At 41.0% G+C, this 70850-nt stretch overlaps 8 protein-coding genes and 1 non-coding gene across 12 annotated transcripts in view; 4 read left to right on the plus strand and 5 right to left on the minus strand.

Annotated features, from left to right (window-relative positions):
* Window positions 1-20547: 20547 nt before the first annotated feature.
* LOC102700442 (AAA-ATPase At3g50940-like) lies at window positions 20548-22172 on the plus strand. Its single transcript, XM_040525568.1, has one exon. The coding sequence runs from the start codon at window positions 20548-20550 to the stop codon at window positions 22048-22050; it is 1503 nt and encodes a 500-aa protein (XP_040381502.1). The 3' UTR covers window positions 22051-22172.
* A 2758-nt stretch (window positions 22173-24930) lies between these two features.
* On the minus strand, window positions 24931-26284 carry LOC102700721 (homeobox-leucine zipper protein HOX18-like). Its single transcript, XM_006657227.3, has 3 exons — window positions 25910-26284; window positions 25649-25728; window positions 24931-25492 (listed from the first exon to the last, which is right to left on the minus strand). The coding sequence occupies exons 1-3, from the start codon at window positions 26270-26272 to the stop codon at window positions 25252-25254; spliced, it is 684 nt and encodes a 227-aa protein (XP_006657290.3). The 5' UTR covers window positions 26273-26284; the 3' UTR covers window positions 24931-25251.
* A 7736-nt stretch (window positions 26285-34020) lies between these two features.
* Window positions 34021-34120, plus strand: LOC121054844. The gene has a single exon (XR_005812128.1). It is a non-coding gene; the product is annotated as a small nucleolar RNA snoR128 (small nucleolar RNA).
* Window positions 34121-34362: 242 nt separating this feature from the next.
* Window positions 34363-36529, minus strand: LOC102703128 (probable protein phosphatase 2C 59). The gene is made up of 8 exons (XM_006656369.3): window positions 36331-36529; window positions 36009-36136; window positions 35803-35901; window positions 35518-35676; window positions 35243-35329; window positions 35048-35139; window positions 34808-34882; window positions 34363-34720 (listed from the first exon to the last, which is right to left on the minus strand). The coding sequence occupies exons 1-8, from the start codon at window positions 36510-36512 to the stop codon at window positions 34544-34546; spliced, it is 999 nt and encodes a 332-aa protein (XP_006656432.1). The 5' UTR covers window positions 36513-36529; the 3' UTR covers window positions 34363-34543.
* Window positions 36530-38703: 2174 nt separating this feature from the next.
* On the plus strand, window positions 38704-39432 carry LOC102701004 (cleavage stimulating factor 64-like). Its single transcript, XM_040525208.1, has one exon. The coding sequence runs from the start codon at window positions 38716-38718 to the stop codon at window positions 39430-39432; it is 717 nt and encodes a 238-aa protein (XP_040381142.1). The 5' UTR covers window positions 38704-38715.
* Window positions 39433-43384: 3952 nt separating this feature from the next.
* Window positions 43385-47939, minus strand: LOC102701277 (protein ENHANCED DISEASE RESISTANCE 2-like). 3 transcript variants are annotated; one of them, XM_040525556.1, is made up of 3 exons: window positions 47327-47927; window positions 46626-47220; window positions 43385-43595 (listed from the first exon to the last, which is right to left on the minus strand). In XM_040525556.1, the coding sequence occupies exons 1-3, from the start codon at window positions 47693-47695 to the stop codon at window positions 43588-43590; spliced, it is 972 nt and encodes a 323-aa protein (XP_040381490.1). In that variant the 5' UTR covers window positions 47696-47927; the 3' UTR covers window positions 43385-43587. The 3 variants fall into 3 exon arrangements, with proteins under 3 accessions (XP_040381490.1, XP_040381489.1, XP_040381491.1); XM_040525555.1 differs by lacking the exon at window positions 43385-43595 and adding an exon at window positions 43603-45095 and having other exon boundaries at window positions 47327-47939; XM_040525557.1 differs by lacking the exon at window positions 43385-43595 and having other exon boundaries at window positions 46444-47220; window positions 47327-47925.
* An 11104-nt stretch (window positions 47940-59043) lies between these two features.
* On the plus strand, window positions 59044-61566 carry LOC102703404 (exocyst complex component EXO70A1-like). Its single transcript, XM_015838889.2, has one exon. It carries the CDS (start codon window positions 59081-59083, stop codon window positions 61100-61102), a length of 2022 nt encoding a protein of 673 aa, XP_015694375.2. The 5' UTR covers window positions 59044-59080; the 3' UTR covers window positions 61103-61566.
* A 1285-nt stretch (window positions 61567-62851) lies between these two features.
* LOC102703691 (eukaryotic translation initiation factor 5-like) lies at window positions 62852-64837 on the minus strand. Its single transcript, XM_006656371.3, has one exon. The coding sequence runs from the start codon at window positions 64519-64521 to the stop codon at window positions 63178-63180; it is 1344 nt and encodes a 447-aa protein (XP_006656434.1). The 5' UTR covers window positions 64522-64837; the 3' UTR covers window positions 62852-63177.
* Window positions 64838-68897: 4060 nt separating this feature from the next.
* LOC102703975 (eukaryotic translation initiation factor 5-like) overlaps window positions 68898-70850 on the minus strand; it is a 3838-nt gene continuing 1885 nt past the window's right edge. Inside the window, exon 2 of one of the 2 annotated variants that reach the window (XM_006656372.2) lies at window positions 68898-70827. In XM_006656372.2, the coding sequence (XP_006656435.1) occupies window positions 69163-70515 (1353 nt within the window). In that variant the 5' untranslated portion in view covers window positions 70516-70827 and the 3' untranslated portion in view covers window positions 68898-69162. Of the gene's footprint in view, window positions 70835-70850 lie in introns of both variants that reach the window. The other variant, XM_015838698.1, reaches the window with a different exon arrangement.

Genomic DNA, 70850 nt, shown 5'->3' on the forward strand with positions numbered 1-70850 from the left:
TAATATGTTTTATATAAAGTAATTTATATAGGATGGTCTTTACCCATTATTGTTGAAGTCATGTGTTTCACGCTTGCTCCAAATAACAAAGTTTATTAATTAATGTGGGGATATACCTGAGATAAACAGAAATCCCACTAGCCACAACTGTCCAGGGTTCAGTTGCGCACAGAAAAAATATAAAAGCACAAGCTCAGCGAAGAATACTTACTTAGCAGCGAAAATATGGCACGTCGGCCTAACTTTTAAAAAGATCAACCAGGCAGCAAGCAGAAGACCCAACAACACCACAGGCGAGCCTGAGCGAAGGGAGCGACCCTAACAAGAGCAACCTTGACGAAGACATGCTTTTCTGAACCATATTTTATACAAGGGGTGAGTACAAACGTACCCAGCAAACCATGATCTAAGAATACAAGTAGATTGCATGTAAGTAGTACAAGGATATAGGGTTTATCAAGATGGTTTGATAACAAGCTTATTATAAGTAGTTTTTCCCTACTTTGGTAAACAGCTTATTTATAAACATTTATAAATCGACAGTTCAAAATGTAGCAATATTAATCACCATCATTCTCATCTTATTCCAATCCAAATTTTAATTATAAAATTTACTCATACCATAAGAAATAGAAATCACCCAATGACACATCTCCATTACCAGGAGCACGACGTATTCGAATACAGTATGACTCTGTAGCGTCTGCCCAGCTTTACCCACATGATACCACGCCTGGATCAGAGTCGGGATAATAAAACCGTTCATTAGTCCCACTTACTACTAGTTACTGCTCAGTGGATCCTTTGGACCATCTTAGTGGTCGACTCTTGCCAGAGCTAGGCACTTTCATGGTTGCCCACTGTTGTGAAATCATGTCAATGGCCTACGGCCCCTTGCACATATTCATTCCTATATGCTCCTAGAGCCTCTAACAGTTGTTCATATAGTGGGACCACGTACTAGGTTAAGTGTTACGCCCAGAAATTCCTCACACGAATTTCTGAACTTAATTGTGTATTAAAATCCCTGTCCAGAATCATAGGGTACACAAAAAGACAATGTTGATTACATAACCATCGTTCTTAGAAACAACTAAAAATAATATTTATTCTAACGAAAATGCAACGGAAAGATAGGTAGACTAGCTCCAGCGGGTACGGCTCCAGTCCACAGGCGAGGCTACGACAGCGGAACAGCTCACTCCTGAGAGTCACCTCATCGGATTCAACTTCCAACTCTGGAGGGGGAAATTGAGCAAGTCTGAGTACAAACCACCGTACTCAACAAGCAGCACGGAAAAGAGAGCAATAAATGATGCATAAGGATCATCAAGGACAGGCTAGGGTTAGTTGCAATAAAACATCATTTATTAAATAACGGAGATTAAACTTGGATAAAAGTAATTGAATACATTAAAGAATAAATACCTAAATAATAATTGTAAAGTACCACAACACTGTCCAACGTTACACCACGTTGCGACAGGCCAACAACTACTCAACGTTACACCACGTTGCAGTAGTCCCAAGTGAAAGCCAGTTTACCCAAATTATTAATGGTTCAACTAATCACAGTGAAGCTGATAGCTCGCCCTTAACCGTGGGCACGACGATTTACTCTGATCGGAGGTGTACTACTGTACCCAAAAGACATAGTCCCACTACACTTGAACGTGTGCCGACATACCACCATGGTATAACGGAAAGGGAACTGTGATAGGACCCGTCGCATACCTCCCTACTTAATCACACCACACTTCAGGTTTCGCCCCCTCCTTTAAACCAAGTCGGACAGCCCCCTCTTGTGCCTAGGTGAATCCGAAAGCAGCATAGGCCATCGTTACACCATGACTCCCATCCATACTCCATCATGCTCATCCTTGCTTGGGTACGTCGAATAGTTCACAATTACGCTCCAAATCCCACCGTTGCCCACTCTAGCTTATGGTTACCACGGAATTAACTTCCAGGGTTTTCTGCGAACCGGTCCTTAATTGTCATGGGCGCAACTCTCAAAACCAAGCACCCACGACCCACCATTAATAATATTTTAGTTAGCATTAACCCGAACCGGGTAATGAATCATTATTACAGCTATTCAGAACTAATCATGATTAATGAGTGATCTCATGAGCTACTTGTTCTAAGCACGGCTAAGCATTAGGCTAGGCCTAACTCTAATCAAGTTATTCCTGGTAATTATGCAATAGAGTTGGATAAACAATGGCATAATAATAGGTCACCAGTAAAAATAAATACAATAACTACTTTGATTAAAAAAATGCATATTTGAACATATAAAGCGAGGAATTTGCAATAATAGGTTCAATATGATGAAAGATGAGTGTCACTTGCCTTGCTCTGGTCCTTGGGGAACTTCGGTGACAATCTCGAAATAAACCGGCGCTTCGACGGGGTCCGAATCTAAGCGAAAAGCACAAAAATAAATAATACATGCACAAACTCTATTGAAACAATAAAAGAAAGTATTTTTAATGGATTCTTGACAATTTTATGAATTTAATGAAATTTGAATGAGCCTAAACGGAGACTAGATGAATTAGATATGAATTTTAGAAGTTTTCTGGGTTTTTTTAACTAAACAAAAAAGTCCTAAATCAATTATTGTGCAATTAATAGGGTTGCTGACGTCAGCGGAGGGGCGAGGAGGTGGCGCCTGACAGGTGGGGGCCACCTGTGGGCAGGAGAGGGAGGAAGGAGAGAGGGTGACACGTGGGCCCGAGGGAAGGGAGAGAGGAAGTGGGAGGTGGCCGGCTGGCTGACAGCCCGGGCCCACCCGGCAGTGACAGGGGGGAGATAGAGGGAGGGAGCTGACAGGTGGGGTCCACCGGTCGGTGACCCGGGGCAGAGAGGGGAGGGGGACGGCGTCGGTCAAGCAGGAGAGAGCGGCGGCGTCCAGCCGAGCGGCGTCGGCGAACCGACGACGGCGACGAGCGGCGGAGCAGCAACAGGGCGGCAGCTCGATGGTGTGACTTGGCGGTCGACGACAACGGCGGCGATGGAGATGGCGGCCGCGCCGAGAGGAGGGCGGCGTCGGCTCGAGGAGGGCGACAGCGACGGCGCGCTACGGGCACGGCGACGCTCTGATGGCGGCGGGTCACCTCGGTGACGGCGAGGCAATGAGGACGACGGGCGGACGGATGTCAGCGATGACCGGAACGCGCAAGAAGGCGGCGGCGAGCAGCGGCTCGGGTGACTACCGGCGCAGAGGAAAAGGGAGGGAGAGGGAGAGATGGAGGCACTCACCGGCGGCGGCGTAGGCGGGGTTGCGTTGGCGAGGTGGTGGAACGGGTGGTGGTGGCCGACGGCGAGGACGACGAGGCACGAACGGCAAGATCGAATCGGCGACGGCGAGCTCGGGTGCGACGGCGGAGGGAAAACGAGCGTGGCGACGCGCGGCGGTGGGGGCTTTATAGTGCGGGGGTGGCGCGGTTAGGGCGGGGAGGCAGTTGGGGACCGAGTCGCGCATGCGCGCGGCAACAGCGACTGTTGTGGGCGCTGCCGTTTGCGGCGGCAGTGTCCGGCTCGGACACGGCGGGGAAGGCGACACAGACTTGGGCACGAGCGCGACGCTGGGCCGAGGCGAGGCGGACGGGTTGGGCCGGCGGCTGGTGGCCCAGGCAGGAGGGAGAGGAGAGCGCGCGGGGAGGAGAGAGGGGCAATGGGCCGGTCGGCTCCGGGCCGGCCCGAGAGGGAGAAAGGGAGAGGAAGGAAAAAGAAAAAGGAGGGGAAAAAAGGAAAAAGAAGAGGGAGGAAAATTGGACTTCGGCCCAATTTGAGAAGGAGGGGAAAAAGAAAAAAAAGAAAGCCCCACTTTGTCGATTTTTAAATTAAATTGTTGGGCAACATTTTATACTCTGCAATTTGAGTTTAAATCATGTTAATAATTTGCGAACTTCGATTTAATTGAATTAATTCCTTTAGAGGGATTTTTTCCTGTGTTAATTAAGCTAAATATTATTTACAAATTCCTTTTACGAATTTAGGCTTAGGATAAACTCCGGGTGTGACATTAACTCCGATTACTCGGTCCTGTGGATAGGCGCAAACTATATCACTTTCCATGGCATAAGAGGGTTTATCCTTATATCCGGGGAAGCAACTAAATTAACACAGCACATGCATATAATAAACACAGGAATACATATCATAACATCCAGAACATCGACCTTCACCCGGAGTCACCTTCCATATCACTCAAGGCGAGTGATTTATATCAAAACAATATTTTATGTAGCCCGATAGCGTCATCATGTGACGGCGGGTAAAACAGATGTATGTGTAGTTTGGTGGTATTATCCACTATAATATTAATCTGATGACGTGTACAACCTATACCTAGATTATCAAGGAATAGGATATGGTAGTTTATGGTACTGGTAATAATAGTAAATTGAGTACAGGGCAATAACTAATGTAACATGATTATTTGGAAGTAATAATACGCCAAAATAACTTTGCAAGTAAATAATGCATAAAATAACTAAGTGGTTCTATATTTAGGTTCTCAAGATGATCAAAGGATGGTTTCGTGGCTTGCCTTGCGACATGTGGTTTTCTGGGGCTTCAACGTAGATGTCCACGTCAGCTACTGCAACGGCTTTATAAACTTCCATACGATCTAGCGCACGCACATAAGAACAAATAATAAACAAAACCATAAAACTAAAAGCTATAAATAAATAATAAAATAACAATAAAAGTTAGAGCTAGAGAGAGATAATAGCTGAATGGGTGATCAAAGAGATTTGGAAAGTTTTTAGACTGATCTAGGATTAAGATCATAATTGTATAGCTAGACGGTTATGATCTAAAATTAAAGTGGTGTATGATGGTTATTGGAAGTAAGAGAGACCACATGTCTGTGACATGATTTTATGTGGCTTCGCATAATGCGAAATTGATTTATATACCACATAAATGGAGATCAAGTATGACTCGAGCCAAAGGTTGTTTCGAATAAAATGAAATACAAATATACAATTGTTGGTTGAAGGTTAGGGCTTGTTAGGCCTGGATAGGAATAAGAGTTTATATGGGAAAGCTATGGGGTAGTGTGTTGAAAGAGAAGATGATAAGCTAGATGAGATTATTTTGCGATAAACAACATAAGCTTAGATTTAGGAGGATGTCAATAGCTGGGTTAAGGTGTGAGTCGTGATGCCATGGTCGTATGATAGCTTAGAAGCGGTACGTTCTAAAAGATATCATAACAAATTAAAAGATGGATGGATTTGAATAGGTTCCTGTTGTTTCGAAAAATAAAATTAGAGTTAAAGGTCCGGATAAGGGCTAGAATTAAGGTGGCACACTTAAATGGAGGTGTACTAGAGTTCAAGTAATGAATGGTGAATGTAAAGACAGGTAATAGAAAGGGTCAAGAGATTATAATATGATTTTATGTGTCAAACGAAGAATAGTCTTGGAATTTGGCTCAAAATACTATTATTAAATTGGTTTGGACAAAAAGATTTAAGTGTATCTGTGGTTGGTAAACGGTCATAGATGACCAGGTTATTGAGTAGTAGTGGTGGTTAGAACTGTACACACATATAAGACATGGTTATGTGTGTCCAGAGAGTATATAGATCATGCATATAGTTGGTTTTAATAAAAGAAATGGCTAGACAATGTTGGTAGGTTACTGAGTTATTGAATTAAATCATTAACTTTAATTATGTATGGTATAGTATATAAGCACAAAAGAATTTAAGAATGATATGAACTCAACGCTTCGAATGAAATCAATATTTTAGGATGAGCTCTAGGTCTAGGTAATATAATTTAGATAGATAAGGACAGCTAACCAAAAGAGTTTATCGGATCAAGGGTTGGATTGAAATTTGAATAGATTTAGAATACTAAATAAATAGTAAACCCTAGGATCAAAATTAGGGTTTTGACTTCAGAGTTTCGAATGGTGACGAAACAAACACCATGAGATCCGGAATAATTTTTAGAGTTTGGAATAGGTCTCGGATTTAAAATCAAAGGTCAAATGGACGGTCAAAAATGATTCAGAGTGAAAAGGAGGGTTTTTGATTTATTTTTAATAGGAAAATCCTATTTTTCTCTCTCTTCTCTTTCTTCTTCCTTTCTTTCTCGTTCTCTTTCTCTTTCATGGGGCCGACAGTGAGGGGCGCCGACGATGGGAGGGCCAGCTCCGGCCGGGGATGGCGGCGTAGGTTGCGGGAGACCGAGGGAGATCGGTTCCCCCTGGTGACGGCGGCCGGGAGGCTGCCGTCGGGGCTGGCGGCGGCGGCCTACGGTGGGCGGCAGTGGGGTATACGGCGGCGGTGCTCCGGCGACCTCTGGCATGGGCGCAGCGGTTGGAGAGCTTCAAGAAGGGGCGGCTATGCTACCGGCGCAGGCGGCTAGGCACATGGAGGCGCTGACCAGCAGGGTGCCGTGTAGTTCGCCGGCAAGAACAGAGCAGCGGCGTCAGCAGCGGTGCTAGGCGATTCCGGCGACGATTTCGCCGGAGAAAGAGAGGGAAAATACGTTATAGGAGGTATAGTTCCATTTTTACCTTCAATTTTTAGGAAGGTGCAGCGGGCGCGATGAATTTTGTGGAGGCGGCATCGACGGCAGTACTTTGGCCGGTGGCTTTTCAGCGTCGGCGACAGCGATTCCGGCGATGGTTGCAACTGTGGCCTTGGGTAAAAAGTAGAGGACGTCGAGGGCTTTGGTTTGTGTGGGTGGTGGCCGGAGAGGATGAGTGGGAATGGAGATGGAGGGAGAGCAGTGGAGAGGGCGGCGATAGGATGACGACGAGCTGGGGCTTCATGTCGGTTCGAGGCCGTGCGTCCGATGACGACGCGTGGGCGGTGAGATGGCTGGAAACAGCTGCGTGGCCGGCTGGCTCGTTGGCAGGGTGGCGACGAAGCAGCTGCATGGCGTGGCCGCTGCCTCGGCAAGGTGGTGACGGCAGAGCGCACAGAGAGAGAGAGAGAGAGCAGCCTAGAGAGAGTGCAAGAGAGAAAAATTGAAGAGATGATAAATGGTTGGCTGGATGGATGGATTAGATGGATGAACGAAACGGCGATTCGCGTGAGATCGGTGGTAAATCGGAATAAACGAATTCAGGAATTTTTGTTTGAGATGAGTTTGGAATAAAATACGAATATAGAAATTGGGATTTAGGCGATTTTGAGTAGAGGGTGTACGGTTCGAGGTTTTGGTGGCGATGATTTGATATCGAATATTTATAGAGGAATTTGAATTTGATATTTGATATTTGAGAAAACGGCGACGGACAAAAAGATAAAAGAAAAAGGTTATGAGAGTTTAGAAGCTCCAACTCGACAAAACAAGAACGAAACTTTAAAAACATTTTCGTAAAAACTTTCACCCTAAAATTTCTATATTATGTTACAATTAAGAGGTTAGATGATGTATGAAAATTACTTGCAGATAACATATACTCCCTCCGTTTCTAAATATATAACGTCGTTGACTTTTTATAAACATTTGACTATTCGTCTTATTCAAATTTTTTTGTCAAATATGTAAAGCTATATATATATATATGCATAAAAGTATATTTAACAATAAATAAATTGATATGAAAATAATTAATAATTATGTAAATTTTTTAAATAAGACGAATAGTCAAACATGTATAAAAAAATCAACGGCGTTAAACATATAATGAGGGAGTATTACTCCTTTTCAAAATATAGGGTATATTTTATTTTGTTTTGTTAGGACAAGTCATTGATAAAAGATAAATCTATTAATATATAACTTAGGTAACACAAGAGTATAAGAAAGTTTTCCATATGAATGTAACAACATCAATTTTTAAGTAATACAGGTTATATTTCAATAGACTTATCATTAGTCAAATTCGTAACCTTACATTCTATACTTAGAACCGGAAGGAGTGGTTTCATGGTACTTCCTTTGTCCCACAAAGAATTTATTTTTGGTCATCCTTTTTGCCCCCCACAAAAATTTTATTTTTATGACAACTATTGCATTGCATTAAAGTTTAGTAAAGTAGGAGACAAATAGATTGGAATTTGAAAAAAAATGTGGAAATTTAAAAAGCAAATGATATTCCAATCTTTATAGGTTTGTATTAAATACGTGAATTATATTAAAAATGAAGTTTTTTGGGACAAAGTAATTATTGGGGGTGATTATTTGACTTTATCTATACTATTAGAAAAAGCAGTAATGATTCTGACAAAAGTTTGATACGTCGTACTAGGCCGTGATGGGCCGTATGGCTGCTTCGCCAGGCCTCCACGGGCCGCGCACTCGGCGTACGCCATGTCGCTACGGGACACGGGCACCTCGCTCTCCGAGTTTGCCCACGGGGTCCGAAGCTTCTGGGCTCGAATTCGTTAGTGGTGGACGAGAGCGCGGGGGGGGGGGGGGGGGGGGGTGGTGGTTCTAATTCACGATCGCGTGTGGCCGCACTCCGCGCGCGAACGGTTTTCTCGCTTGGAATTCCTTCTCGCTTCTGCGGGAGAAACCGGCCCATGTGAAAACCAAAGACCTCTCTATATATATTTATATCATAGTAGTTAAATACCTATGCTTTGCTACGGATTTTATGATGTGTTATCAAATTTTCTTATATAAATAGTCATCTTAATTTGAATTTATATGTAGATATCAATTTATATTTTACTGGTTTTTAATATCAAGAAATTTGAAGGCTAAATTGTAAAAATATAGTGAGGGTAGGTGGTGGTGGGATATATATATATATATATATATATATATATATATATATATATATATATATATATATATATATATATCAGCATATAAACTTTATATGTATAAATTTTATACATGTAAACTTTATACCTATAAAGACCCCTATCTATAAAGTTTATACATATATGGAAAAATCTTTGTACATATAAACTTATACCTGTAAACTTTATACAATATATACACACACAAACTCTCTACATAAAATCTACATATATATAAAATATTATATATACACAAAAATTATAGATATATACTTATTATAGAAAAATCTTTATACATATAAATTTATACATGTAAACCTTATATCTATAAAGTTAAACCCCCTATTTGTAAAGAAAAAAAATACTGCGTGCGGCTAAATTGGGCCGCAACAGTAGATAGTAGATGGGCAGTGGGCCGGCCCAGTTCTGCGCGGCGCGCGGGCGCGCGCGTATTAGAGCATGGCTAATAATATAGCCAACAAGCTAGCTATAAGACTCCTTATAGTCTTATTATAGCCCACTCATATAATGGTTAGCGTTTTATCTTTAATACATGATCCACATGTATGTCTCACATACTGTCTTGGTACTGAGTTGACTATAAGTTTATAACCAGCTTCTCCTTTCTTTTCTTTTTCATATTAGCATTTAGCTGGTTTATACGGGTATTACCCTTAGTCTTGTCGGACGAGCGCTTAAGGCGACCGACCGACGGACGTGTCGCGTGGCGCTGGGAACAGGCCTGCGGCCATACGTGCGGTGGCGTTGGTGTTTCGGGGACTGCACCGATCGCGTACGCGTGTTGCTGCTGGGCAGTGGGCGCTGTCCACCATATGTACAAGGTGCGCTGTTGTGGTCGTGCATTAGTTTGTGGCGAGCCAGTTTGAGTATTTTTCATTCGCTCGTTTTAGACTAGATACGGCCTGTAACATCTCTCTTCGGCTATAATGTTTTACTTTTGTATAGCATACAGATAATAAATAATGCTTACTTCTATTCTATACCTATTATAAAAGTGAATAATATTTTCGTCATCTGTAATTTAAATCGCCTAACGTTCATGTAATGTACGCTCAAATCCAACACATATGCATTTTATTGGCACAGTGGATAAGTTTCTCCCTTGTGAATCGGAGGTGCTTCTCCCGGGAGAAGCACATCCGCAAATTCTTTTTTGGCAGCAAGATCTAACACCCGAGGCAAATTCCACCCCGTTTGTTTGTTATGATTTTTTCTTATTATAACAGACAATAGATTATAAACTTAACACCAAAATTTTATCACCTAAATAAAATTTCAAATTAAATCATTATTATTGTGATTTTATATTATATTATTTTGATCGTCGTATAAAGTTAATGAGCAAAAATATTCCAGATATAAATATTTTATTTATGTATAAAGTTTATGAGAAGAATAATGTTATCTATGTGTAACGTTTATATATATTTATGTAAAAGGTTAATGAATGGAAATATTTTATTTATGTACGGAGTATCATATTTATATATGTTGACCCTAATTTACTATTCCGATCCGTTGTATAATTTATTTTAATATAGATAATTAAAATAACTTGACCTGGTGGAATGGGTTTTTTTTCTTAGTCACAAAAAGTCAAAAGATATATTTACAAACAAGATGATTTGTGAATAAACATTGTATAACAATTTAAATGTTAAGACTAAAAAAATAAACTACGATAAAAATCTCAAAAATCAACTCTAAATTTAAAATTAAAATTTTAAGTATTAATTATAAGCTTGAACAGAAACGAAAAATATGGTGAGTCTTTGCAGGAGTGCCCTGCACAATAGTGTATTCTCTCCCCAAAAACTTCAAATCAGACTAGTGTAAGCTTAGGTGTCGGCCCTCTCGCTTACTTGGTTGTCAAGGCTACGTTATTGTCGTACTACTCCACTTAATAAAAAAAAATACAAAGGAAATCATCGTTGTGATCTGTAATGATCAACTCTCAGTCAACCAATCATCCCGATTCGTACCTCCTATGTCGGTTTGGGTACAGTGGTCTTCATCGTTGTTATACTTTAATTGGGCAGGCAAATATGACCCCACGATGCTTGACCCTGACCCCAGCAACCGTGTTGAAATGCTTTGTCTTTAGTGTAGCCAAAAGAAACACGTTATGTACAAATAATATTCCTTCTATTAGGTATTATAAAGGTTTTCTGGTTGATATTATATCATACTAATAAATCTATACATATGATTAATGATGGTCAGATCAGAAAATTTTATAATATAAATAGTGGAGAGTATCTAATTAAGTATTCTATGCTTAAAAATATTTTCTACCATCACGATAAAGTCACGAAATTTTGAAAATAAAATGCATAACGGCGTCGATATCCGTTACAATGAGCGAGGAAAAAGAAAAGGGAACAATGATAACGTAAGGACAAGAATTCCATCCATAATATGATCTCGCCGGCAAGCTTGATAGTAGATGAGAATCATCGTGCACACTGTCAGGAGACCACATGGACTGTCTCACAATTATGAAAGTAAAGCTTCAATGTTCTCCTTTATCTTGCAGATGTTAAACAATTTTAAGTGATAATTATGTAAGATTCTTGAGGGATTCCTCAATTACAAAAGAAAATCAGTGGGTAGTTTTGACTATGTCAAGTTCGTGTCTTGCATTTAAAATAAACAAGTTCAAGTAAATTTTGTGACTTTAAGTCAAATTACTCATGCGATCTTGACGATGCGTCATCAGGCATCAATGCCTCTATCTTTTACCCCTATTGACATCGCGGGCATTTGGCTATCAACTTAAGCAATCCTATAGTAACTACTACAAATATAAAAAAATTAGTACAAATATAAAAAATGATAAGTCGTGTTTAAAATTCTTTTAATAATAAAATAAGTCACAAGTAAAATAAATAAAACATAGGGAGTATTAGATTGTTTAAATCATTGTTCGCTAGATTTTTCTAGCAACATTCATTCGGTAACATTGTAGTAACCATTGTTTGAACCCATCGTAGCATCAATTTTATGGAGGATCGAAACAGAGTTAAATGTATCTATCAGAGAGGGGTGAATGGTAGGGAAAACCAAAATCCTAAAAATCTTTCACGCAATAAAAGATTACCTCTGTCGAATAAATTGATAAAAGCTTGCTACCCTGATCGCCCCGTTTCTGTGCTACCGCTACTTTAATCGCGTCCTTCTGTGCCGCCAATCAAATCGTCTAAATCTAGAAAGTCACCACCGCCGATCAGATTGTCAGAATCCAGAAAATCACTAGTAGATGAAAGCCGAAACCGTAGATTTAATGATCTTGACTTTATTACATAAACTAGAATTCATAAAGCGCACCAACAGCGCTCTCTCAAAATTATCGATCTAGAATCAACAACTATTCTAAACTCTAATTTTTTAATTCTAAATCTTACAAAAACACACCGAAATACCCCTCGATACCTATTTATAACAAAAATAAACCTATATCGTAATAAGAATAGGATCCAAAATAAACGCTAATTAATCTAATTTCTATTGGACTTCTCGGACGAACGCACTCGCATGGACCAGTCGTAACCAAATCCGGCCTGGAACGCTAGACTCCAACCTGGACACGTACGGCTACAACGAACAGGACCCATGCATCCTACCAGACGCCATGCTACAGTAACAACTCGGATTACTATAGCATAACGTACTATCTCCTCTGCGTCTCCTTTTCTAATTCCGATTTTCACCACGATTTTTTTTAGCTTGAAGCCAGTTACGATTCCTTACGATTTTATCCCATACAGTGTTCCTCTACCATGTGTCACCTCATATTCAACATCGTCGCCCGATATCCTTTATCGTCTAGATCTCAGCTCCTCACTGAGCCTAGTCACGATCCCACCGTCGTTGACCCATATTGACCTCCAAGGATCACAACTCTAGTCCAACCATGTCACATGGCATCTCGATCAACCAGACCTCCGTTTCTCCTTGAACTTAGTCATGGTCCTCACCATTAACCACAGTTGACCTCAAGTCACCTGTACACATAGAGACAAAACAAATCGTTTCCAGACACAGATATATATCGCAACCTGACCAACATTAATTACACACACCGACACCAACACTATCACGTTTCCAAACCAAATTCTATCAATTTACAAGCCAATTGTTCATCACAAAATACTGATCATGACTATGATCTTACAATCTCCCCCTTGATGAACACATTGACAACAACTTCAAAATATAACTCCAAAATGCAAATTTATTTTTGAAAAATAAAAACAAATAAATATGTCAAAAACCAAAAAATCGACTATTTTAAAAATCGAAACAAAAATTTTTCCTCCCCTTTTGAGATGCATTTTGTATATTTCTCCCCCTTTGACAATGATTCATGAAGATTTTCAAAAGGAAAAATATGAAACATGAAAGTGTATATGCAATGCAATATTCACAAACTTGTTAAAATTTTAATTGAACTTTTTTCCGAGAGCATTTGCAATATAACAAAAGTAATTTAAGAGCATGTATTGCAATAACGAGATAGATAAAATGACTAGCTAGCTAACAAGCATGCATTCAACTTTAAATATGAATCATATCTATTACAATTAAGATCAAATCAACATTAAAGATTCATGATTTCAATGATTTATAATGCAATATATCTACTAGCCTAACAAAGAAGAATGACAATCACATATAGACCAGAAGATTCAAACATTTTTTCTCAATAAGACGTGCTTATTGTCAAGACAAATATATTCCGGGTACGTCTTGGTCGTAAAAACTGTTTACAAGGATTTGACACCCATTATTTTCCTCATCTCAGATACGTCTTGTCGTGATTACTGTTTCCAAGGATTCGGTATCCATTTTTTTCTTTTTCTTTTCTCTCTTTTATTTTGCATAAATACAAGCAAATTTTTAGTTGACACTGAAAGAGCATATGAGGAATGTAAAAACCATTAAGTATATATATGAACGTCAATCATCTAAATTAGTGCTAATATCAACATTGCATATTTACTTAATTCAAGTAAAAGAATTATATGTCATGTATCATATCACTTAAATGTAAAAGCAATAACTCATATCAAAACTAAAATACATACAAGTTAAACTAGTTGCCACAAAACCAAATAAGTATTGCTAGCAAGCACAAGAATATACTTAAAGCATAGAACAAAGCTCTATTTTTTATTTTTTTATTTTTTTATATCACACCATGCAAGAATTTCACCATGTATGTACAAATAAAATCAAAAGAAGAAAATAAAACACAACAAAGAACTAAAAAAAACTCCCCCTCAATTCATGCCAAAAGGATGAATAACTCCACATTCTCTATGAAAATAGACAAATCAAAAGGCCTATTGCAGAAGCAGATGTTGAAGCCTAAGTACTGGGGTTAGATAATAAAAATTTAGGAATCCAGTACTAAGACATATGACCAGAACCAACACAAGCAAAACCACTAGAAAATTTAACACGTTTTCTGTTGGAAGAAATTTCTTGAAGCCGGTCTTGCCGTGAGTGTACCTTCGGTCTCACCAGTAGTTGATCTGACCGCTGGTACAACGTCGGTCTGACCATCATCCGAGAAGAAAAACTTGATTTTTGCCACTTTGATTTTGTAAAAGCAATTTCTCTTTCCTTTTTCTGTTTTCAAGCAAGTCTAAAACAAAAACCAACCAAGTGTCCATCTTTTCCACAAAAAGAACATGTATATTTCTCACGATGAGCACAAGGTGAAATAGCAGGTTTAGCACTAACAACAGATTTAGCACTAAAGACAGGTTTAGCACTCACAACTTTTGATGAATATGTACTCAATGAAGACATGATGCCAGCAGATTTAAACATAGTGGTATTAGGTTCATATTTAGTTAAAATTTCATCACTCTGGGTAACACTTAAAACAGCAGGAGGATGTCTAGAAAAGTGAACATGAGGATCAAAACCTAAACCACGATTGTTTGTGCTATCTTTAGATTGATCAAGAATCATGTTGAGTTGTTTCTTACCATCAGAAAATCGTTGCAAAGAACTTTTCAAATAAGAAACCTTTTTTTCAAGATTAGCACAATTTTTACAATCTACCTTGACACTTTTGCTATTATCACATTTGGGGCAAGAAAACACTTCATTAATTTTCACAATTTCTTCCATGTACTCAACACGACCTAAAGCATCTTTTTTATTTAGTGTGCATGTTGAGCAATCGAAAACATCATGTTGTTGTTTTAACTTTTTAGCACAAAGCATGTTAAACATCAAACTAGCATAAAAAGCAATTTAATATTTTTTTTAACATCTTTGTAGTTAAAAAAACTCATCCAAAGTGCGTGTATGCAAGGCAAATCCAAGAGTAAAAGAAGATCTATTTTTCAAATCATGTGAAACATTGATATCTCTAATTTTTGAAATTTCATACACCAAAACCTCACAATTTTTGCAATCATCATCATTAGGAATAAGAGGTTTTAATCTAGCAATTTTTGCATTAAGAGATTCAATTACAAACTCTTGTTTCTTATACATCTTCTCATATTTTTTATATTTTGTACTTAAAATAAGAATAGCTTCTTCAAGAGAACTTATCTCATTGTCTTCACACTCTGAATCCGATTCACCATGTGACATGAGGCAAACATCGGAGATGTTCCTTCTTTTATTTTCATCTTCATCACTCTCTCCATCTACATTGCTTAGTGGCTCAAAGGCGGCGTAGACTTAATCGAAAATCTTCTTGAGGTCATCCTTGGTTTTCCTTCCCTTGAATGTGCTCTTGAACTTAGGCTTGCTGTCCTTGGTCTTGTCTCCACCATTGTCTTCCTTCTTGCCTCTCCCAAGTTTAGGGCAATCCGAGCGAATGTGATTAAGTGCTCCACACTCGAAGCAACGAGTTGGACCACCTCTTTTCTTGTATCCAACATTATTCAAAGCTCGAGAAATTTTGTTAGTAGCCAAAGCCAAAGTCAAATCCTCCTGCTCGAATTGTTCGAGTTACTCATCGGACATGGCATTAATCAAAGCAAGAACGGTAGGATTCGACGATAAAGCACCAACTTCCAATAAAGTCGAGGGAGAAACCAAAGCACTAGATTTAGAATCAACTTTATGAGAAAGAATATTCATGTGTTTTGAGTTTTGTATAGAGAGAATCCAAAGTCAAAGAAGACATATCAACAGATTCTTAAATGTAACTTTTATCTCCCAAACAGACATGTTAAGACCATTCAAAAAGTGGCGAGAAATCTCAGATTGTGAGTAATTAACATCATAAGCAGAATCGACAGATCTAGGATTGCTCAAAATTTTGTTAAACCTACCAAGATAATCATCCAAAGCTTCTCCAGATTTCATCTCAAATTTAATATACTCCTTTTTTAAAAGATCTCGATGAAGTTCTTTTATGTTTGTAGTTCCTTGATAAAAGTTTTTCAAAGCATTCCAAATCTCATGAGCAATTTTAAGATGCGAGACTCGATAAAAATCCAACGAGAAATTTCACTCAATAAAATATTACGAGCTTTTCAATTGTTATTAAACTCAAATTTCAAAGCAGTAGTGTTAATTTGTTCAGGAATCACATACGTTTCTGCAACTTTTTGCCAAACATCATAATCCTCAGCCATAATGTAAGATTGCATCTTATCACACTAATAAGAAAAATTCACTCCATCGTAAACATAAGGCTTAGTAGAAAACTTGTTTGCCATGGCTAGTAAACTCTAGATCGGTTAAAATCCAAAGAAGAAAACAAGGCTCTGATACCACTTGTAGGATCGAAACAGAGTTAAACAGACCTACCAGAAGGGGGTGAATGGTAGGGAAAAACATAACTCCAAAAATCTTTCGCGGAATAAAAGATTACCTCTGTCAAAGAAATTGACAAAAGCTTGCTACCCTGATCGCCCCACTCCTGTGCCACCACTACCTTGATCGCGTCGCTTATGTGCCGTCAATCAAATCATCGAAATCCAGAAAGTCACCAGCGAATCCAGAAAATCACTTGTAGATGAAAGCCAAAACCGTAGATTTAATGATCTTGACTTTATTGCATCAACTATAATTTACAAAGCGTACCAACAACGCTCTATCAAAATTATCGATCTAGAATCAACGATTATTCTAAACTCTAATTTTTTAATTCTAAATCTCACAAAAGCACACCAAAAACATACCCTCGGTATCTATTTATAACAAAAATAAACCTATCTCTGAATAAGAATAGGATCCAAATAAACGCTAATTAATCCAATTTCTATTGGAATTCTCGGACGAACGCACCCGCATGACCAGCCGTAACCAAATCCGGCCTCGAACGCTACAACGAACAGACTCCGACCTGGACACGTACGGCTACAACGGACAGGACCCATGCATGCTACGGTACGCCACGCTACAGTTACAACTCGGATTAATGTAGCATAACGTACTCGTCTCCTTTTCCAACTCCGATTTAATTCCGAACGATTTTTTTTGGCACTTACACCCACAATATGTGAATCCAGTTACGATTTCATCCCACACAGTGTTCCTTCACCATGTGTCACCTCGTATTCAACATCGTCACCCGGTATTCTCTGATCGTCCGGACTTTAGCTCCTCCCTGAGCCTAGTCACGATCCCACCGTCGTTGACCGATATTGATCTCCAAAGATCACGACTCTAGTCCAACCATGTCACATGACATCCCGACCATCCAGACCTTGGTTTCTTCTTGAACCTAGTTATGGTCCTCGCCATTGACCACAGTTGACCTCAAGTCACCTGCACACATAGAGACAAATCAACTGTTTCTAGGCACAGATATCACAACCTGACCCACATTAGTTACACACACCGACACCAACACTATCACTGTTTCCAAACCAAATTCTATCAATTTACAAGCCAATTGTTCATCACAAAATATTGATTATGATTATGATCTTACATTTTATCGTTGATTGTCTTAATCAAACGGTGGATAAAGGATGCAACTACTAAAGCTCCTGTCCTTATTAGGATTATATAGGATCCTTGTACCTTTTGCTCATATGATGCTCTCCCAAATCTTTCAAGGTTGGAGTTTGCAAAGGTTTACTAATTGCTCGTTCACATATGAGGATCTACCAGGAGAGAATTAAATTTTAGAGTGTTTACTTGGCATACATAGTCAATTAAATGGTACACAATCAATCACAATTCCTATGTCAATGGGTCAAGGAACGTGGTGTGCTAATGTGCTAATTATGAAAGTTTTTTACAAGGTGAGGATGAAAATGCCACTGCATTTCCAAGTTAAGGAACATCACTTTCAACCCTATTTCATGTGACTATAACAAGGATTTGGATTATAAGGGTCCCACCATTTTAATACCTAGGGGCATAAAATTAAGGAAGGATCAATCACAAAAAAATAACGTCCTAGTAAATGATAGGCACAAGATAACTATCTCTCCTCTCCATAAAATGACAACCACATGATACCATCAACATTTGATGATGTGACAGGCAACCATCCTCCCTTTGCTAGGCCCTAATGAATGCGAGCATGGCCTTTCAGAGTGGCTTTGTATAGCAGTAGGCTAATCATTAGATATTTTTAAACACAATACGACGACGGTCATATTGATTCGTATTAGTAATGGAAAAAATCTCGGCGTATAGGGTTGTAAAAAATTGATAAACACGGACAAGCACGTGTACTCTATAGCAACGTAGAGAAGTACCAGCAGCTCGGTAATAAAAGTCACACAATACTATGAAGAAAAATAGCTATTCTAACTCTGGCCCCGTTCGTTCTCCTCCTCTTACTAAATACAAAAAATTTCTATGTACAAAAAATCATATCAATCTATTTTTCAATTTTTAACTAATAATTAATTAATCATATACTAATTTATTTTATGTTTTCCATGCCGATTAACCAACCTATAACTGAACACGGCCTGTGTATGATTTGCTGCACCAAATTTTAACAGTAGCAGCGTCCTTGTAAGGGTTGATCTGAGCTGTCGATTTCTTATCGGAGGGTAGACATTGCCTTGTAAAAATGCACTTAAGATGGATACTACTTCGATTTAGACCCTCAAAATGGAGAATCCATTATCCAATCGAAATGATCACTCATCAGTCATCCATCACCAATTCACCGTAAAGTAGACTGGCATGGAATCCCTTAGGCCTTGTTTAGTTACTAGAAAAATTTCCAAAAACATCACATCGAATCTTTAAACATATAAATAAAACATTAAATATACATGAAGATTTAATCTAATTACACAGTTACGGAGAAAATCGTGAGACGAATCTTTTGAGCCTAATTAGGACATGATTAGCTATAAGTGCTACAGTAACCAACATGTGCTAATGACAGATTAATTAGACTCAAAAGATTCGTCTCACGGTTTCCAGGCGGAATCTGAAATTTGTTTTTCCATTTGTGTCCGAAAACCTCATCCAATATCCGGTCAAACGTTCGATGTGATCCCTTTAGTAAAAATTTTTGTCAACTAAACAACCCCTTAGCATCTTCAGTCAGTTGAAAGTTGTGACTAGGAATCTTGAACATATCTCAGCTTTTCACTTGATCCTATCCTCCCTCGAACATCCCTACAGGTCTCAGCAACACGCTAACATCCCTACAGGTCTCGGCATCCGCACTCGTGTCTATGTTCTTTTTTTCTGGAAGACAGGAGATTTTATGATATTTGTGATAGTTATTTAATATTATAAACAATAGAAATAATTACAGTTTAAAATTTTGCTTTAGAAATATGACCTCATGAACTTCTATATAATTTTTTTAATAAAAGACACGTCGTTTAACTGTTCAAAAACGTGCGTGTAAAAACAATTAAAAATCTGAGAAAAATACATGGAAAGAACACACACTAAATCCAAAACATCCATTTACCATCGGAGGAGGGTTAGACACTATGTGGTGATTGTTTGATTTTTTTTGACATATTTATAAAAGAAACTTTTATATACATATTCCTAGCAATATAAAAGACAACACTAAACAAAAAAATTATGAAAAAACTCCAAAATTAACTTTAAATATAAGATTAAAAATTTAAATTCTGGCTTATAAGTATAAATAGAAGTGAAAATATGAGGTGTATCCACCACCTTGCAACCCATGTTTCCAATAGGAACAATGCGTCACTGTGGAGTAGGCTGGCATGTCATATAAAACCATGTCTAGATTTATCGGGGTGATTTTTTAGCCTTTTCATAGCCAAACATCATGTTTACAAATGAAAAGTAATTTATGAATAAAAATTTTATGTATGTATTATTAAAGATCTAAAAGTTAAGGCTGAAAAATAAACTTTGATAAAAAAACTTTAAAATCATCTCTAAATTTAAATATAAAAATTTAAATTTTACTTATAAATATAGATAAAAACGAAAAGTAGTATAGATAAAAGCGAAAATACGAGAATACAAGTTGAAAATTCTGCCTAGGAATCTTGAAACGATATCCTGTGTTTTTTTATTCTCTTTCTCGCTCTGTCCCATCTATCCACTGACGAACAGAAGTGGCAACATGGCAAGCATGTCACAAACAGGAGGCCAAAGGACGCATTAGTTCGGTCAAGTCTGGACAAAACGTCGAAATCTCCGATGCGTTTGATAATTGTTGCCAACCCGAACTCGCGCCAAATTATTGCCGCCATTTAGGTCGGTTGCCATACCGACTCCATTGCCGTGCCTCGAGCTCGCTCGCTCGCTATATAGCCCTTGGCCATGGCGATTCGATTGATCAGTGCAATTCGCGTTCGAGCAGACGAAGCTAGCAGCGCCGCGCAGAGGTTCAATGGGGGCGCCTCTGAAGCTGACGTGGGGCTCGCTCGGCTCGCTCTTCGCCACCGCCGTGCTGGTGCGCACGGCGGTGCGCGACTTCCTCCCGCCGGAGGCGCACGGCCTGCTGCGCGCGCTGCTGGCACGCGCCACCGCCGCCTTCGTGCCGCCGTGCGACGCCATCATCATCCATGAGACCGACGCCAACGGCGTGCCAAACGAGCTGTACGACGCGGCGCAGCTCTACCTCGGCGCGCGCTGCCTCGCCGTGGCGCCCGCGATGCACCTGCACAAGACGCACGGCGCGCCGGCCGCCGTGGCCTCGCTGCCGGACTCCCACGCCACCGGGGACACCTTCCGTGGCGTCCGGGTGCTGTGGACGTCGCAGCTCAACGGGACCGGGAGCTCGTCGTACGGTGGAAGCTTCTCCGGCGCCGCCCCCCGCGGGTTCGTGCATCACCCGATCCCGATCGGCGGAGCTCGCCAGCGGTGCCTTCGGCTCGAGTTCCGGCGCCGCGACCGCGACGTCGTGCGCGACGCGTACATCCCGTTCGTTCTCGAGGAGGCGGCGGCGCTGCGCGCGAAGATGCGGGAGAGGAAGCTCTACACCAACAACTCGGGCTTCTGCGGCGGCGTCGGCGGCGGCATGGACGACCACCAGATACTGTGGAAGGCGCACGCGTTCTCGCACCCGTCCACGTTCGACACGCTCGCCATCGACCCGGAGCTGCGCGACGCCATCCGTGCGGACCTGCTCCGGTTCGTGCGCCGGCGAGAGCACTACACGCGCGCCGGCCGCGCGTGGAAGCGCGGCTACCTTCTCCACGGCCCGCCCGGCACCGGCAAGACTAGCCTCGTCGCCGCCATCGCCAACCTCCTCGAGTTCGACATCTACGACCTGGAGCTCACCACGGTGATGTCCAACTTCGATCTCCGGAGGCTGCTGGCCTCGACGCGTCCCAAGTCGGTCATCGTCGTAGAGGACGTGGACTGCTCCCTCGGCCTGTTCGACCGGACACGCGCGCCGGTCTCCACAGACGACGAGCCGATGCCACACCCGTCACTCGCTTTTCTCCCACCGGCGGTCGAGGCGGCCATGCAACGGGAGACGATCAGCCTCTCCGGCGTGCTCAACTTCGTCGACGGCCTCTGGTCATCGTGCGTCGGGGAGCGGCTCGTGGTGTTCACTACCAACCACATGGACAGGCTCGACCCGGCGCTCCTCCGCCCCGGCCGGATGGACCGCAAGATCGAGCTCGGCTACTGCAAGGCCCCGGCGCTGCGGGTGCTGGCCGCGAACTACCTCGTCGACGACGGTGAGCACCGCGACGTGGCGTTGGCGCGCGCTTGCGAGGAGCTGATGGGCGAGGCGGCGAGGCTACTGGAGGAGGTGCAGGTGACGCCGGCGGACGTCGCGGAGGTGTTCATGGGCTGCGACGGCGACGAGGGAGCCCACGCCGCGCTTCAAAAGCTCGTGGACCACCTCGGCACTAGGAGAAATACTCAGGGCCCAGTGTAAAATGTTCTCGGCACAATGGGACTTAATGGGCTTTATGGGCCGTGCAAGCTGTAAGCCCAACTAATTTGTTGCTCTCTCCTATTTGCTTTCTGAACAAATGGCAATAAATCCAAGAAGTTGCCTGCGCCGTTGTTTCGTTTGATTTTGTTTTACGCACTGTTTACTTCCCAAAATCATTTTCTAAAAACATGGAGCATTAAATATTGATAAAAATTAAAACTAATTACACAGTTATGGGAGAAATTATGACACGAATCTTTTAAGTCTAATTAGTGCATGACCAACAGTGATCTAAAATTTATTTTGTAATTAGACCATTTTTAATACTTTAAATATATGACTATACGCGTCGATACGATCTTTCTCCTAAAAATTTTTGGGAAATAAACAAGGCCTTACTCGGAGTGAAGCAAATGCATCCGTGTGGAAGTTCGGTACACGGAAACCGTGAAAGGTAGGTGCTATCTTCGGGTTCATATTTAAGCAAAAAAGAAATTTAAACTAAAAGAGAGCGTTTATTTTAAGACCGTTGGCTTTCGGAAAAGCCAAAAATTATATTTGGAAGTGAAAATAAGTTATGAATAAAACTTTTATATACGTATCGTTAGTGATCTAAAAGCTAATACTGAAAAATAAACTTTGATAAAAAAATCCTAAAATCAACTCTAAATTTAAGGTTAAAAATTCAAATATAGCATATAAAACATAAGCATAAAACAAAGGGTTAATTATATCCATGTCATTATAAATTTGTCAGTTTTAAAATATATCATTACTATTCAACTAATTATAAGGATGTTATTATAATTTTAGAACTATTCGAAGTACACCCCTCTATACCCTTTCGGTGCATTTTTAAAAAAATTGGACCATATTGCCCTCTTTTGTTCATCGTACCATTTGTAAGCGCAAAGGGCAATTTGGTTTTAATTTTTTCTAATATTATATCTTAAATAATTCTAAAATTATAATGACATACTTACAATTAGTCAAATAGTAATAACATATTTTAAAACTCGCAATTTATAATGGTATGAATCTAATTAACGTAAACAAAAAAGATAGGATGGAAAGAGAACAGGGTAACTAGTGGTCTGTGGGATTCTTTTCCAAATTTTTTACTGGTTGATGATGACATCAAATATTACTACTTGAATGCCTGTTCGTTACGATGGAATTTAAGAAACGTAGCATTTCAAATTTTAATCCAATATTCATATATTGCTGTTGGAATGCAGTATCTTTCCCTTAAATGCTTTGTATACAACTCTATTTATTATTGTTTTAATATAACATATTATCGAACCGGTAGCTTACCGTTTGATGGTGGCCACGACTCACGTGTAAGCCATATTAATTCACCATGGACCACCATCTCTACCCACGCCTATATATTTTCGCTTATGCTTCTACTTATAAACTAAAATTTACTAAAATTTAGATTTTTAACCTTAAATTTGATGTTGATTTTAAGTCTTTTACTAAATTTTATTTTACAACATTAACTTCTATATCGTTAAGAAAACGTACATAACAGTTTTACTCATAACTCTGTTCTCGTTTGAACAAGTGATTTCCAGGGTGATTGTAAAAAAAAAAATCATTTTGTATATTCTGTTTTAGAGTTCTTGACATGCTGGTTTTTGCTTGCGGTTCAGTCTTCTTCCACTGCCAGCAGATCTGAATTCCCACATGGCCAAAATTACACAATAATGACTTGAGAAACCGACTGATCACCACTTCACCACTACACTTTTGTGGGCTGGGCTGGGCTGGGCTGGACATGCAGCTGTCTACCGCTAGTACTTGGGCCGCACACGTTCACAGATGACGATCATTTTTGTGAGTCCATTTAATAAGTTTGCAAAGTACTCTCCTCTCAAAAGGCAAATTTTTTTTAGTGCTCACACTCGTCAGCGATGGATACCCGAGGATAAATTTTCCGAGCAAATCTGGTACTATTTTGTATTTTAATAGATGATGTCGTTGATTTTTAACATATGCTTAATATTTTTTATTAAAAAATGTAATTAGCACTTATTTTGTTTTGATTAGATTTTTTATCAAATATATTTTAATTATAACTTATTTTACATATTTACATAATTTTTAATAAAATAAATAGTCAAACATATGTAAAAAAAATAATGGTATTATCTATTAAAATATTGATGAGTATCAAATTCTTTTCTCTTGAAAAGGATCGTAAAATGAAGCATACAACACGCTATCTCAAACAATTGGCCTACTCTTCATTGTCTGTTGACATTATGACCTAAGTCCAAAGACTACAGTGATGTTTCACTCTTAGAATTGGTTAAGTTTTTTCCTGTTATGTTCTTCTTTAGATGACGAAGTACCTAAAAAATTGCTTTATGTAGAATAGATGTGGTTTGTCCCTTTTCCTTTTTAGCACTAATACATATTGTTTGCGTGCCTGCCGGTAGGAAACAGAGATGTAAACTATTTCTATTAAATAAATTTTACAGTACTTACGAAAATATCTAGATAACTTTTCAAGAATGCTAAAAGATACCATTTTTATTATCTTAAAACACTACAATGAATTCAGAACTGGTCATTTCAAATAATTAAGCTGCTGTGCATGTTAGCAAATCAGCTGATTCCTTAAACAATCGGGATGGAGAAAAAGGAAACATGAAACAAATAGTCCTACATGAGAAAAGGTCCCATGCATACGACTATACGAGGTCTCAGGTCTGGAATACTCAGTGATCGCAGATTAATTAGCAAACTTTGCTATGACTGAGATTAAAATAGCCTCATTTATCTATCATTTCCCTTCAATAAGAACAAAAAAAATACTGGTGTTGTGATCACTGGATCAAGCAATATAATGCATGGTTTATCTCTAACCAGTAACATTCTCTCATCTGACAGAGCTTGTTACCTTCTCCAAAGCTCCTCATCTGTTTATAACTGATCAATTGCAGCAACAAGTCCGATATATACTCATAAAAACCTTAATTACATAAGGGCGTCAAATCAAGTTATTTGGCACACACCTAGTTGATTGATCTACACGAAGTCGATCGATAACCTGAAGCTTCCAATCTAAAGGATCGATGCTGATCATCGCATCAACCATGCATTCTTCAGGCGTTGTGTTCAAACTTCGAGTAATTAATCTAAGTAGCATCGAAAATTATATATGTTCTAGCTAATTAATTGATTAATTAATTAAGAGCTATAGCTGGAGGAGCTCTTGGCCATCTCGGTGACCTTCTCGCAGGACGGGCAGACGTTCACCATCGCCGCCCTCGGGAACTGGACGTAGAGCTGTGAGCCGGCGGCCGCCGCCGCCGAAGCTAGCCTCTGTAGCTCCATGAGCTCGTGCTTGAGCCGCTGGTTCTCGTCGGTCAGGCTCTCGCAGCATCGCTTCAGGAGCTCGCAGTCCACCTCCGTCTGCTTCAGCTTCGTTCTGCGTTTGATTGATTTGCACAGAGAGGTCGATCAGCTTCCAGGAAACAATATCACAACAAAAAAGAAGTTTAATTTGTGATCACCAAAGCAAGCTGATTACGATCAGTTAATTGATGCGTATAATATAAATTTATCAGTTATCAGTTGTACAAACCTGGCTCTTCTGTTTTGGAACCACACCTCGACCTGTCTCGGCTTCAGTTTCAGCTGCCGTGCGAGCTCGTGCTTCTGAGCCTGTCGTGCATGCAACAACCATACGACGATATGCTCATCATTCAAGCTCTAGAAGAAGCATAAACGACTCATCGTATTTGATCAAGCAATCAGTTTCTTAACCACATGGATCGATCATTCATGAATCCATTGGAAAAGTAGATTAAGTAACAAAGAATAGAGATAGATCATAGATACATACATGAGAAAGAATGTTGTGGACACGGAAGCTGTCCTCAAGCAAGGTTGTCTGCTCCTTGGTGAGCTGCAGCTTCTTCCTCGTGCCGCCGCCATCGCTACCGCTGCCGCTGCCGCTGCCGCCGCCGTCGCTGAGACTCAGGCCACCACGCGAGCGGCTACCATCGCCGCCGTTCCTCATCACCATCCTCAGCCTCGCACCTTTCTCTCCCTTGAGCCTGCTCCCAGAAGCTCGTTCACATCCCCTCGCCGTCGTCTCCTCCTTAACATGCTGCGAGAACAGCTGCACCGGCGACCGGTCGCCGCCGTATGCGCAGCCGCCGCCAATCCCAAGACCAAGCCATGCACCTAGATCCTCCCCTTCCATGCTACTAGAGCTATACAACATAGCTCTTCTTGTAGTATTCTATGTAGAAGAAGAAGAAGGTAGCAGAAGATGTTTGCAATGGAGAAGACGAAGTGGCCGGGTTAGGAAGAAGGATGCGTATGTATGCTAGCTTTATAGGTGACAAAAAGGTCGGTTTCTTGTGTAAATTGAAGAAGAAAAAACACTGCGTGCGGTTAAGATAATTATGGGGAGAACAGTGCAGGCGTTTGCTTGTGTACGGAGGTGAATTAATTAATTACCAACATGTATGGGTATAGCTACTGATTAAAAAAACTGAGTAAATGTGTCATTTTGACTGAAAAAGATGGACGGAAGCTAGCCAATTTTAAGGCCGTGCTCGACACGAGAGGAAGCAGGGTTAGTTATCTGGTAGGAAAGATAAATTAGTATATGATTAATTATAAAAAATTATAAAATAAATTAATATATATATATTTTAAAAAAATTAATAAAAAAATTTATAAAAAATATTTCGTTTAATAGTGTGAAAAACGTGCAGGTATAAAAACGAACAAATATAAGGTTAGTATGGAGAGAGCCGAACGCGGCCTAAGAAGCTTACCTAGGTAGCTCCTAGCTGCTAGCAAGGGCGGTTTCTTGTTCTCCAGCATCAGATGCTATATTTAGTAGTGTTTTGTGAAACTGACGACAATTTAATTACCAATTTGTGTTAATAACGCCCGTGCTAAATGTAGTAGTATATCATAGTAAACTCCTCTACTTTTTATAGACCACGCCCGTGCTAAATGTATCAATGTTATACTCCTTCCATATTTTTTATATGACGCCGTTGACTTTTAGGTCACGTTTGATCATTCGTCTTATTCAAAAAATTTATATAATTATTAATTATTTGTTATAATATGATTTATCATTATAGAAACTTTAATTATGCATTATAATTTTGCATATTTGAATATAAATTTTGAATAAGACGAATGATCAAACATAAATTCTAAAAGTCAACGGTGTCATACATAAAAATATGGAGGGAGTATATGATAGTAAAATCCTTTGCTTTTTTAGTGGTCACGTACGAATTACTTAATTAGCTAAGGGTGAATCAAAAAGGACCATTTTCAATTTTTTTAGTGCAAGCACAAGAATATCTGTACATTTTAAGGTGCAATTTAATGCAAGATGCAGTAGTGGAATTGGGGCAAGTGCCAATAATTTGTTTTGAGCTTGATGTTAGCAAGCCTAATTTACTAGCTAGACGAGTGTTTGCACGAAAAACACACTGATAATAACACACATGTGGTTCACTGACGATACGCAAGTGCATGCCTAGTTGTGCCACAAATGATATATAGGACCTGTTTGGGGAGCTTTATATTCTGAAAAGCAACTGCTTGGTAGTCAGCTTCTGAGAATTAAAAAAAAGCTTCTAAACCCAGCTTCTCCAGTTTCTGAATTATTAGTTCATTTTTTAGAAACTGTGAACCGTTTGAGGCAGCTTCTGGCAGAACAACTTTTAGGAAAAACTACGGCTGAGAAAAGCTCCCTAAACAAGCCTATAATCTTTTTTTTTGGTTGGAAGGATTCATCGTCAGAACAGGACAGGAATATCGTGCACTTCCTATGAAAAACGTGTTGTTTTATATATATTTGAAATCAATTCTTATAAACTTTGAACATCAATAATTTTTTTTAAAAAAGACTAGACATGCATCTGTAGATTTAATTTGTCTCGATAAGTATTCTCGTAATATTGTAACATGTTTATTTTGCCAGTGCTACAAAGATTATTTTGGACCATCCATTTCATGTTGATCCAATTAATGGTTAGGATTCCTCTTGTTACCTAATTGGAGGTAGGAAATAAATCACATAAATGGAAAGAGATCGAATATCCCTATACCTGCTACTAGGAAATGTTGAAGCCTGTTAAGAAAATAATTAATAAAACAATCGCATTTACCACACTTTCAAATTCGAAGTAGGCATTCCTATATTTCTTTTTTCAACTTTGTGTACATGTTTATATCCATAGTGAAATCGTAAAGGCTATGATGTTCACATCTATGCAGAATTCAAATTTGATGTTGTGGGATATTCATCAATCATCAGACTATATATAAAGCACTGACATGCTTATGAAACTTTCAAATACTTTGATTCTGAAAAAATATTTAATTTCATTGAGCTATCCTAATATCAGATTTGAAAACGGTCATAGATTTTATGTATAAAAATTCATTTATATACATGTCAATTTGATAGTATTAATTACCATGATTTTTGTGTAACTTAATTTTGTTACCAGCCGATAGTCTTTGAAATGATGAATATGTGGACCATTTTAGATGTTGGAATTTTATTGGATCACTGATTTATGGTATGTGGTTAACTTTAGAAAGGAAAATTAGACTACTTAGTGAATTCTTTTCTGCTACCATCAATTAATTAGTGCTGGGAATATATTTATCATTAGACAAAAATAAATAAAAAATAGTGCTGGGAATATATTTATCGTTAGACATTTAAAGAGTTCATTGTAGCGATGTTCATGACTATAAATATTTACAGTTAAAATTAGTAATTATGTTATTGAGAATTTTATCATATTTGAGAAAGTATCTCTAGGTACCAAAATTTACACTCAAAATATATCTATAGGTATTAAATTTTATATTAGAGGATATGATACCTAATGGTACTTTCTAAAAAGACGGTAAAATCTAAAAGACGGTAAAATTGATTTTCTGTTACATCTTTAAGACCATGATAATATCCAAAACAAAAGCTTATTAAACCTCCATTTGCATCAAGCAATTCTCTTCACGCAAAACGGAATGTGGATTAGTGTATGATTAATTAACTACCCCTCATCAGAAATGTTTGTCATTTAGGATAAGAATTAGTTAAACTTCTAAAATTATTTCAAGTCATTTGTGTTAAAATAAATTTATAAAATCAAATAAATTTATGATATTACAATAGTACTTTTCGAATAGAATCTATATATATCATTTATTTATTATTTAAACTAATAATCTAACAAATTATCTATGGTCAAAATTAGAAGTTTGACTAAATCTTGTCATAAATGACAATTATTTTACAGGAGAAAGTATTAGTTAAAAAAACTTAAAAGTGGATTACTATTAGGAATTTTTAAAGCAATGTTTCTATAAAATTATTTTTTAAAAAACACAACGCTTAGTAATTTGGGAAGTCTGCGCGTGAATAACTAGACAGTGGAGGTCGGGAAAATGTTATATTTGAAGCCAGCCTTATACACACGTTCTCAAATTCTTCTCCCGGTGGACAGGAGAGGTTTTGCCATGGTGTGCAACTCTCAAATTGGTAGTATTAAATCAATCTGGATCGTTAATCTTTTCTAATATAATAAAGTATATTATATTTATACTACCATCTTAATTAATTAGTAGGACTAGTAGTAAAATTTATAAATCAACAATCGATGTAACTTATATTAATGATAATACTTAGGCCTTGTTTGGTTTAGATGACTAATACATTAGTCACTCCACTTTAGTCTCCCTTAGTATCTAAAGAGGGACTAAAATAGACTAAAATTGTATTAGTCTATTAGTCCCTTCCATAGGTACTTATTGGAACTAAAACTTTCTTTTACACCTGTCCCCTAACAAAAATTTCTAAATATGATATATTTTTAGTCTCTTTTAGTCTCTTTAACTAAACAGTACAGATTAAAGATTTTAGTCTAGAGACTAATTTTTAGTTCTAGGACTAAAGAACTAAACACCACCTTAACAGTAAAATCCTACCCAGAGATTTTAACTGTTGGCTGGCATTGTTAACTACTGGTAAAGTTACCCGGTGCAGAAGGGCATCTTCGGATTAAATGGTAAATGCATATTGGTAGCTAATTAGCTATTGTAATAGCACTAGCGTGTTGTAAAACCAACAACATTTTTAACTACTGGCTTGGCATTCTTGGGGGAATTAATAACCGCGTGGTAAATGGAATACACGACAGTAAAAAAAAGAAGATTTTACAGATTTTATTCTTGCTGTGTAAAAATGGGACAAAAACAAGTGACCAGGTGCGAAGCACTCGCCCCTGAATTTAAAAGGAACATATTCCACGACAATATTATTAATTTCTTTGTTCATACACACGTGGCTGCAACATAATGCAAGAGTTGGGGGTAATGAACTTGTGGAAGTGCATGCCAAGAGTGTTTTCACAAAAATTAAAATATAACAAAACTGAATCGATTTTGTCCATCATGTTTCTTTCTTGCCATGCTACGACAGAGACCGGGACAACGATCAATTCACATTGCCTATTAATGCTGGAGCTCACAAGCAGCCGGCCGTAGGAAAAAAAGCCTCCAAAGTAGCCAAGCATGATAAGTCCCTGAAAGCGACACATCTTTGGTCTCTAGCTCTGTCAGTCTGAAACGGTCGGCAACGATATCACTTCCACGAAAACTGTTTAAATTTGGTGATGACTTGATTGACTTCAGTACGGCATAGACGGAAATTAGAAAGTTTAAATTTTATATGTGGCTGGAATTGAATATGGTGCCACTGTGCCATGCTGTGGTTTTCTGCAACCAGTCATGTGTGCAAAAAAGGAAAGTGAGGAAGTTAGCTCATGCAAGATGGTCTGATCTGCAGAATTATTTCCCCTGGATCAGGATTCCTGTTCTTGAAAAATTATGCCATGTTTTTAGCAGGTTCAGTGTATCACCGAGAGAACTTCTGAAGAGCAACAGGTGATCTTTTCATCCCCGGCGGCAGATGCCGCATTTGCTGAAGAAGAAGATGCAATCAGCGACGCGGACTCGTGTGCCTCATGTGCAAATGTTCGTGCAAGCTAGCCAAAAAGAAAAGAAAAGAAACTTAAAATGGACAGCAAATTAAATTCTCTGAAAATCTGGTCGGCTTGGAACAAAATCCGCGAGATGATGTCAGATTTTCAGTACCCACAAGCTTCAGAGTTACAGAATACGACTAATCAGCATCGCTTGCTTTTGATCTGGACGCCGTCGTTGTTACGGTGAAGATGGATGAGAGATCTCCCCATCATTTGTCAGGGGATTATGCGGTCAAAAAGACGGCATTTTGCGTACTTAAACCTGCTTGATAGCCGAGCTTTAGTTCAGTCAAATAGTCAATCCATCCACCCATCCTCTCGTAATAATGTTGCCAATCTAGCTTGAATCGTTCAAGGACATTGGTCTATGTTGATTCAGCTCTCTCAAGTTGATGATGTCTGCCTTTCTGTCTTTTTGCTAGCTTTGTGACTGTTGAACCATGAACAGTATCATCTTCAGAGGAAGCACAAGCAGCCTACTTCTGCCCTGCTGTACTGATTGAGCCATTTGTGTCAAATTATTCTCCCTTCTGCTCTCTTTTTTTTTTCCAAAGTTCAGATTTTTTTTGCGGGTATTTCACAGTTGAGTTCACATGCTGGAAATGATATGCTTTGGAGATATTATTCTGGTCCAAAAACACTAACGAAAATACAAATCGATGTACTCCTAAGTACTAGCATTAGTCCTGACTCCTGACAGGGCAGTAGAAAAGATGGGTTATAGTCGGTGGTACAAATCGAAGCCGCTGGCATGCATTGAATTTTGCATTCGTTTTATCTTCTGAATTCAACTCCTATGGGTTTTCAGGTCTTCACCTAGACAGGCTAGGAAACCATCCAAATGTATGAAACAGCATTCACCTGAGCTGCTTCCCTTTTACTACCTAGCTAGTATATTTGCTTCAGATTAGTCAGACAGTTTGTTTCAATTATCTAGTGTGGAACTGACGTGCATTTCCTCCTCTGATTGCAACACCACGTGTGTACTTTTTTTTCCTGGAAGCTTCAGATTTCGCATCAAATGTTGATCGATGCATGGCCAATTTGTTTCATCTGATGATCGAGACACGTTGCTGGAGATGGGAGAGTGATAATAAATCTTCACGTGGCACTGAACTGTTCGAGCTTTGCATGACAATGTCATAAGTAAACCTCAAGTACGACTGGATCAGTGTTGGTTGAGCTGGACAGGCTGCTGCAGAGAGAGAGAGAGGAAAAGAAGAAGAACAAGTCCATGAACAAACCAATGATTCTTCCATCAACCTGTAATTATATGCATGCGCTGCCGGCGTCGTTGCTTCGTCTAGCAAAGTTCAGAGAAGCAGACTGAAAGATCGATTGACATGGCGACAAAGCTGACAGCGACAGCAAATGGAGAATGAATCGAGAAAACCAAAAGAAACTCTGAAGGATCGATGAACCGATGGCCGATCGACGAACAGGTCGCTCTTTCGCTGGAATGGAATGGACGGTTTCTTCTGGCTGGAGGGGATCGATGCTTACGTGAGCGCTTTCGACGGCCTGCTGGTGCCCTGTCACTATCGCCGTGGCAATGATCTTGGACTGCCATTGCTGTATCGCATGAAAGATCTTGCAGAAAGATGAGACAGTTTACCCACACGAGCGTTTCATAGATTCTGAGTTTGACTAGCTTAAAGCACGCAGAGAGAGAGAGAGAGCACACAGTTTCAAAGGCCCAGAACATTTTTCTTGTACTGCCGGTCACCTAATGGTGCAATGATCTTAATTAGTTGCATGATGTGACGAACAATTCAATCTAGTAAAAAGATATACCCTCTCCGTCTTAAACTAAGTTTATTTTTTAATTTTTATATAATATTTGACTCTTCGTCTTATTTGATTTTTTAATTAATATTTTTTTTATTATTAGATGATAAATATGAATAGTACTTTACACACGACTAATTTTTTTAAGCTTTCTTTACAGATCTTTCAAGTAAGACGTATGGCCAAACGTCGAACGTATAAAAAATATTTTTTTTGGAAGGAGTTAGTATATATTTTCTCCGTCCTAAAATAAGTTCATGTTTTAGCTATTGGATACAATGTTTGACTCTTCGTCTTATTTAAATTTTTTTACGATTAATATTTTTATTGTTACTGAATGATAAAACATAAACAATACTTTACACATGACTAAATTTTTAAAGTTTTTTTATAATTTTTAAAATAAGACAAATAATCAAATGTAAGACGCATCAATCAAACACTGAAGTTATTATTGGACGGAGTCGTACTCATCGTCGGAGAAATCTAGAGCTAGAGAATCGATCAAACACGGTCAGATCAGCCATCGCTAAAGTAGCATCCGGTTCAGTTTCTGTGGTGCCTACTCTGCACTGCAAAAACGCAAGCAAACCTGACGTGGGCCAGGGGTGGCGAGAATGGGCTGGGCTTCCGGCCCATCTAGCGATGGCACGTACGGTAATAAAACCCAACTCTAGGGCCTTTTCCCCAAGGGTCGCTCTATAAGAATCACCACCGCCGCCGTATTAGGGCATCCATCCATCAACAACCAGCCGCCGCCGCCACCGCCGCCGCTGCTCCTCCCAGTGACCCAATTGCGTCTCCTTAGCCTTTACGAACCCTAGATCTGCAGCACGATTGGTTCTATGTTTCTCGTCTTGTCGCTGGTTTGCTGTTCTCGTTCGTTTCTTTCCATTGGTTTTGGGTTTTGGCGATTTTGGACGCCGGCGATGAGGAAGAACATGGTTCGCTCGTCTGAACGGTGGGTTCTCCAACCCACCTTGCAGACCTTAAATTAAAAGTAGTCTGAGCCGAAGGAAATCTCATCTGGATTTCATCGTAGCTGATTTACAGCTTGTGAATTGTCTCCTTCGTGCTTTTTTTTGGTTGTCTCGTGGAATCTTGTCTTCAGTTGAGGTGTTTGTTGTTGCAGTGATGAGTATCTCAATTTTGAGAGCAGATCTTGGTCTGCTTGATGAGTCCGGGAAATAATCACATTATTTCCTCCTGAGCGGTTACCTGAGCAACTCGGAATCATACCTACTCTTCGAGGTTCCCCTACTTCATTTCTTGATTTAAAGATGAAATTTTGCTTGAAAAATCTCTTTTAGTGCGTGTTCTTTTTATCTCTCTTTCTCCCTTCGTTTTGGCGTCATTCTGATTTAAAGCGAAGTTTTGTTGAAAATATCTATATATTTTTTGTTCAGTTTGGTAGGCAAACGAAAGACGTGAAAACATCATAACTCGTATCTACAATTGAACGTCGAAGTTAAGTGAACAAGCAAGCATGCAGGAGAAAGCTGCTACATTACGACTGATGACAACACTTAACAACCTGTGATCCCAAGCTGCCCCTGAACAACATTGGGGCACAGCAGATTGCAACACCGAAAGGTGGAACCTTGCAGATATCTGCAATGAACACGTAATGTAAGTAGGAAGATGATGAGCTATGTATGTTTGGAGGCTTGATCGTTCACCGGCCTCCCCGGCTGATTGCCCTGCTCCAAGAAACGGACGACGAGGCAGGTGATGTTGTCTGCGCTTCCCCTCTGGGAGGCCTCATGGAGGAGCTTCTTTGCAGCCTGCTCTGAATCCGGTATCGGTTTCACCATGGCCACAGCTTCCTGGGAACAAGTGATATGTGCTACTGGCTTCAGAAACTTGCATTTCAGAGAGGGGATTTTTGAGAAAGTTGGTAGTTAGTTTTGTACCTCGTTAGTCACTACGTCCCAGAGGCCATCACTAGCAAGGATGAGGAACTCGAGAGAGCTGTCGACCACCTCCTCCTGTAGAATCATTCAGCAGATAAATGTCAAATTTCATCTGACAAATTTTAGATTTGCAAACAGTAGATAACATAACACGGCCATATGATATGTTTCGTTGCATATAGGCACTTCGTTTATGAGCAGCATGAATGATGAATCTGGGGTAAGAAGAAACTTGCAGACCTTGATCTCTGGATCAGCAACCACATATTGCTTCAGGAGTTTGTCACCAAATGCTCGAGAGACAGCAAGAACACCACCCACGCGCCATGTTCCTACAAAATTTTCGCCAACAGAATTTAAAGAGTTGAAGTCCAACGCCCAAAAGAAAGGGTAAATATAGCATCATCTGGATGAAGAGATCAAGAGATGAAGTACCAGCCCACATCACAAAACCTCCAGCATCCTCTATCCTCTGCCTCTCATCTGTCTGATCAGGCTTGTGGTCTCTTGACACAGCTATAGCTGCACCATCAAGACGAACAATGCAGGGTCAATATGGATCTAAATTTGCGTCAGAAAACTGCGGTCACAGTCATTTCATAAGCAAACTAGAATAATTTAGAGTTGCTCAGTTAACCCAACAGGCTCTGATGATAGACCATGGGAGAAGACATCGCTTGGAAAATATGACCTGAAATGTTCGCACTTACCATCTCCTCCTCTACAGATGACTGCCCTAGAATCACCAACATTTGCAACGAGCAGACGATCGCCTACGAGAATAGCTGTGGAGGCAGTCGACCCTGCATCTCGATGGTTGCTGGTTTCAGCTTTCAGAAGTTCAGAGTCTGTGCTAGTGTAAGTTTCAGCTGCAGGAGAAAGATCAGAGGATTTAAGAATCCAAAGGTGCAAACGTTATGAACTTATGATGGGTGAAGCAGTTCGTTTCAGACAATAATAAATAGCTGATTTCGTGAGAGATTATATTATGATACCAATTGCAGATTTGGTATCGGTGAAGAACTTTGGGTGCTTGATTAAATTGGTGAAAAGATTCTGCTTAACAAATTCTGCTGCCCGAGCTCCACCATGACCTGAAGAAAACAAATCATTTATCAACTGATCGGTAATTATAAGTGGTTGCCGAGATCAAAACTCTAATTGCATCATGAAATTTATTTGGAGCTAAGCAACAGATTACCATCAAAAACACCAAACAGTCCGACAGTCTCTCCATCAACGCCATCGATTCTGGTGTCATGGAAGTCCTCCATGGAAGATCTTTTCCCAGGAGAGCTTGCATACCCATAGCTGAATTTACCATTAGCACTGCCATTGCAACAAACAGCAAGAACGGCAACGTCAAATCCAAAACGGGATTCCATCCATCCGATGAACAGTACAGTAAATGCTAATCGTCCCAAGATCCAATCTTTTAACATGGATTGAGGCAAAAACGAAGGGAAAGAAAGTAACAACATAGATGAAGCATTGCTTTTGCTGGGATTAACGAAGCGGATTACCTGAAACCGCCGCCGCTGACCGGCGAGCGGGCCTCTCCGGCGGACCCCATCAGCGGCACCTCCACCTCCTCCCCCTTCTCGCCGTCGTCGTCCTCCTCCCCGCCCTGCGACAGACAGGAGCAGCACGGGAAGAGCGACAGCAAGGCGAGGACCAATGGCCCGAGGAGGAGCACCTCATGCATCCACGTAAACCACGGAGGAGGAGGAGAAAGCAGAAGCCGATCAGGCGAGCCGGGGAATGCGGAGCTCGTGCCCCTATAATGGAGGAGCGGACGGGCGGTGTCCTCGCCGTGGTGGCACGTGGCGCCCGGCCATGGCCGCCACGGCGGTGTTGGTCTTGTTCTCCGCCTCCTCCTCCTCCTCTGGTGGAACGGGGAAATGGGAGCCCGGCACGTGGCGCGAGGCCGTGTAGGGGGCGGGACAGCTGAGCACACGGCGGGGCCTCGCAGGGGACGACACGTCGGCGCCGGCGACGACGGTTTGGGCGGTGGCGTGAAACGAGCAATGTCGTGCTACCACTAGCATCATTGCTGCAAGAATAAACGAATAATTTGTTAATAATTAGAAAACAATTTATTAGTAAAATTATTATATAAATGTATTTAGCAAATATATAAAAAATCTGAAAAAGATAAGCTACAATGAAAAAGCCTTGAACGTAGTTTTTTTATTTTAGTTTAAAGTTTTATTTTAGCTTATAAATACAAGTATCTATGCAACCGTGGTGGCAGTTAATCTGTCACCTCCTCACCTATCTTTTCTTTATCAATTACTTTATATTCTTTAGTGTTAAAAAATAGTCTTTCTATATGTTATTTTTTTATATGTTATTAGTATCTTATTTCATCAATGTTAAAAAATAATCTTTTTATTGTTATTAATATCTTATTTCAATTTTAGATTATAAGTTTACCGTGATCAAAGAATCTATAAAACATTTGATTTGATGTATCATTACAAAGTATATTACAAAGTATAGTATGGTGGGTACTTTGAAAGAGGGTCAGGCGCTGTCTTCGTTAATGCAGTACCTCCAAAACCGGTATTGGGGGTTTTCACGTCGATCGATATATTTATAAATAAAAATAATTTGTGAATAAAAAATTTGTTTATGTATTCTTAGTAATTTAAAAGTTAATGCAAAAAATAAATTTCGGTAAAAATACCTAAAATCAACTCTAAATTTAAGATTAAAACTTATTTTTTTTATAAGCATCCGAAAAAAAGTGGGTATGAACATGAGAATCCAAGCTGCTGAGAGAACTCTAGAAATTTAGATAATTTAGATGTCCATAATTTCTCAAATATACTACAGACAAAAGCAGCAAGTACTACCCATGGTATTATCTCTTCTTTTTAATATCATATTCATATGCTCTCTCTCTCCGTCTAAATGAAACTACCGCTACAAAAATTATAAAAATCCCACTAAAACTATTATTATAGCAACATCCTTACAGTATAGGAAAACCTACGAAAATTTGTAGAAGCCATTAAATAAAAATAGAAACATCCTCCCAATATAGAAAAACCTATGAAAAATTTGCAAAAGCCATAAAATAAAACTATTTTTAAGAATAGTGTTAAGCCAAACATTTCAAACCCAAACTTTAATTAAACAAAAAAACGATCACATAAAAATATTGCCATTAGATTTATCATTAAGCATATAGTTTATTGCTTTTATTTAATGAAAAATATGTTTATAAATATTACTAATCAAAATTATGTCAAAAATCATATCATGATCCAAAAGTAGAAACATATTCAAGATGTTCTGGTAGAAGATACTCCCTCCATATCTTTTTATATGACACCGTTGACTTTTAGTTCTACGTTTGACCATTCGTCTTTTTCAAAAAAGTTATATAATTATTAATTATTTTGTTATAATATGACTTATTATTATACAAACTTTAATTATGTATTATAATTTTGCATATTTGGATATAAATTTTAAATAAGATGAATAGTCAAACGTAATTTTAAAAGTCAACGGTGTCATACATATAAATATAAATACGGAGGGAGTACTAACAATATTGTAAGACAATTTAGGTAAGCTAAACTCAAGTGATGTGGCTGCTTGTCACGTACCTAAACTATTGGCCCATTGCATCTGGCCCTGTAACAAATGCTATCAGGCTTGGACACCATCTTGGCCCAAACGTCTGAAAACGTGATGAAAATTCACGAGTCATTCTCTTCTTACGTCGGTTGCTAGTCAAATTCCAACACGTCTCCACGGCTCCACCGACTTCGAACTCCGAGACCACGCCGGCGCCGGCCGCTCCGTATGAAAATCAAGACGTTTCCAAGATCAAAACTTGTTGAGAATCTGAGATCCAAATTAGATCGCCGGTGGCAAGCAGTTCGATTGCCGCCATGGCCGCCGTGACGTGCCGGTGCAGCAGCGTGGTGTTCGTCGGCAACATCCCGTACCAGGCGACGGAGGCGGAGCTCCGGGACGCGTGCGAGGAGATCGGCCCCGTGGCGTCGCTCCGGCTGGCCGTCGACAGGGACACCGGCAAGCCGAGGGGCTTCGCCTTCGTCGAGTACCTCGACGACGAGACCGCCCGTAGCGCCTGCCGCAACCTCGACGGCCACGCCCTCCGCGGCCGCGCGCTCCGCGTCGGCATCGCCGAGCTGCAGCAGCAGGGAGAGGGAGGAGGCGGAGGAGGAGGAGGAGGAGCATCCGCCGTGCGCCGTGGCGGCGGCGAGGCGGACCAGCCGGTGGGCGTCGAGGACGCCACCCACGCCGCGTCGCTCGTGTCCGGGGCGCCGCCGCCCAGCGCCGCCGCCACGGCTTACCTCGCCGGGCTGAGCCGGAGGCAGGTGCGCGAGATGGTGGACGCGGTGGAGGCGCAGGGGGAGGCGCTCGTGGAGCGGATGAAGCGGCAGTACGCGGGGCTCGCCGCGCTGATCGAGCAGGCGCGGATACTGCTCGGCATGGCGGACGCCGACGCGGCGGCCGCGGCGGCGGCGAAGGCCAAGAAGGGCCGCGCGCAGAAGAGGAATCACCACGGCGAGGAGGCCCATGTTGCGTCGAAGCTGAGGAAGCTGAACGATGGGAGGCCGGCCCATTACCAGCCCAATAGCTAGTACGGTGGGAGGCCCAGATCGCATGATGACACGGCCCAGTTGATGCCTCATCGTTTCGTGGGCCTCGTGGCAAGGTTGTCAGTGGCCCGATCCGTAAACTTTCTACCAAACTAAACAATATCGATTCTAAAGCACAACGATATATTATAAATATTTTTGACAGATTTTAACTAAAATTTAGTATCATTTTAATGTATTTTTCAGGCAAGTTTGAGGCTCAAGCCTAAGCTGCCCACGCATGGCTCCGCCCCTTGGTGGTATCCTAATAGTATTTGACTATCCGTTCCCACACAATCCAACCAAGTAAATATCCCGATTCACATATTATTATTTTAAGTAATGTGGGTTGGAAATAATGTAGGTAAGTCATTCTCCGTTCATATTATATACTTTAGTTTCTAAAATCCAATAAGATCCTAATCCTATAATATTGCCTGACAAAAACGATATGACATAGATCATATTCTAGACTATATTCTTTTTTCAAGGGGGATTACGGATTATTGTGTGCGGGAACGTTTTTCAAGTTTCTAAAACAGTATGCTTTGTGCAAAAGTGAAAAATTTATCCATATATAAGTTCTCACATAATCTTTGTAAAACAAAATTTTAACTTTGTGTTAGTTAATTCAATCATATACCCACAAATAACTATCACAAAATAAGATAATCAACAAAACCTAAAAATCTAACAAAAACACAAGACCCTAGCATCTCGATACTTAGCCTCCATCTATTCACTTGTGCTCACAAGCTAAAATTTAAAATTTAAAACTTAAATTCGTCGCTTAATAAAAACTAGGCTAGTCGCCTTTCTTTTATTAAAAAACTCTTAAATGCAAATTTGGTTCTTGATTTTTTTCCATCGTACTTTTTTTGCAGGTTTTATTTTTACATCAATAAGAATACATATATAAAATAATTTACTAATAAATTATATTCTAATCATTAGAAATTCATTTTGCTTAATTTCAGCGAAGCGACGTATGGAAGCTCCAGCTAGCAACTGCACTGCACAGAACCGTTTTGTGCACAGCATCAAACTGGTCCATGGATGCATCGTATATATTGCCGACATGTGGGCGTTCATTTTCCTTGGACACGATATGATCAGTGCTTTTGCACATATAGCAGATCTAGATCCACAGCCCACAGGTGTATATAATGCACGGTGACAGTCAGGGCTTTATGAAACATGCACCTCTGCAAGACTGCAACTTACGGCCTTCACTGCGTACCTGTGTTTGATTTCCATCTTAAGTCACCAAGCTATGTACCCATTTCATATGTACAGTGCATAAGACGATGATTTTAGATAGACTGTGAGGTGATTCAGTTTCTAGTTTGGTTGGATTGAGAAGAATACATGCAATAAAAGTAATTAAATATTAATCTTATCTCAATCTAGGCTAAATTAACAACAAAATATACTACCCAACATTAATTTTGACAATTTAAATACTACTCCTTCTAGTTCTTTTATATTGGACATCGTTCTATCTATATTTGACCAGTAATCTATACTCTTATCAAGAAGAGCAGTGGTCCCGAATTTGTCGCTTATTCCACCACCAACCCCCTTCTATATTTTGAAAGAAAAATTAACCGAGACATATATATCAAATCATTTTTATTAACTCTACTTTAATAACATGCTAATAATATTTTTTTAATAAAATTTGGTCGCAACACAATATGCTAGTAACTCCAATAATAACAAAATAATTGACAATGATATATTTTTAACAAAACGAATGGTCAAATATAGACTTAAAAGTTGACAGCGTCAAATAAGAAGAAGTGAGAGTACTAAAGTTATTGATAATCCCCAGTTAATTGTTTATGAATAAGATTAGCAAAAGTGGATAGCACCACCAGGCCAGTTTTTCTGAAGGAGCTTATCCAGCATGCTCGTGAAAATATACTCTCCTAGCCGCCCCTATTTCATCCTTTCACACCATTCAAACGCATAAAAGTTGGACCAGTCATCTTTATATTTCTCCAACCAGATACACCCTAATTAAGCATGTATAACTGGTGTAATAATCCGGCATAACCTTGTGACACAGCAGGTTAGTGCTGGCCAAGACTTCAAACCTAAAGTTCTTAAAAAAAATATGGATTGCATATGAACTCGCAGGCAAATGGAATGCACTCAACTTTAAAAAAAATATGGATTGCATATGAACTCGTAGGCCAAGACTTCAAACATAAAGTTCTAAAAAAAAATATGGATTGCATATGGGTAGGGTTTACGTGTGTGCGTTCTTAGGGGTGAGTGCTTGTGTTGTACCGTGTTAAAAAAATGGAATGCACTCACCAAATCGCGAAGCAGTGCGCCGTGTGTCATCGTTTCAGTGCTTTACATTTGCTTTTTTATCACAATTTTCACGCTCATCTTTTTATTTTTGTTTTATACTTATAAGCTAAAATTTAAATTTTTAATCAAAAATTTTTAAGTTGATTTGAGATTTTTTTATCGATGTTTCTTTTTCTAATCTTAACTTTTAGTCGCTAAAAATACATATATAAAATTTTTATTCATAAATTATTTTCGTTTTTCAAATATATCATTTTAATTTTTTTTAACCCTGAATCTTGCTGTCCTCTGTCTGAAACTCTGATTTTTCATCTTTAATCAAATTGAAAAAAAAATTAAAGATTGAAGAACGTGACGTGCAGACGAGACGAACACACTCCCATGCCGGATCTCTGCCACTGTCCTCTACTCCTCTGCAATCTAGGAGGAGTAACTTTTAGTGACAAGACGACGTGCCTGCATCTTTCATCTTTGCTGCAAAGTCAGGATATGCCTTGCTTGCCTCGTCAGGTTTCATGCCCAAAACTTGCAAAGGTCCGGTCAGTCAAAAAAATCAAAAATTTTTAGGTTACACACCATACGCTTCGATTGGACGTCGGAAGAAGTATTTTACACGAATGAGATAACGAATTTCATGGCTTGCCCGGAAACTATAAGACGAATATTTTAAGCCTAATTAATCCATCATTAGCACATGTTGGTTACTGTAGCACTTGTGGTTAATCATGCACTAATTAGGCTTAAAATGCTCGTCTCATGATTTTTCCCCTAACTGTGTAATTAGTTTTTTTCATTGATGTTTAATTTGGATGTCTAAAGATTTGATGTAATATTTTTGGAAAAAAAATTAGGAAGTAAACGGGGCCTAAACTAGTCTCACCTATCTTTTCACTTTTGCTTATACTTATATGCTAAAATTTAAATTTTTAAACTTAAATTTTGAGTTGATTTTGAGTTTTTCACTGAAGTTTATTTTACAATACTGGGGATACCGATATAAAAGTTTATTTATAATTATTTTTCGCTTGTAAATATATCATTTGACTTTTTTAATGAAAAACACAAACGATCACCTTGATCATCTCGCTTGTGCCTACACATATAAGGGAAAATTTAAAATTTCAAACTTAGTTTTAAGTTGATTTTAAAGTTATCCCATTATAGTTTGTAAATTTCAAAGAACATGTATATAAAAATTATTTATAAATTATTTTCTATTTATAAATATGTCGTTTTGTTTTTTTTCTCTCAAAAAGTCAAACACGAGTCTGCCCACTTTGAAGTTTGAGAAAAAGAAAGAAAAAAGCAGCAGAGAAAGATACAGCCATACAGGCATTGCAAATTCGCAATAGCGGCCGTATGCCTTTTTCCTGCATTGTGGACGGAAGAACAGGTTGCCGTGCGATGGTTTTCTGACTCGTTTGTTCAGTTTCGTAGTACCAAAAACACAGAGATGCAGTTTAATCAGTTGGTTCTGACGTTCAGACTAGAAATTCGATCTAGTGCCAACACAGAAAGTCAGAAACTGGCAGCATTCTGTTGAACGGATTTCGCCTGATTAGACACGATGGCAGAAAATATTAGGGCAAATAAACAGTGAGCGAAATTAGGAGAAAAGTGGGGATGCAGCTGGGAGTGAAGAGAAGATTGGCATCAATAATTACGGGTAATATACTATTCTCATCGATCAGGTTTCAGTTCTGATCACAGCTTAATTAGTAACTTGGCACATTCTGATCACGGGAGTAATTCCCGGCGCCATGCTTCCGGTTTTATGTGCTGCCGGCCTTTCTCCTCCAGCTAGGTCGATCTCAATCCCCTCTGTCTCCATCGCATCTATCTTCCTGAAAAGTATAATTGCAGATGTTATTTGTTTCCTCCAACATTTTCAATATGTAATGTGAAACAATGAATAAACTTACTATGTAATGAGTTATGATCCATAATCTCAGCTACATTGTTCAGAGTGAATTTTATTCATTCAATGGATTAAGTCTAACCAAGACTAATGGGCAGCAGTATTAACCTAATTAAAAGCTAAAAATTTCATACTCCAGATTTCCCTCCTTTTGAATATGCACAAGTACACAATTTCGTCTAGATTGAAGTTTTCTGAAGGATTGGTTGTATATAGAGAGATTCTGACCATTCTTATACTTGCATAACAGAGAGAAATATTTAGGTTTTACATGCAAGTAAAAACTCAGAAGATCCCCCCACAACTGAATGTACTATAAGAATATTTTTAAAAGAGGGTGTACTATAAGAACTCCATGTTCTGTTGTCTAAAAGAATAGATCTTCAGCCAACAATGGAGAACTGATTACGATAGTTCATCTAATTAACAAAGGAAATGGACCACAGCAAGGGTTGCAATTAGACCACAGGACGCAGGTACATTGCTTGACAGATCACCAATATGATGCCCTCAATGTCACTTGAACAACTTCTACAAGCATGAGTGCATCAAGCTAGAAAGGAAGTTTGATCGGCAACACACCTAAATGACATAATTATCATATGTGTAGTAAATACTTGTGTCGAGCACACATGCCTGTGTTCCCCCCAAAGCAACTAAACAACTAACTATGTAAGTAAAGGAACAATGAAGGCAATCTTGCCGAACAAAGGATTTAAACACACCACCAACCTTCAGTCCATGACAATGAAAACAATATACTTTCCCTAAGCTACAGATCATGGCCAATCTGGACCACAATTGAGTACACCTGTGGCAAGGCAACTAGGTCACGATAAACAGGTAGAGATAGCAGAAGTTACAGTGGCAGACTGCAGACAGTTAAGCATGTTACAAGTGCATCTCACCTGAATTACTAACTTTTCAGTCTGGCCAAAACTGCCATTGTGGGGAAATGATCTAACTATTTTTTACTGTTCAATCACTTTGTCCTTTCCATTAGCTCAGCCTAGCAAAGACACTCCACCCCCACATTCAGTTACGAATTAACAGTAGAGCATGTTCTGCTATGTTCTAAACTTCCACTCTAGATGACACGGGATAAACGGCAACTAGCTGTTGTTCTGTATGAGGCATTTGCAGTTACGAGCAATGGCCAACCATGGCAGTATAGAAGAAAGATGGGGCCGTACGCATGCCAAATTAACAACCACAGCATACACGTATACCAAGATACACGAGATTAACATTGACATTGATTAATACTGTCATCAGATATCGCAATCTTGGACCTCAATAGAAAAAAGGGTCAAGCAAAAAAGCCTCTCGTTTTTGTCAGAGGCTGTACTAATTACTACTAACCAACAGCATCAGATCCCTAGAGCAGACTCCACAGAGGCAATGACAGCGCAGCCAGCAATGGTCCCTGTCGTTCCAACATCAGATTAATTGTTTTTTGGACTAACACACATCAGATCAGTTTATCTATCAAATAATTGAACAAGATTAGAAAACCTAACACTAAGACAAGAGAAATTGTAAGATCATAAGCATGATTAATATTTTCTGATAAACAATTGGCTTGCGATTTGGTTTATAAATTGAATTTGGTTTGGAAACAATTAAGGTGTTGGTGCGAGTGTGTGTAACTAATGTGAGTCAGGTTGCGATATCTGTGCTCGGAAACGGTTGGTTTGTCTCTAGTTGTGCAGGTGACTTGAGGTCAATATCGATCAATGGCGGTGGGATCGTGACTAGGCTCAGGGAGGGGCTGAGGTCCAAACGATCGAGGATGCCAGATGATGATATTGAATACGAGTTGGCCATGGTGGAGCAACACCGTGTGGGATGGAATCGTAACGGGCTTCACATGTTGTGTGTGTAAGCGCCGGAAAAATCGGGAAGTAAATCGGATCAAAACTGGATGAGAAAAGGAAAGAAATTTGCTACAGGTTCGGACACTGTAGCAGCGTCGTTACTGTAGCACGCGGCACTGTAGCAACCGGATCGGATTACTGTAGCGGACCCGGATTACTGTAGCGCGGCGGGTACTTTAGCAGTCGGACTACTGTAGCACGCCTGATTTTGGCATGTTGGATTTAATTAGGAAAACTAAGAGATGAGCCATATTAGTATAAGGAGTCCTACTCCTATTTGGTGATAGACTTTTCGATATAAATAGAGACCGAGGGGTATGCCCCCGGTGTGCTTTTTGTGAGACTTAGTTGTTGATTCTAGATCGACGATTTTGATAGGAGTGCTGTTGGTGCACTTTGTAAATACCAGTTGATGCAATAAAGTCAAGATCATTCAATCTACGTTTTCGGCTTTCATCTATTGGTGATTTTTTGGATTCCGACGATCCGATCGACGTCATAGGAGTGGCGCGATTCGATGATCTGCTCGGCGGCACATGAGCGGCGCGATCAAGGTAGCGGCGACACAGGAGCGACGTGATCAAGGTAGCAAGTCTTCGTCAATTTCTTCGACAGAGGTAATCCTTTATTCCGCGAAAGATTTTTGGGTTTTGTTTTTCCCTACCATTCACCCCCCCTCTGGTAGGTTTGTTTGATCTTGTTCGATCCTACAGAAATATCCCACCCCAGTCAGCACATCAAACATTACTCTCAAGGGGACGAAAATGCGTTGAGACTTGAAACAGCACTCAACATCACTGTCATCCTCTTGTGAGACTCAATTTCACTTTAAAACAAACGACTCCGCGCAAAGAAATCACTTTGGTAGCATTTGTAACCCAGATAATCAAGAGCTGGTTGTTCAAAGGTAGCATGTGCTACTAGAGCTGAAAGCCTGCATCTTTTATGGTACTGCAAGTTTGTAGCAACATGTTCATGCTTGTTGCTAATTAGTAGTAACAGTGATTAAATCGCCGCATTGCGATACAGTATTTAGCACTGCTGTGAAAAGTATATGGCTGAAAGAATTGAGCCCTAACCTCCGCTCTCGCGTTCCTGGCAGCTCATGGATCTCCCGACCTTGCCGCCGGCGCGTTCTTGATGGCGGCTGTCATGCGCCACCTTCGCTGAGCCAACCCTGAAGCCGGCACCAGCCCTGCCGCCGGCGGCCGCCTCAGAGGCCGCCTCTTCAGGCGCCGTTTCGACATACTTAGCCGCGCCCATCTCCATCTGCGCGATGCGCACGGCGCCGAAGAGCCTCTCGGGGAGCTCCTCCTCGGACTGGGACTCGACGAGGAACCCCATGTCGATGGTCACGGACGTGACCGCGCCGAGCGCCAGATGCAAGATGGCGCTGGCGATCGCGGAGCTGCCGATGTCGACGTCGATCTCGAGGTAGTCGTCCCCCTTGTGGTAGCGGCAGGTGAGCGCGCGGCCGAGGAGGCAGGCGGCGTAGTTGCCGACGGTGGCGCGGACGAGCCACGGCCCCTTGACGATGCGGTTCACGATCTTGAAGCGCGAGTTGCGGTACGCGTCGTCGCCGTGGACGAAGCGGCCGAGCAGCGAGTCCGGCGGGATGGGCGCCTCCGCCGCGAAGTAGAACACCGCGCTGTACGCGTCCGGCCGGCCGGGGACCTGCACAAACACCCAACAAGGGGGACAGTCAGGACGATTCGATCGGCGAGGTCCGACGCCCTACGATGCGATGCGATGCGATCGGGAGAGGAGGAAGAGAAACCACCTGGAGGTTGACGGCGAGGAGGAAGTGCGCGGCGGGATCCTTCCGGAGGCGCGCGCGGCGGAAGGCGGCGGCGACGGGGTTATCCTCGCGGGCGAGGACGTGGTCGAGCCGCGAGTGGCTCCTCAGCCAGTCGACGCCAGCGGGGCGGAGCAGCCACTCGGCGGCCGAGGGCGCCTTCCCCCTCCTCCCGCCGCCCCCGCCGGAGAAGTACCCCCTCGCGCGCAGGTGGAACAAATCCCCCGCCGGCGAGGCCCACCCGTTGGTGCCCCTCTCAAGGTCCACCTGCCTCAGCGAGGCGGCCGACACCGCCTCCTCCCTCCAGCTCCTCTGCTGCTCCGCCTCGGCCTGCTGCCCCTTCCTTGGGCTCATCGGCGCCGGCGAGGGGAGAGACGAGGCCGCCCCGATAGAAGAAAAAAAATTGGAACTTTTTTTGGTGGAGAGGAGCGGGGGTGGGTTCGGTGTTTTTGCGCGAATAGAGGGAGGAGTTGGACTTGCGCTTTCGCAGCTTCAGGCTTCCTATAAAACAGTGGGAAATAGATGAAACTAATGCGTGATTCGCAGAGGAAAAAGCTTTCATCTTTGCATTTAAGCACCTCTCTTTCTCCCTGATTTGCACTTGTCACGGGAATTACCATAATATTTTCTGTTCGAAACACGGAACACACGCATATATATTTTTTTTTCTATAAGCATAATACGCGCATAGTTGGACCACCTAGGAGCCGCTTGGTTGAGGGTCCATGCGGATGCTTGTCGCGACGTGGCTGCTAGAGGTGGCGTGGATGGACATGGAGATGAGGTAAAGTCGGAGGTATCGTGTTCGGTGTGACACGTTTGGTAAAGTTGGCTCTTGTCCCTTCATGTTGGCTTCACAACAAGAGGGGCATGAATGTGTCATGTTTAGGTCGGTGAGCTACTGAGCTCTTTATTGCTTCGTAGCATTGTGTTTGTGGGGTTGGCGAAGTTGGAGCTGCTTTCGGGCGTGATGTATTTGACAACAAGAACACCCCTCTGCTTTCTCTAGGTTGTCTCATCGCGTGGCGCGTGATTGTTATGTGTGTCAGATTGTGTAAGTTTTGCGTGAAAACCAACATGCTTAGCCTAAGGTTGATGCTATGGGTGAAACTATGTCTGCTGCTCCAGAGAGATAATAGTGTCATAGATGATGGTTCCTTGTTGGATGTGTCATTTTAAATGCCTTACTTCACATCTGATCGTCAACTTCTTGTGATGGTGTCATCTCCCGTCACGCTGTTATCATGTTGGACGCTTCATGTGTATTTTGTAAGTTTTTCATAAATAAAACATGTTGTTATAAGGTTTTTAGATTGGTTTAAATAATAAACAGCATCGACCCCAAACATGTTGTAATGAGTTTTTTAGATTGATTTAAATAATAAACAACATCGACTCTATTACCCTTAGTTGAAAAAAGATGTTTTCCTACCCTCTCCACGAGGGTTACGTGAAGTCTCCCCGAGGGTTATGTGAAGAGATATAAGAAATATTGCTATATAGTTAAATTTTTAGTGTAAAATTTTGATTACTCGTAGCCAGAAATATTGAAGTTTTACCATAAAAATATACTACCTACCGATATTTTCTCAACGACGGTAAAACTACTAAAAAATATAAATCTCAATAGACCAGATCGTATAATTTTAAGATGGACAAAACGACGTGTTCTAATCGTTTTTGTTGAAGTTATAATCACCAATTTGTGATCATATAACGTGTGATAACACGCTGCAGGTTCGTATCTAATTTAACACGGATTAAAACTCCTCCGGCTATTTATAACAGTTTTGATATAAATTCGATGCGATCACGAGAGGTTAAGAAAGGGCAGAGGGGTAAAGTAATAAGCAATTAGTTAGATCTCGAATTGTCCGTGGATGCCATCGCTGGAACGAACGGTTGCCTGTCAGCTTGTCCTGTCCGGCGCCGGCGGCCGGCCGGGGACCGGAAGGACGGCGGCGCCAGCGGCGGCGAGGATCATCGTACACTGACCGACATGTGGGGACACAAGTTGCGACACGTGTGGAACGAACAGGTGGGGGTTGGTCGGTTGGATCTGAATCGGTGCGATGCGCCACCGACAAGATTCGTGCGGGCCGCCTCTTATCGCATCTGCCACCGTCCAGTCTCCATCGGACGGCCCGAAAGTAGGCCACGATGTCAATACGTACACACGTGGCAGTAGTACTGTAGTTTTTTTTATGAGACAGTAGTACTGTAGTTGACAACTAATTGGAGTACATTGATGATTATTAATGGCCCAGGCCGTTTGGATCTGGCACTTTTCTTAGTCACTTATCACATTGGATGTTTAAACGTTGATTAGAAGTATTAAATATAAACCGATAACAAAACTAATCGCATAAATATAGGTTATTTCATTAGACAAATTTTTTAAGCCTAATTAATCCACGATTAGCAAATGTTTACTGTAGCATCACATTCGCTAATCATAGACTAATTAGGCTCAATAGATTCGTCTCGCAAAATAGTCCAGAGTATGTGGTGAGTTTTATTAATAGTCTATATTTAATCCTTCTAATTAGTGTTCAAACATTCGATATGACAGGGACTAAAAAAGACACCGGGATCCGAACACCCCTTAGTTCGAAAAACTATTTTAAAAACATCACATTAAGACCTGTTTAGTTCCCAAAAACTTTTTTAAAAACATCACATCGAATCTTTGAAATCTAAATAAAATATTAAATATACATGAACATTAAAACTAATTACGCAGTTATGGGGGAAATCGTGAGACGAATCTTTTTAGCCTAATTAGTATATGATTAGCCATAAGTGTTACAGTAACCAACATATGCTAATGACGGATTAATTAGACTCAAAAGATTTCTCTCGTGGTTTTTTGGCGGAATCTAAAATTTTTTTTTGTAATTAGACTACGTTTAATATTTCAAATGTATGACCGTACACATCGATTTTCTCAAAAAAATTTTCAATCTAAATACAGCATAAATCTTTGGACACACAACGTATATGTCAGCAACAGTATGGTTGAACTGAAGGAGCAGTGAAATGAACACTCACCAGTCACCAATCATACTCGCATATACAGAATGGCTGTCTGCTTGCCAAGCCTCAGTTTTTTATGTTTCTATAAGCATAAGAGAAACGATTATTCATGATTAAAAAATAATCAGTGAGTAAAATTAATTTGTACATATATATTCCTATATATGTTATTAGCTATCAAAAATAAATGTTAGCCTACGATAAAAAGAAACTTAAAATTGACTGTAAATTTTAGCTAAAATTTTAACTTTTAACTTATAAATATAAGTATAAGCAAAAATACAAGAGTTGTATTATAATCACACAACTAGAAACCAAACTGATGTTCATGTCAGCCTGCACGAGATATGACTGCTTAATTGGCCAGGCAGTTTTCAACGCTACTGATGCACATCATTCAGTCCTTGTGCAATGAACTGACACTTGATGGAAGAAAATGGAAGCTGGATTTTCCATCTATTGAGTGGATTATCTATTTTTAGATAACTATTTAATAGCATGAACGACTGAATTAACTATTACTAAGTTAAAATTTTGCTCACCCGAGATAAAATAATAAGCTTTTATGTAGTTTCCTTTTTACGAAATGGATTATTTAGAAGTAAAAGCAACGTGTCTATGAAAATCCAAAATCTCTCGTAACAAAATAACATGGCCTTACTTCTTCTTCGGAGAACGTAAATTTTACATAATTTTTAGTTTTGTGACTCCATAATCTCTTCAAAATTCCTCTAATCCAAAAGGCCCTTGGACCTGCACGTGTGGCACTACAGACAGAGTAACGAGTGACATCGTGACAGTCGCGAGTCATCTGCTAGTTTAGAGTCAAAATGGAGAGATCTCCAGATCGATGAGATGCCATACTAACTCCATCTCCATGGTCGATGGACTGATGCTACAGTACACAAACATGTGCAGATCAGCATAAAACAATCTTGCAAAGAAAATACAGTGATCAAGTCAAGACTCACGTATGCTGAATCTATCCGTGATCAAACATCGGTGCCCTGCCCATGTGCAAGAACATTACTAATTGTATCTTCCCACTGACACAGTCCTCTTAATTTTTCCCTCTTTTGATAGAACACTGGAATGAGCAATGGCTGATTTAAGAAGAAGAACATCACTTTATCGAGCAACTGTTCTTGGCCTCGATCGATCTTCTTTAACCAACTTTCTGAATAATGAACAGTTCAGCCTGAAATTTCAGAATGTCCTGCATATACAAGCCTGAATTTAAAAACGCCTAGCTACCAGATTGCAGTTGGTTAGGCTGCCAAAATGATTGGTCAATCGAGCAATGCAAGCAGCAGCATCATGCGATCGATCGGCCAGCACATGCACACCCACTTGCAGCTAAACACATTGGACGACAGCGCATTCATGCATGCACACCGTGGTGCGGCGCGGTTGGATCCAATTCAAAACTCAAACAGGGAGAAGCATTTCTGAATAATCCATGGAGAAAATATTCAGTCACAGTCAGTCAGTTCTTGGCATTGGAATGCGTGGCCTAGCTACTATACTACTAGCTTGCTTCTGTTGAACATATGAGCTTTTGTTTCATTAGCTATTGCATCTGCTTAAGCCAATCATTAGACAGACAGACAGTGCCAATTGGACAGAAGAAAGCAGCAGCACACGCATGCGTGATCACCTGGCTGTATTCTCTCCTCTGCGCTGGTCGCAGTTGTTGCCAGCAGGGAGCAGTACAGATGATTGTTTGCTGAACAATTTCTTTTTAAAACACAAAGTTTTCTGAATAATTCAGGCTGGTCTTAAACATTCGGGTAATTGAAAGTGTACAGGAAATCCCTTCTGCTCTCTTCTGAATACTTTGTACACTTGTCAGAAGTGAAACAATATCTTCCTTGAAGCATAAGCAGAAGGAAACAAAATTGAAAGACCCAATGCTGTAACTGTAAGGCATAACTTTTAACTTTGAAGAATAAATCGTCAAGAAACAGTTAGGCAATGGCTTAAGATAGATGTCGTCTTCATTTTATTCCCAAGGAACAAAGTATGTGGATCTTATGCCATTATGTGCTCATCTTTATTTTGTTTTTGAAGTATATGGCCTCATGAAGTCATGAGTCACGACCTTATCGTTCCTTTCAAGAAAATCCATTTTGTTAAAAACAAAATCTGAAACACAAACTGAATAAGAGTGCCCGAAAACCAAGGAAGTGAGGAAGCACTTGGGCTAGTACAATTTAAAATCAGACCATGTTTAATTTAGGCCCGATACTGAGCCCATTAAATTGGCTGTTTTATGGGCTTCGTGGTGAAGCACATGGGCCTGTAAAATTGTCCAACACAAGTTTGGGCTAGATTAGACTTGCAGGATGAATGAAGTCATGTGTTTGTAATATACTGTGTGTGCAGATTTGATGTTATTACTCAAACTTTTTTCTGGAAGATCAGCAGTAACCAGTAGGTAATTTCTGTGCTGTTTCATGGTCCGACAAAAGCATGCTGACCACTAGTAACATTATAACACACTCAGGTTTGATCATGGTAAGGCAGAACTTTCTCATTAAGCCAAACAAAGTCAGAACAATCAAGTGCTAGAGTGCAGGTACTACTCTTCAGCTGGTTATATTGTCAAGCCAACCTCATTAATTAACTCTCCAACTTTTCATCTTTCCTAATCATGGTCGTAGTCAAACATGAACGGACAGTCTCATTAAGAAGATAATGCAAGTGCAATTAACTCTCCAACCATTCAGGCAGTAGCAGCAGCTAACCAACCAAACAACGGCTGGGTCACTGAAGAGTCAAGGAGATGTGCAGTTTTTCCTCTGTTAGGAGCAACTGATCAGGACGAGCTAGATCATATCATCACAAGCTACATGCATCATAATCCACATCCTTATCAATCGCACAATTTCATGCATATATCTTGAGCTCTTCTTTCCGAGTTCAGCACCAACTGATTACTGAATGAAAGCATGAGCCGCAAAAGTGGTTAGGAAATACTGTACTTTGCGTCTCTGCATTGCCTGAAGTTCAGCTGTTGACGCATTCATGCATTGATCAGTTGAAAGATCATCATGCTGATGAGTGTTATGATGATCACAAGACAAATACAACTTCAGTTTTTGTGTTCAGCTACTCTGGATTTGAGATTTTTTTTCCTACATCTAGTGTTCTTAAGATCACTGAAACTCACGAAGATGGTATGACACTGGAGCTGCAGGTCGAGATTTTCAGGGCCAGTTTGTCTCATTAGCCGACGAAATAAAAGTATACTAGCTTTGATGATCCCAAATGCTGTCCAATTCAATTGCAAGGCCTGATGCAGCAGTGGAGGGAGTTTCCATGTTCTTTTCTGTCATACCAGTGACCTGCTACCGAAGTGTGTGCTTGCGACATTTGTTGGATTATCTGTACACAAACACCATTCTGCATACAAATGAACACAAACCTACAAAGATAGCCCATTCATGTTGACATGTAATCATATTTCATCACACCATTTTGGAGCAAGGACTCTTGTATCCAGAATTCAAAAGCTCAAAAAAGACGAAAATTTGTCGAAATGTGGCTGTGCGAGGCTCTCTCTTTCTCTCGAGTTGATCAGAAGTGAATATCAGTACCGGTGGTTTGGATGGCAATACCCAGGACCAGACCGACGTCTAAATCGCATCATCAACTGAATGCGACAGGATTCTAGTTAGTCGGTAGGAGTGTCCATCACCAACATGCATGCCCTTGCCCCTGCAGCCTCCATCCTCTGCCTCTTGATCTTGTCTCATGGTGACAAAATCTGCAATCAATCTTGCTCTCTGAAGGAAGATGGATAGCTCAGCTGCAACCTGCGCCAAAACTGACAATACAATTCAGTCTACAAAAACACAGTTCTTGCAGTGGTGCTGTCCTATTTGAATTCTGTTCGTGTAGGACTAGTAATGTCATCTGATTCGGCTATTATGCATCATGTTAGATTAATGATTGGCCTTAGCATGCACAACTAATCTGTCCTGTTAGTTAATTATGTTATCTTCTTCTGCACATGTGACTGAAAATCTAATGCTGCACTGCATCCCATTGTTTGTGAACTGAAGACTGAAAATTATTAGTACTAGTGGAGCACTGGAGGCACTAGCATCTGTTTCATTCTGTGGGTCTAGGGGCCCATACATTGCCAACCTCCTGAGAAATCCAAGAACAGCGGGGCCCACCGGGGGATACTCTTGTGGGCCCAGGCAGCGCGGCTGTTTAAGCGAAAATGTGCTCAACGGTCCAATTGTAATAAGAGGATTATCAGGTCAGCTAGTTTAATAATGCAGCTAAGAATCTAAGCAGCATAACCATGTCAAATACTGCTCACTTCACTCGTTCACTGTGTTATGATAATAATCTTCCTGTGCGACAAACAATGCTGTTTTGCTTGCAAACTTCTAGTAAAGACCCACATTTTGGGGGTCCCAGAGATTTTTTTTTCTGAGAATTAAGTGTGTCAACGCTAATTATGCAGTGAATTACTGCTTAGGAAAGAGCCACTAGTACCTGGTAATGAAGTGTTTGCTTCGTGCTTAGTGTTACTAAGTAAGACAGCTTTTGCATACTTGCACCTTGTCACTGTTTAATTACTGTGTTCAAGGACAGTGCAAGGCATGTGGATGGTAATGGGATATTGGGATCTTTGTGCCCCCAGTATTGAGGTAGCCCATGTGTGATCTGCAGCTAAATTAATCATTCATTCATATGCATCCATCTTCCTTGCTAACAGATGGTAGCTCTTTAGACTGAAATGCCTTTTGTTCTCCTTAATCATGATAGCTTAGGTTTGCATTTTTCTGACTTCAAAGACACAACTGGGTACTAGCAAAGAAGTTTCACAGTTGTACTCCGTAAAAAAAAGTACTATTATAGTTTGATCAATTTTGTCAAAAAACTGTCTTTCCCTGACAAAGAATTCCTTGTGAAGTATATGCATCTGATTGGTTCCACAGTGCCACTGGTATGCAGACGTAATTGTCCCGGTTATTCTTTCCTCATGTGATCATGTCTACTCTCAGCAAACCTTAATGAATCTTTTTTCAATAAAAAAAGCCTTAGTGATTCTTCTTTTTGATTTGAAAGCATACGACGGTTCCATTTTTAAAAAAGCACATCATAAATTGCCTTTTAGAGCTGACCATCCTCATAATTCCCCCTTTGGTGCTTCTCCTTTTCAAGCTAAAGATAGGCCTAGCAGGTGCATCCACAAGTAAAGAGCAGGCCAACTGTTTCCGTTGTCAATTCTGAATTTTTACAATCTTTTCTGGATGCTGCATAATGTAGGGAACTTTTCTGAATTATCAGTAGAGCAAGAAAAGAGTGTGCAATTGCCTTGTCATTTCATTCCACTGAATGCCAAGTGCAGATCAGGCCAGAACACTAGACAGTGTTATTTTTGCTCAGGTGTAGCTATCCAGGATCACATCTCGCTTAGAGAAGACCAAGAAAAAGATAGGCGTGTATCTGTCTTCCAGACACTTCAAAAGTGGAGCAGAAGATAAACCTGCAAGATAATTCAGTAGTAGAAGAGTTAAAAAAAATTAAATGTTTTTGTATGGTTCATACATCCTTGAATTCCTTGCGCAAGAAAATTCAGTAATAAAAGTGTTAAAGGAATTAAAATGTTTTCGTATGGTTCGTACAACCATGAATTCCTTGTGCAGGAAAATTCAGTAATTAATAGAAGTGATAAAAAAATGTATGGTTCACATTGTACATAATAAACATCCTTGAATTTCTTATATGCATGTTGAGCTTATGAGCACTCACTCCTCACATCAACTGTACCATTTCTTCAAGTCATGTACTATTGAAATCTTGTAAGCAACCTAGTACTAACTATGTTTAGTCAACAACCATTGTATTTAGAACGACCTAGAAAATTAAACTGCATATGCAAAGTACACTGTACCAGAAGTCAAATTCAGGTAGTCCTAAGAGAGAAAAAAAAAAAAAGCTTTACATGAAAGCTGCTGTTGCTCCAATGGTTGCAGCGTGTGACTTCATTCCACGCATCATCATCGTCTCTATGGATTACGACCGTGTTCTTTTGATAAGTTTACATTTTTCTCGCTTTCACACGCACACTTCTAAAACTACTAAATGACATATTTTTTAAATTCTTTTCATAATTTTAAAAATCATGTTAATCCATTTTATAAATTTTTAATAATTTATAATTAACTAATCATATACTAATCTATTATTATGTTTTTTTTTGCCGGTTACTAACTCATATTAAAAACACGGCCTAAATCAGTTCCTGATCCGCGGCACCAAGAACTAAGGCCCTGTTCTTTAGTCATTCACCCTATATCTTTTCAGTTCTGCTTATGCTTATAAGCTAAAATTTAAGTTTTAAATTTAAATTTAAAGTTAATTTTGAGACTTTTTCACCTAAGTTACTTTTTAATTTTGACTTTTAGATCGCTAAGAATACATATATAAATTTCTTATTTATAAATTATTTTTTATTTACAAATATGTTGTTCAATTTTTTTAATAAAAAAACAAACGATCACTCTATTATCGATTATGGCTTATAGTCTGTATACTTTTCAAACCTTTAAAGCGTTTTGTGTCAAAAATTTATCCATCTGCTACTTCTAAAGCATTTACTTTACAATAGTTATTTAATTATTTATGTCTTTAAATAGCTAGCAAAAAATTAAAAATTTAAAAATCCTAAATCTTAGTAAGAGGAAGAAAGCATGTGTGCGCTGGTGTGTGGTGATCACCAACCAGAGGCCATAAATAGCCATAGTTAGATCCAACCAACCTCCAGTCCTGACACCTTAAATGCAAAATACAGTTCTGAAAAATATGTATGAGTAGTATATATACTGCTGTATAAATACTAGTAGTACAGTGCCAATCCAGTTCTTCCCTGTCAGGTTAGGTGCCGGCGTGCCTCACATCCATGTTGCTTGCACGCCAGTTCTTCCATGTCTCCAGTTCACACATTTCTAACCCACGGATACGATGCATCCATCGTCCATCCATGGTTAACAGCACCAGGTTATGACATTCCAAATTTTCAGAGTTTGAGATACTGAATTACTACTCTCTCCGATTCCTCGAAAAGTACATTTTTACACTATCTGTGATTAACTTTTGACTGTCCATCATATTTAAAAAGTTTTATAATTAGTATTTTTGTTGTTATTTGATGATAAAATATAAATAGAATTTTATGTGCGATTATTTTAAAAATATATATAATTTTTTAAATAAAACGAACAAATTACCAATACAAATTAATTTGAGACAGACTTATTAGTACTACCGTGAATCAGAGTGCTAGCTCTATCGCTAGTACTACTGGTTTCAGAGCTTCAGAGGAGGGTACATCAGTTGGCCATCAAAATCTGGGGCGTGAAACAGCGTTAGCACGGACAATGAATCAATAATTGCAGTGAAACTCGCACGGTCAAACAGGTGCCCAACCTTGGGATCCCCTGACAAATGCAGGCACAGCACCGCCGATCATTTGCGTCGCAGAGCAACCAGCAACCACCAGTCCTTTCGATTGAGCGCAAGATTCTGACTCAGCGACACATCTTTCATCAAATTTTAATCACTGTTCAAAACTTCGCTCGAAATCTACTTTAGAAAATGTTCTTTGACATAACTGAGAATAAAAGGCTGCAAAATCATCTAGATTTTTTATAGATAATTTAGAGCACAAACATTGAATTAGTATAAAATTTTAAAAAGGTTTATACAAAGATTAGAGAAGTAACTTTTATATAGAAATATGTTACACAAAACACACCTTCAGAAACTTAAGAAATATGTGTGTAAAAAATCTAAAATATATACATATTTTTAACGATCTAAAAATTAAGACTATAAAATAAAACTAAGCAAAAAATTATTTATTACTAACTTATAAGAGCAGGTACAATAACAGAATATAAGTCAGCTATAAGTATATTTTAAGGTGATAAAAAACAGCTATAGCACGAACTTCAATAGATAAGACCGAATATTAATTGTATAATATATAACTATTAACAGTTGGTTATATTATTAAACTTGCTCTAAGCAAGCGAAAAGATGGTAAGAGAGAAATGAGCCAATCCAAACCAAGGCGAGTAGGCGAGTGGCGGCCGCGAGCGAGCTGGCTCCAACCGTGCAGCGCAGGTGGTCGAGGCGAGACGAGTAGGCGACTCCTCACGCTCACACACACACACTCGCCGCGCTCGCCTTTGCCTTCGCCTTCGCCTCGGCGCCGCCGCCTCGCTCGCGTGCCGGACGCGGCGGCCCCCGACCCCACGCTTTTTCCGGCGCTTTTTCCACCCGACGACACGGCAACCAAACCCCCCTCTCCGCCTCCGCTTCTTCCACCTCGCTGCGCCGCGCTGCGCTGCGCCCACTTTTCCGTCGGAAAAACTCCGCCTTTCTTCTTTCTCCTCTCCCTTTTTTTCCAACCTAAACCTCTCCTCCTCCTTGTCCTCGCCGGCACACGCGGCCCGCGCCTTCCGAACCCCCGTCACCTACCTCTGCATGCTGGTGGTGGCTGTGTCCCTCTCGCGCCTTTTCGCGACGGGTAATAAGTAGCGTGGAAGCGGCCGGGCCTCGCCGGCCGGCGCCAGCTCAGCTTTTGTGGATTGGTGGCGGAGGAGGAGGGTGGGTGGGTGGGAAGTGAAGGTGGTGGCTTTGGGTGTTCTGCATTTGTGGTGACGCGGTGGTGGGATGGGGATGGATCAGGAGGAGGAGGACCGGGGGATGGCGAGCCTGCTGGCGGCGCGGCGGGCGCTGCGGGCCGGGGTGGAGAAGTCGCGGGCGCTCAGCCACGCGCTCGCGCGGACGGGGCCCAAGCTCGGGGAGATCCAGGCCCGGCTGCCGGCGATGGAGGCGGCGGTGCGCCCGATCCGCGCCCCGCGGGACGCGCTCGAGGGGGCCGGCGAGTACATTGACCGCGCCGTCGCCCCCGCCGCGGCCGTGCTCAAGGTGTTCGACGCCGTGCACGGCCTCGAGCCGCCGCTCCTGGCCAGCTCCGCCGTCGCGGAGGACCTCCCGGGGTACCTCGCGGTGCTGTCCAGGCTCGAGGAGGCGCTCCGCTTCCTCTCTGATAACTGCGGCCTCGCCTCCCAGTGGCTCGCCGACATCGTCGAGTACCTCGGGGACCGCAGCCTCGCCGACCCTCGCTTCGTGTCCGACCTCGCCGAGGCGCTCTCCCATCTCAAGACTCCCTCCGCCAGCCTCGACGGCGGCCTCCTAGCCGCTGCCCTGGACACTCTTGAGTCCGAGTTTCGTCGGCTCCTCGCGGAACACTCCGCTCCGCTCGCCATGAAAGAATCCAACAGCTCTGACCCCGGCTCAATCACGGCGCCACGGATCCCCGCCTCCGCCGTGCACAGGCTAAGCTTGGTCCTTGACCGACTCGCTGCCAATGGGCGGCTCAGCACCTGCACGGCTGCCTATGCCGACGCTCGTGGGGACACGGTTAGCGCCAGCCTTCGCGCGCTCGGCCTTGATTACTTGCACAACCCCACTGAGGACGCTCAGGTTCTCACCCCAAGCGTCGAGCGTTGGGGGCGGCATCTAGAGTTTGCTGTGCGCCACCTCCTGGAGGCTGAGCGAAAGCTCTGTGTTGCGGTGTTTGAGCGGAGACCTGAGGCCGTATCCTCATGCTTCGCGGAGATTGCGTCGCGCGCGGGCATTCTTGATTTCCTCAAGTTTGGCCGTGCTGTATGCGATGCCAGGAAGGATCCCATCAAGCTTTTGCGGTTGCTCGATGTGTTTGATTCTTTGAGCAAGCTAAGAATGGACTTCAACCGGTTGTTTGGTGGGAAGGCATGTGTAGAGATCCAAACCCGCACCAGAGAGCTTGTCAAGAGGGTGGTGGATGGTTCTGTGGAGATATTTGAGGAATTGCTCGTGCAGGTGGAGCTGCAGCGCAATATGCCACCTCCATCTGATGGCGGAGTGCCACGCATAGTTAGCTTTGTTGCCAAGTACTGCAACCAGCTCCTTGGGGATCCATATCGCTCCGTGCTTACGCAGGTGCTCACCATCCATCGCAGCTGGCGCAAGGAAACCTTCAATGACAAGATGCTCGTTGATGCGGTGCTTACTATTGTTAAGGCCCTTGAGGCCAACTTTGAAGCATGGTCAAAATCGTATGAGGATGTGACGCTATCGTATCTCTTCATGATGAACACGCATTGGCACTTCTTCAAGCACCTGAAAGGTACTAAGATGGGTGAGATCTTAGGTGATGAATGGCTCAGGGAGCATGAGCAGTACAAGGATTACTACTCAGCAGTGTTTCTGAGGGAGAGCTGGGGAACACTTGCACCTCTATTGAGCAGGGAGGGTATAATCTTGTTCTCCAAGGGTCGGGCTACAGCAAGAGATTTAGTGAAGCAGCGGCTTAAATCGTTCAATGCAAATTTTGATGAGATGTACCAGAAGCAATCCAAATGGATCATATCAGATCGGGACCTGCAACAGAAGACATGCCACCTTGTGGTACAGGCTATAGTGCCTGTATACCGGAGCTTCATGCAGAACTATGGGCCACTTGTTGATCAGCAAGACGCCAGTGCCAACAAGTATGTGAAGTTCACTGCTGAAGGCCTGGATAAGATGCTGAGCACACTCTTCATGCCCAAGCCAAGGAGAGCAGGAAGCTTCCAGATGAAACACTCAAACGGCAAGATCACCAGCGCAATGACGGGGTTGTATCGAAGTTCTTCAACATTGAAGTAGCTTCAGTTGAAGTTTAGGGGCATTGGATGTACAATTTGTGCAATACCATTAAAGATCCCGGTTGCCCGGGAAACATAATAATGGCCAAGTGACAAGAGCAGCTGGATCATAACAAGAACTAAAGCTTCTCCAGTACTGACTGACATTTGGTGAGGAGAAGACGACTGACTCGCTTCACATATCTGTGCAGTCTCCTCCACCCGGCTGTTTCTGTCGCCTCTGTTATTATCTCTAGCAGTATACTCGATTCATTTTAGGAACTTTTATGTGGGGAGCATAAGATGTGTACTCACTTACCTGGTATGTGTAAAAGATTGGTTGTATTTCAGGGGGGTATTTAGTTGTTCCACATAAGTTTTAATTTTGTCACCTTGCAATGAAATATATGGAAAGTATATTACCTCTTTTGATCAAAATGATTGCTGATCAGATGATGCAACAATAAACCTCTCAAATTTATATTTCTAGACATAGATTCTTGCACCTTATATCTGATTTTATATTGCAGTATCGCAGTTTACTAATAGGCATCCCCATATGTTATGCTGTATTGCGAAAACTTGTAGAACTCTAGATATTTGGACACGAGTATATCAAATTATCAAGTGCCCTTCTTTATGTTCCAATGGTCCTGTGTGCTCAGGTCCCGGATTACTGGCAATCTCGATAACTAAAAAGGTACATATTGTAAGTCTTTTTGGTTTTGTCTAAATTTATTGATGAATGAATGTATATACTTTATATATGTGTCTAGATTCATTAGCATTTATATGAATTTAGGTAAGGCAATACTAGAAAAACTTACGTTGTGAAACGGGGGAGGGGAGTAAGAAGTTTTTTCAGTAAACAGCATATGCAAGAGAAAAGGGTCATGTCACAAATGTGCAAGTAAACTGAAGATTTTTCAGAAGTTATACCTGCAGCCTGGTGCAAGGCAACAGGCAGAAGATGAGAGGAACGTGAGAACACAACCAAAACCTGGAATTGCAGGGTTCTGAATGCATGATCTCAGTTCCACAAGAAAGGTCAGATCGTGACGCTTATCTGATCAACCCTGACTTTACCTGAACATGCTTCGATTCTGAAGCGCGTCAACGGTGGCAACAAAGCGATGGAGATGGATAATACACCAGCCGTTTCAAAATATAATAACGTCTTTTATTAAAATCTTATACCATATTATAAATAATTCTAATATTATTCGTAACATTTTTCTCATCCATCACTTCTTATTTAAATTTTCTCATTTTATCTTTGCCTAACCTCTCGCCCACATCCATTCATTATTTATTAAGCATTGATATTTTCTTTTTTAACTTTAATATTTGCTAAATAAGATGTTATGTTTATATTTTGAAACGTAGATATCACTTAAAACTTGATATGATCATATTTTGAAACCTAGAAATCAATTATATGTTAGAACATAAGTAGTTATTGACTGCAAGAAAGTTCAGACTTCGGCAGAGACGATGCCGCGATAGAGCATCCTACCACTATTACTAATAATAATACTAGTGCTAAAAACGTCGATCACAGTGTGACGTTCTGCGCTTATGCTTAATAAAATTTATTTCATAAGCTAAAACTTAAATTTAAAGTTGACATAAGGATATTTTCCACCACAGTTTACATCTCAGTCTATAAATTTATATAGCTAAAAAAGCTATATAAAAATTTTAATAAAAAAATATTCTTAATCATTAATAAGCAGTTTCGATAACGAATCTAAACAGCTAAAAATGAAGCTGTTCGACAATATATGTAATTGGCCCTGAAGTACATGTTTCATACACTGAAAACAGAATCAACAAAAACAACCATCTTGCATCCATCCGGTAACAGAGAGCAAAAAGACATAATCATATTAAGCACGTTTGCATCAAGTATTAAGTTTGGTAAACAAATATACCCAACGAGATATATGACACCTCATGGTCCGGGTACCAGAAGACAGTCTGGGCTTTATTGAAACATGATTTGTAAGAAACCACACACGAACAAACGAACTGGAAACACATGACGAAAAAGACAACTATAGGCGAAGTGAAGATGATTGGGGGAGATTGGACGCATCACTCTTCGTCGGATTCGGAATCCGCTTGCTGGAGCCATTCCACGAACGGCTTGGCATTCTTCACGACCTGGGACTCCTTGCCACCAGCAACAGATTCGTTGAACCACTGAGTTATCACTTCTTCATCCAGCACATCCCCATCATAGAGGGCCTTGAGAACAATCGGCACCTCCTTCACAGCTTCGGGGCTAGCCTTGGCACCGAAGGCCACCAGGGCTAGCAGCAGGACCATCTGGGAGGCTTCATCAGGCACAGCAGCAGCGAGGAATTTCTTCTTCTTCACAACCTCCTTGGCAAATCCCTTGCCAAGGCCACCAAAGAGGGCATCAAAAAGAGCATTCATAGCATCCTGGGGCGGTACAGCTGAGGAAGTCATGAGACCCTTGAGCTGAGCAGCAGTGGCGCCCTTGGCAAAGTAATCCTTCAACTCTTCAACCAGATCATTGTAAGGACTGCTCTTAGCCTCTTCAACCACATGTTTTGTACTTCCGTTCGAGGCACCTTCCTTTTGTGAGACCTCTTGCTTCTTCTCAGGTTCATCAGTGGACAGCATTACCATCTCAGCAGTTGCAGCGCTCAGTTGTTCCTGCATGCGCTGTTTTGCAGCCTCCAGTGAAGTGTCAGTCTGCCACTGGACATCGTCATCATCATCCTCATCTGCAGCAACATCACCATCATGGCTACGAGTTGGTGAATTTGAATGATCCTCGTCAGAGCCAGCAGCAGTCTTCTTTTTCCCAGCACCGCTTTTGGTGGAAGTACTTTCTTTGGATGTGACTTTCTTCTTTGCTTCCTTCTTTAGCTTCTTCATCTCCTCATCAGCAGCTTCCCCTTCCTTGAGGCGCTCCTTCTCAGCTCTCCTCATTGCCTTCTTGTCTTTCCCACCACCCTTCTTCTGTTCAGGTGGGTTCTTCAGTATGAAGGTTGTAAGCTTGTCCCTCATATCAACATCTGAGACAAAACCACAGGCAGCACACTTCAGTGAAATCATCTGGGTCTTGGAGATGAGGACCTCGGTCTCAGGGTTACCACATCCATAGCATTGGACATACTTCTTGATGAAGTTCTCAAGGAGACCAGCCAGCTTAGCAGTATCATGTGCCCCATTAACCAAAGAAATTCCAGTCTTCTCATCAAATTTAGACTGTGCACCGAGCTCACATCCAAAGTATTTTGTCGTGTAGGAAGCAGGCCTGGCTAGGGCTTTTGCTATATCCACCATGTTCACGATATTAGTTTTGATGCCATTGCCACGACCTTCTATTTTGGTGATCATCCTGGGCATCTTATACCTATAGAAGGCATCATCGCGGTTTGAGGCGCCAATGTTTTGCAGAGCCATCTTCGATTAATTTTCTTCTGCTGAGATGATATCAGAAGCACCAAGAGCCAGAAGCAACAGTAGCCTTGTATCCTTGAAGTGAATCAGCAGAAACCAGTGTCCTCTGAGAGCTGCCAAAAGCTTGCATAAAATGACAAGGCTTCAGATGCATGCAGCAGGGCCTTCCAAGCGAGAGCTTGTGCCTTTTTCTCGTTGTCCGAGAATATTCTCCAAGTAATCCAACTGATCCCAAGTAAAGCAAGTCTTGTTCAGACATAAAAGAAGCTCCAAACTTTAAGCCCTCCACTTTGTCAGATTGCAGCAAAACTAATGCTGCTTCCTACATCAAAAGAAGTCAACATTAGATACCTTATAAATGTGCTTCAGTGGGCAATGTTTCACAATGACAGCAAGCATATGCTCAAATGATAATGTATCACATATCTGATGGATATGGAACCACACTTCAACAAATTTCTTAAAGCACAAATCACTAGTTAGTCAGTTATGAACAAACCAAACAATCTAGTTAATACTCCCTCCAATTTCATATTGTAAGACCCTTTAGCTATTCCGAGATTCATCTATTGATCAATGTATATTAGTTGTATTATGTATGGATTCATTAGTACCCATATGAATTTACGCAGTGCTAAAAAGTCTTACATTGTGAAAAGTAAGTAGTATAACACACACTTGAATGATCATGCGAGACATATTTACAAATGAATAACAGTAGTTCGTCCAAAATATCGTTGAATAATTGCATTTTGTAGGAAGGAAAGATGTATAGCGACTGACAGCTGTAGTAGACCAGACATAGTGACCCATAGAGATTCTACAATTTCACAATGCAGCACTTATTACTCACTTGTTGCATTAAGCATGTACAGGATTAATGTGTCATTTAGAAAAAAACTGTTGTAATACCAAGCCTTTCACCAATATTATATAGGATAAACACCTAAAAACCCTAAAGAGCAAACAACCAGCACAACCATGTCCATGGTAAGTGTGAGCATAGCAAATTCAACAAAGATGACTGTCTCAGCAAATAGAGAAAATAGAAGTTTGCAGAGGGGCCAAGTAAATGAGTAAAGAAGTAGACATAAATAAAAAAATGAAACTAAAAATATTCCGATTCTTTTGGGACTTAGCTGGCACACATGAACTGACTGGATATATACTTAGCAAAGTAAACATCGACATAACTAAACTCATCCTATCAGATCGATAACATTGCAGCATAAATGAATGCAAAAGGCAAGAGCACAAATATATGACTTTGTAAGACTGCAATAATAGCACATGGACTAACTGCATGTGTTACTGTGGACTTTCATTTTATAAACTGCAATTACTATTCTTTTCAAGATTTCAAGCATCTTTTCTTAATTTTGTTATAATACAACATGGATGGCTCCTTCACTGCACTGTTACCCTTTTCTTTATTTACTGCTGTATCGTGTTAACACAAGGACACCACACATGGCTCTAGTCAACAGAGAGGAGACACCAACCAGGGACTAGTGAGAGATCCACAGCACACTGCATACACACAAACAAACAGCACTCTACATCACACTGTATACAACCCTTTTACCTCTGAAAAAAATGCATCAAGCTAGATCTCACTTGCATATATACAGTTACTAAGTTGCTGCACAAATGCCTAGCCAATAGAGAAGTATAATATATTATCTCTATATAAAGTGAGGTGTGAAGGATGTGGCTAACCAGAGAGGATGGGGGCGGCGGATGCGGGCGCCGGCGTCGGAGGCGGGGAAGGGGGCGGCGGCGGCGGCGTCGGGGGGCAGCGGGCGACAGATGGGGGCGCCGGCGGCGAGGGTGGGGGAGGGGAGCGACGATCTGGTACGGGGGCGGCTTGAGGTGAGGATTGGGAAGGGAAGGGGCGTCGGGTGGTGGCGGGGAGGTAAGGATTCAGGAAACCCTAGAATCGCATTTATATACGGTGATAGTTGGCGCCTGTCAGTCTCCTGCTAGTCTCCTGCTAGTACAAGATAAACAATTGACGGCTAATAAGTAACAGGAATTAACCTATAAATAATTGGAAATAAAACATGTGTTTTTTAATGTAATCGAGTTATTTATAAATTTTGGATCAATATGATCAAAGACCTGCAACTTGTCTTGCTCTAGAGTTATGGAAACTTTTACAACTTCAAAGTAAGCGACGCGTTTAAGATACCGGTTTCTACACCACAAACAAAGCACACTAGCAAAACATACTATAAGTCTATTGAAATAATATGCGGACCATTTTTAATGGATTCTTGACATTTTTATAAATTTATGGTAATTTGAATGGACTAAAACAAAGATCGGATGAATTTTTCTATGAATTTTACAAGATTTTGTGTGTTTAAAACTAAACAAAAGTCCTAAATAGATTTATTGCACTTTAGCGAGGGAACATTGATGTTAGTAAGAGGATGCAAAGTGCCGACAAGTGGGCCCCGTCTGTCGGTGACAAGGGCACGGATGGTCCACCGTGGACTGGGACCACGGTCGGGTCCACAACCAGTCCACGGGACAAAGCAAAAGGGACGACCAGCAGATCAACTCAGCTGATGGCGGGCGCAATAGGCGGCCACGGGAACGGTGGCGTGACAACCAACAACGAGCTCCGGTGTGGCGACACAACCATCTCAGCCGACGATGTAGGAAAGAGGGGAGCGGTAGGGTAGTGAGAGTAAAGGAGAGAAGCAAGACGATAGTCCATAGGCGCACACGGCGAGCTCAAGAAGCAATGGGTTCGGCGATGACACTAGGCGCCCGGGGTGAGGCCAAGCGGAGCGAGTCCGGTGATGGAGGTGGCACAATGCGGCGCGTCGATGCGGCAGCGGCGCATGGGCATGAGTGTGAGCGGGCGACACGAGAGAGACGAGAGGAAATGAGTGCAATGGACAGAGGGGGAGCGACGATAGTTTTTTATAGGCATGGGAGTGGTTGCCTTGTCAGCGAGATAGGAGGAAGTGGCGCCGATGAACGTTGGGGGATGGGATGACCAAGTCCTCGTAGGGGCGAGGGGGAAAGAGAGTGGGTGGTGGTTGTTGGGGAGCGCGATAGAGGTGTGGTACGGGCACAGACGAGGCAGCCAGCAGTTGGCGAGCCCAAGTCTGGTGGTGAGAGAAGGGAGACGACACTGATTGTCGGTGACTCGATGATAGAAGGGAGGAGTGACAGACTTAGCGGTCTAATGGGCTTCATCCCATGCCTGTCCCAAAGAGGAAGAGAGACGCGAGAGGGAAAGGAAGAGGGCTGGCCGACAGTTGGCTTCGGCTTGGCTCGACCTAGGGAGAGAGAGAGGAGAGGAGGGGAAAGGAAAGCGGGTCGGCGAGGTGGGAGTGGCCGGATTCAGCTCACGGCTCGGGAATAAAAAGAAAAAGGAGAGAAAGGGGTTTTAGTTAACTCCAATTTCTGGATTTAACTTATTTAAATTATTTCCGGTGCACTGCAAATTTACTTTAAACACGTTTGTGCCTGAAAAAAAAATAAATAATCCCAACAATCCCAACATGTGACTTCCTGTTAATTAGAGAATTTTAATTAGTGTTAACTCTAGATTAAAATTAAACAATTTATTTCAGTGATTTATTTTGATCGAATTTAGATCAGGAGAAGGGAACTTTGAGGCATTACATGAATGCATGACCTTACACAAGAAAGGTCATATCGTGACGCTTATCTGATCAACCCTGATTTACCCGAACATGCTTTGATTCTGAAGCGCTTCAACCGTGGCAACAAAGCGACAGAGATGGATACTACACCATCCGTTTCAAAGTATAACCATATCTCTTATTAAAATCTTATACTATACTATAAATATTTTAATATTATTCATAATACACTCCTATCAATCATTTCTCGTTTTATCCTTGCCTAGTTTATTCTCATTTTATTCCGCATTTTATCCTAACCAAATTTTTCACCAGCATCCATTTATCATACTAGGGGTTAATATTCTATTTCTTAAAACCTAGTTATTGTGAAAGTACAGATGCTGACGGTAGTAAGCATCTTACTACTATTATTACTACTAGTGGTAAACAGGTCGATCACATGTGACGTTGTTATGCTCATAAGACAAAATCATTTTTTAAGCAAAAATTAAATTTATAGGTAATTTTAGGATTTCTTTACCGTAGTTTACTTTTTAGTATTTCCATTTATATCCTAAATATAACTATAAAAAAGTTTTACACATAAGTTATTTTATATCACTAAATATAACTACGTAAGAGTTTTACACAAATTATTTAATCGCTAGTACGGGAGTTCACCAATTCCTGTAAAAAGCTAAAAATTGCGGCTGCCCGACAATATATGTAATTGGCCCTGAAGTACATGTTTCATACACTGAAAACAGGATCGACGAAAACAACCATCTTGCATCATATCAAGCACGTTTGCATCCAGTATTAAGTTTGGTAAACAAATATCCCCAACGAGATATATGACACCACATGGTCCGGGTCCCAGAGGACAGCCTGGGTTTATTGGAACATGACTCATAAGAAACCACACACGAACAAACTCACTTGTAAGAAAAGCCACGCACGAACTGGAAACACATGACGAAAAAGACAACTATAGGCGAAAATGCGAAATGGAGATGACTGGGGGAGATTGGACGCATCACTCTTCGTCGGATTCGGAATCCGCCTGCTGGAGCCATTCCACGAACGGCTTGGCATTCTTCACGACCTGGGACTCCTTGCCACCAGCAACAGATTCGTTGAACCACTGAGTTATCACTTCTTCATCCAGCACATCCCCATCATAGAGGGCCTTGAGAACAATCGGCACCTCCTTCACAGCTTCGGGGCTAGCCTTGGCACCGAAGGCCACCAGGGCTAGCAGCAGGACCATCTGGGAGGCTTCATCAGGCACAGCAGCAGCGAGGAATTTCTTCTTCTTCACAACCTCCTTGGCGAATCCCTTGCCAAGGCCACCAAAGAGGGCATCAAAGAGAGCATTCATAGCATCCTGGGGCGGTAGAGCTGAGGAAGTCATCAGACCCTTGAGCTGAGCAGCAGTGGCGCCCTTGGCAAAGTAATCCTTCAACTCTTCAACCAGATCATTGTAAGGACTGCTCTTAGCCTCTTCAACCACATGTTCTGTACTTCCGTTCGAGGCACCTTCCTTGTGTGAGGCCTCTTGCTTCTTCTTCTTCTCAGGTTCATCAGTAGTGGACAGCATTACCATCTCAGCAGTTGCAGCGCTCAGTTGTTCCTGCATGCGCTGTTTTGCAGCCTCCAGTGAAGTGTCAGTCTGCCACTGGACATCGTCATCATCATCCTCATCTGCAGCAACATCACCATCATGGCTGCGAGTTGGTGAATTTGAATGATCCTCATCAGAGCCAGCAGCAGCCTTCTTCTTCCCAGCACCGCTTTTGGTGGAAGTACTTTCTTTGGATGTGACTTTCTTCTTTGCTTCCTTCTTTAGCTTCTTCATCTCCTCATCAGCAGCTTCCCCTTCCTTGAGGCGCTCCTTCTCAGCTCTCCTCATTGCCTTCTTGTCTTTCCCACCACCCTTCTTCTGTTCAGGTGGGTTCTTCAGTATGAAGGTTGTAAGCTTGTCCCTCATATCAACATCTGAGACAAAACCACAGGCAGCACACTTCAGTGAAATCATCTGGGTCTTGGAGATGAGGACCTCGGTCTCAGGGTTACCACATCCATAGCATTGGACATACTTCTTGATGAAGTTCTCAAGGAGACCAGCCAGCTTAGCAGTATCATGTGCCCCATTAACCAAAGAAATTCCAGTCTTCTCATCAAATTTAGACTGTGCACCGAGCTCACATCCAAAGTATTTTGTCGTGTAGGAAGCAGGCCTGGCTAGGGCTTTTGCTATATCCACCATGTTCACGATATTAGTTTTGATGCCATTGCCACGACCTTCTATTTTGGTGATCATCCTGGGCATCTTATACCTATAGAAGGCATCATCGCGGTTTGAGGCGCCAATGTTTTGCAGAGCCATCTTCGATTAATTTTCTTCTGCTGAGATGATATCAGAAGCACCAAGAGCCAGAAGCAACAGTAGCCTTGTATCCTTGAAGTGAATCAGCAGAAACCAGTGTCCTCTGAGAGCTGCCAAAAGCTTGCATAAAATGACAAGGCTTCAGATGCATGCAGCAGGGCCTTCCAAGCGAGAGCTTGTGCCTTTTTCTCGTTGTCCGAGAATATTCTCCAAGTAATCCAACTGATCCCAAGTAAAGCAAGTCTTGTTCAGACATAAAAGAAGCTTCAATCTTTAAACCCTCCACTTTGTAATATTGCAGCAAAACTGATGCTGCTTCCTACATCAAAAGTAAA

Source organism: Oryza brachyantha, chromosome 6 (genome assembly GCF_000231095.2).
Source record: "Oryza brachyantha chromosome 6, ObraRS2, whole genome shotgun sequence".
Lineage (NCBI taxonomy): Eukaryota > Viridiplantae > Streptophyta > Magnoliopsida > Poales > Poaceae > Oryza > Oryza brachyantha.

Excerpts from the sequence above, each read along its gene's own strand:
- LOC102700442 (XM_040525568.1), top strand. The coding sequence starts at position 20,548 with ATGGGGGCGCCTCTGAAGCTGACGTGGGGCTCGCTCGGCTCGCTCTTC.
- LOC102700721 (XM_006657227.3), bottom strand. The coding sequence starts at position 26,272 with ATGGAAGGGGAGGATCTAGGTGCATGGCTTGGTCTTGGGATTGGCGGC. Across the intron at positions 25,729-25,909 it reads TCCACAACATTCTTTCTCAT|GCTCAGAAGCACGAGCTCGC; the intron begins GTATGTATCTAT and ends CATGCACGACAG. Across the intron at positions 25,493-25,648 it reads TTCCAAAACAGAAGAGCCAG|AACGAAGCTGAAGCAGACGG; the intron begins GTTTGTACAACT and ends AATCAAACGCAG.
- LOC102703128 (XM_006656369.3), bottom strand. The coding sequence starts at position 36,512 with ATGCATGAGGTGCTCCTCCTCGGGCCATTGGTCCTCGCCTTGCTGTCG. Across the intron at positions 36,137-36,330 it reads GTCAGCGGCGGCGGTTTCAG|TGCTAATGGTAAATTCAGCT; the intron begins GTAATCCGCTTC and ends TTGCAATGGCAG. Across the intron at positions 35,330-35,517 it reads CATCTGTAGAGGAGGAGATG|CTATAGCTGTGTCAAGAGAC; the intron begins GTAAGTGCGAAC and ends TTGATGGTGCAG.
- LOC102701004 (XM_040525208.1), top strand. The coding sequence starts at position 38,716 with ATGGCCGCCGTGACGTGCCGGTGCAGCAGCGTGGTGTTCGTCGGCAAC.
- LOC102701277 (XM_040525555.1), bottom strand. The coding sequence starts at position 47,695 with ATGAGCCCAAGGAAGGGGCAGCAGGCCGAGGCGGAGCAGCAGAGGAGC. Across the intron at positions 47,221-47,326 it reads TCCTCGCCGTCAACCTCCAG|GTCCCCGGCCGGCCGGACGC; the intron begins GTGGTTTCTCTT and ends GTGTTTGTGCAG. Across the intron at positions 45,096-46,625 it reads CCAGGAACGCGAGAGCGGAG|GGACCATTGCTGGCTGCGCT; the intron begins GTTAGGGCTCAA and ends TTGGAACGACAG.
- LOC102703404 (XM_015838889.2), top strand. The coding sequence starts at position 59,081 with ATGGGGATGGATCAGGAGGAGGAGGACCGGGGGATGGCGAGCCTGCTG.
- LOC102703691 (XM_006656371.3), bottom strand. The coding sequence starts at position 64,521 with ATGGCTCTGCAAAACATTGGCGCCTCAAACCGCGATGATGCCTTCTAT.